The 72,089-nt window shown below is 33.2% G+C and overlaps 1 protein-coding gene across 6 annotated transcripts; it reads left to right on the top strand.

Annotated features, from left to right (window-relative positions):
• The first annotated feature begins 22,280 nt into the window (after positions 1-22,280).
• Positions 22,281-25,577, top strand: LOC141676868 (glycerophosphodiester phosphodiesterase GDPDL3-like). Of its 6 annotated transcripts, none has more exons than XM_074482586.1 (9): positions 22,281-22,836; positions 23,083-23,159; positions 23,250-23,408; positions 23,499-23,777; positions 23,918-24,051; positions 24,189-24,248; positions 24,426-24,478; positions 24,588-24,653; positions 25,295-25,577. In XM_074482586.1, the coding sequence occupies exons 3-9, from the start codon at positions 23,357-23,359 to the stop codon at positions 25,353-25,355; spliced, it is 705 nt and encodes a 234-aa protein (XP_074338687.1). In that variant the 5' UTR covers positions 22,281-22,836; positions 23,083-23,159; positions 23,250-23,356; the 3' UTR covers positions 25,356-25,577. The 6 variants fall into 6 exon arrangements, with proteins under 6 accessions (XP_074338687.1, XP_074338686.1, XP_074338683.1 ...); XM_074482585.1 differs by having other exon boundaries at positions 23,487-23,777; XM_074482582.1 differs by having other exon boundaries at positions 22,283-22,836; positions 23,484-23,777; positions 25,295-25,576.
• Positions 25,578-72,089: the final 46,512 nt, after the last annotated feature.

Genomic DNA, 72,089 nt, shown 5'->3' with positions numbered 1-72,089 from the left:
CAGGCCAGAAAATCCAAGATGACCATATCTCAAATGCCACAACCACGAGTCATTTTTAATGACCGACTTTAAGCACTTCTGCATATTCGTTTGCATATCAAGCGTAAACAATCGATTCTTTGACATCTCCACATTTGCAATCAATTCCTCAACTTGATTTCTGATGATGAGGGAATTGTCCTGCATCTGTATATTATATCCTTTCTCCACAAGTTGGCCAAGACTGATAATATTATATTTCAATGCAGGAATATAATAAACATCATTTATATATTTCTTTTCACCTTTCTTTGACATGATCGTGACAGTACCTTTTCCTTTCACCGGAATCTTTGACGAGTCACCAAAAGTAACTTCTCCGCTGATGGTGTCGTCAATCTCCGTGAATAATTCCTTGTGACCAGTCATGTGATTACTGGCCCCTGAGTCAAGATATCAAACATTCTTCTTGCTTTCCTCGTCTCCTTTGTTAGTGAGGAACATAGCAGTGCCAACATCTTTGTCTTCTTTTGCTGCTGCAAAATGGCTTCTTTCTTCCACCTTTGGTGCTCTACACTCATAACTGAAATGACCATATTTATTACAGTTATAGCACTGATATTGAGACTTATCACCTCGTTGTTGATATCCGCCTCGTCCTTGGCCTCTAAAATTTTGACTACGACCAGATGGATGATATCCTTCAGATGTCTGACCTCTATTGAAAGACTGCCTTCCTCGTCCTCGTCCACCACGGTAGCCACCTCTAAAGCCACCTCTGCCACGTGCATAACTGCTACTGCCAGAACTGTCACCAATGGACACCTTACTTTGCAACGCCTTTTCCAAATGGCTTACATCATCATACTGGTTCATTCGCTGCTCGTGGGCTTGAAGAGAACCTACGAGCTCATCAATAGAAATCGTGGACAAGTCTTTTGATTCTTCGATAGAAGTAACAACATAATCAAATTTTCTTGTTAATGAACGGAGCAACTTTTCTATGACCCGAACATCGTCGAGACTTTCACCATTTCTTTTCATCTCATTTGTCACCGTTTTTAAACGCGTAACAAATTCACCAATATTTTCAGAACTCTTCATCTTCAAATTTTCGAACTCCCCACGTAGTACTTGGAGACGAACCTTTTTGACTTTCTCGATACCCTGGAATGATTTCTGCAGAATCTCCCACGCGTCTTTCGCCGTTTTTGTATTTGAAATTTTTTCAAAGGTTGATTCGTCAACTCCTTGAATAATTGTATATAACGCCTTTTTATCTTTTTTCCGGGTGTCTTTCAAAATCATCTTCTCAGCATTTGACAGGGCTGCTTCAGCGGCTGCATCTGTGGGCTCGTCATACCCGCTTTCGACAATATCCCAATTATCGTAGGAACCGAGTAATACCTTCATTTGAATACTCCAGTTCCCGTAATTTGTGGACGTCAATTTTGGAATGTTGGGTTGCACCATATTTGCCATTTTTCACGAACGTAACCTTGGCTTGGATACCACTTGTTGGAAACGAAAAAATGGACCTCACAAATATTTATATTTATGATAATAAACCAAACACACAATTGTATATATTAATAACAATAATAAGCTACAACTTTTTCACTCTTGACATAAACACAAGGCTGCTGGCTATTTTTCTCAACAAAGAGCTTCAGCTTTGTTCTGTTTTCTCAACAACTATTCTGTGTTTTTTTTCTTTTCAGGTGTGTTTTTTTTACAAACAAATACTTAACCTATATTTATACTACTTGATGATACCGCGTGAAACTTAGCCAGCTGCATGCATGCTTTCTTTGACATTTACTGTCTAGTTAATACATGAGGACTTTAAGCTAACATTGTATTACTTCAAACCTAGATGAAGTCTTGTAATCTGCCAGCCTACCATGTTCTACGCCATCATATTTATTTAGCTACTGCGTGTACACTTCTAAGGGTGACACCTTTTCCATTTGTGCTTACACATATTTGACCATCAATCTTGCATACTGTAACATTTATTTTGCCCACCATTTATCATGGGTTTAGCTAGCTGCTGATATTGATGCTTGACTTCCTATCATGTTAGATATTTAAAATATTTATTCGAACCAGCTGTTGTGATATCTTCTAGAGAGAGTTTGACTTCTAACAATTCCAACATAACCTTCTTTGCTTTTGAACACGTCCATCACATCGGTCTTCGATATGTACTTGGGCATTCACCAAACGTCGCTCTGATACCAAATATAGATTAAAACACTGAGATTTCACACTAATACACACAGTATTATATGACACACGCGAGAGAGAGTTATACTAAAATGTGGAAACTCCTTAATTGAATAAAACTGATTACAGACTCTTTTAATACAAGGAAATGCAGCTAACTGAAACCAAGATAATGGATCCTAAAAACACTCCGTAACTCTTAAACTCAACAACTGCTGAGACTTATTCAAACTGGTACAACGTGCAAAATACTAACGGTATACTTATTCCTAATATCCTAACATGTTTAGATCATGCCAACAAAAATAAAGCCCAATTCTCACTCAAATTGCTAGTCTATTATCTGTTTTGGGTGGTCCACAACTTGAATCCAAATCAATTAATATTTCATGTCACTGTCACTTCCTGGATACTATATGTGTGACTGGTTACATTTTTTTCCAAGACAACAAAAGCAGTACGCATATTTTAGAGGTTCTAAAAATGTACTATACTATATAAGTTAATTTTTACTTGTTGATATAAATTAAAAATTGACAAACATATATATAAAATAATACTCTTCAGTTATTCCACTCTCTATTATCAGAGTTCTCATGAGTAGTCATAAATATTATGGATAGTACGAGAATTTGATTTTGTGTGCATTGTCTGTCCTTTTCTTAAAAACACGTAAACTTGAGACAACTAGGTTAAGTATTCCAATATCCCTCATATGAGACTTTAGGTTAATTCAACTGTTACAAATAATCATACTTAACATGCAGGCGCTCGTGAAGAAAGAAAACGCAACTGCCTCAAGTTCATTGGTATACGCCCAAATCAAAACACAGGTGGTGGATGTAATACCCCGACTTTTCAGAAAAATAGTTATATTTAAATATTCAGCTAAAACTCCAAATTAATTCCATAATAAGAATAAGTTTCTAGTTTTTCATAAAATTCTAAAATTCGAGACAGAAATAAAATCATCCACGCTGAAAATAAAGCAAATCCTGGGAGACGCAGCTCCAATACAAACATAATCACTAAAATATTATTCCAGAGCAAGCTCAAATCAAGTCTACCTTTAAGATGTCCCAAAAGCTAAACACCTGAAAATTTGTGAGTAATGAGACAAGAGCCCAGCAAGAAAATAATTTTACACTAGTGGACAAGTATCATAATTTTATAAAACAAAAATCATTTTCCGAAATCCATATGACATAAGATATAAAATTCCACAGCTCGCTAGGACCACAAATACCTGGTGACACATTATCAAAAGTTCATAATTTCTGTCAATTATGCGCCCCTTACTAAGGTATCATAGAGTGTGCGCTCCCGAAGGCATCATAAGTAGCACTCCCTAGTAAGGTATCAAAGGCTAGTTCCGCAACTATACGCAATTACTAAATGGTTCAAAAGTCAGAGCTCACTGGGAATTCTTATTTCTAAAAAAGGGTATTTGATCCATAAATTTTAAAACAAAAGCAGTGCAAAAATATTTAAAAAATTTTAAAATAAAATAAAGTGTGAAGAGTTAACTTACCTTACTGGGCTAATGATGGTCCAAAATATTTCCAAGTAATTCGTATATTTAAGTGAACCAACCAAAGATAATTACTAACCTAATTTATACAAGTAGAGCAAACACCTTAAATCCAATCTGAAAATATCATAATTATGTAGCCTAACATGCTTACAAAAGAACAAAGTAATTGGTTGACAACAAAATAAAACAAAATAATAGGCTGGCAACATAAAATTATAAACAAAACAAACTTTAAGATTTTAAAACATAATTTAGATAGTGTAAAATAATAAATAAGTAATAATAGTTTTTCATTCATCAAATCAAATAAAATATTTACTAACTCTACCATATTATATAAATTAAGTCAAATACATTAATAACACGTAATTAATGTATACATAATGATGAAAATAAATATACACACATTACCAGGCACATTAAACTTACAAGATGTATAAAACTTTGAAAAATAAATAATAAAAATATGTGTAAATTTTACATTAACTAATATAAAATTAATAAACACATTATTAAAGTCTAGACATAATATATTTAGTATAATAACATGTTAAAACAATACCAATTCATTTTATTTTACCACTCCCTAATAAATTATATATGACTACCCAAATCAATTAATATATAATAATAGCAATAATGATAACAATACATAATAATAATATTAATAAAATATGCAGGTGAGTGAACATATTATATACCATAATATTACAATAAAACATATCCATGCACACGAGTATATAATTATATCTAACGACAACATAAATTATTAACCTGATACTTTGCAGACACCTACATAATTTAATAAAATCATAAGAAACCTACCATAAATCATCTTATCTAAAATAAATTGCTAATTTAAAAATATGGTACTTAAATATTTAACAAATTACATACCAAGTACATATGAACTAATTAACAAATATCAATATCTAATAGCATGTATAAATCACGTATTATTAAATCAACAAGTATGCAAGCATTTGAAGGAACTTGACATCAATGTAAATTAAATGTATTAAAATGAGTATAAAAAACTGAGAAAACACATTTTAAAAGAAAGGTAGAAGAAAACAGAGAGAATGAGGAGTACCTAATAAAGAAGATGATGTGCAAGAAATAAACTAGCTGAGACACGTATTTTTATTTACAAATTTGACGTAGTGCGCTCCTATTATGACGGTTACCCACTATTTTCTTAAATGACCCATATCTTATCTCTGAATAACATGTTGTTATTTTTTTGACCAAGTAAAAATAGACATGTAAGCATATAAAATAATATATAATTGTTTTAAAGATATTTTGAAATATAAAGAAATGTATTATTCAAATATATATATATTTTTAAGATATTGCATATGTATGTATATGGATCCACTCAATTTAATAAATACTTATTTTTACAACTACAATTAACTTAATTCATATATATATTTACAAAGAAAAATACTGGTTATTACATTCTACCCACCTTAAAAAAAATTTGGTCCCCAAATTTAAACATACATAAAAATATATAAATTCCAAAAGTCACATAACATATCCATTTATGAACCAAACAGAATAGAAATAATTATGTACCTTAATTTGTGTTTGGCTCTGTAGGAAGCTTAAATACGCGTCCATAGTTTGGTCCAAGCGCGGCTAGAGTGCCAATATTTCTATTGCCCTTGCCCTTTGAAGTATCGCGTTTTGGACACTTTGTAATCTTGTGCCCAGACTCCCCATAACTAAAGCAGGCTCCAGTGTTCCAACGATAATCCTTATCCAAGTGATTCCTTCCACATCTAGAACAAGAAAGCTTAGCTCCTGAATCACGTCGATTAAAATTTCCTCGATTATTGAACTTCCTCGATGATCCATTCTCGTTAAATCCACTTGTATGCTCAGCTCTCTTCTTAGACTCAAAATCTTTCATTCCTTCCTCTACCATCAATCCTCTCTCCAGTACTAAAGTTTTGTTCAACACCATCTTGTAACTACTTAGTTCAAATGCTGACACATGCCTCCTTATCTCACTTCGTAGCCCCTCTTCAAACCTACTTGCCCTACTAACCTCGTCTGCAACCAAAGATGGTGTATACTTGGCTAAACGGGCAAATTCAGCTTCATATTCTGAGACAGTTTGCTTTTCTCCTTGCTCCAACCTTATAAAATCACGCTCCAACTTAACCCGAATCGTTCTAGGAAAATACTTGTCCTGAAATGACTCTTTAAAAGTTTCCCAAGTGTATGCTTGGGCCGCTCCATCCTCGTTATCTTCAACACGCCTTTTCTCCATAATCCACCAATCATAGGCACTCCCTTGGAGTTGGTAGCTTGCCAAACTGACTTTCTGTTCGTCTGTACTCCCTAACAAATCAAAATCTTCTCCATCTCTTGCAGCCACTTATCCACTTCCGAAGGATTTGTGGATCCTTCAAAAATGGGTGGACTTAACTTCTTAAATTCGGATATCAAGCTCCTAGGTCCACCTTGCTGGTTCCCCACCAACGTTGCCAATGTTTCAGCCAATTGAGTCATCACGTTGTTAGTATTCTGACGAGGCATGGTTCCTACATAATTCATTTAAAACTCAATCCCGATATTAATAACAATATACAAAATATTTATGACAAAGTAAAATCAATACTCGAAACTTTATTTACAAATCTCTTAAAATAATACAAGTAATCAAAACAAATGCATATATGAAATGAACTACAATCTAATGATAAGCTCAATCTTTCTTAAATAAGCGCTCAATTTGTCGATTCGTGATTTCTATTTGGAGTCGTATGTCCGATATGAAGTTATTAATCTCCTTAAAACATGTTTCAGTACACCATTTTTCTAAAGTTTTTGGATCATAAGAGTTAGTGAATTGGACAATCTCATCTAATTTCTTTTTATAGGTCTGTTGTGAAATTCTTGACTTATTCCTTTTATCCTTCAATTCCTCCGCTAAAATATCTATTTCTATTTTCAAATTTCCACTTTCAATAGTCAACTCATCAATCTGCTCCTCCAGCCAAACAATAGTATCACTATCCATATCTGTCAACTCCCCAAGAATTCCTCCTCTCGGTACTACCAGTCCAGTAACAGAGTCACAATCATCATAATCAGGAATTGGTGCTGAATCCCCCATATCCATAGTAGTAGGGGCCGTTACCTCCTGCTCTTGTTCATTAATAATTTATGTTGTCGTTAGATATAATTATATACTCGTGTGCATGGATATATTTTATTGTAATATTATGGTATATAATATGTTCACTAACCTGCATATTTTATTAAAATCATAAGAAACCTACCATAAATCATCTTATCTAAAATAAATTGCTAATTTAAAAACATGGTACTTAAATATTTAACAAATTACATACCAAGTACATATGAACTAATTAACAAATATCAATATCTAATAGCATGTATAAATCACGTATTATTAAATCAACAAGTATGCAAGCATTTGAAGGAACTTGACATCAATGTAAATTAAATGTATTAAAGTGAGTATAAAAAACTGAGAAAACATATTTTAAAAGAAAGGTAGAAGAAAACAGAGAGAATGAGGAGTACCTAATAAAGAAGATGATGTGCAAGAAATAAACTAGCTGAGACACGTATTTTTATTTACAAATTTGACGTAGTGCCCTCCTATTATGACGGTTACCCACTATTTTCTTAAATGACCCATATCTTATCTCTGAATAACATGTTGTTGTTTTTTTGACCAAGTAAAAATAGACATGTAAGCATATAAAATAATATATAATTGTTTTAAAGATATTTTGAAATATAAAGAAATGTATTATTCAAATATATATATTTTTTAAGATATTGCATATGTATGTATATGGATCCACTCAATTTAATAAATATTTATTTTTACAACTACAATTAACTTAATTCATATATATATTTACAAAGAAAAATACTGGTTATTACAGTGGAGCTGTATAATTCAGCCTAAATTGCTATATAATTTCTATTCAGAGTTAAATAAAAAATCATTTTATAACCATAAGATTATAATCACTTAGGAATAAAATCTAGAAAATGTAAGAGCAACACAAAAACAAGAACCTGGTTGCATATCTCACATATAATATTGCCCTTCACTCTACACCAAAAGTAATATAATTTTATAACACACCACATAACATAACAGAAGTAAAATAAATCAAACTCTATGATGGTAACATTACCTAATGGAAATTGGTATAAATAAAAGTTCACATAATGTAAAATCTGATACAAAAACTTATTATAATACAAAAGTTCAAATCTGATTCATACACAACCAAAACAAAATACTCATTCAGAAAAAGATAAGAAAATGTAAAGCCTTTAGGTGAATTAATAATCATCACGAGTTGAAAAACATAGACAAACACGTAATACTTAGGTCTAGGAAAAGACGATTAACATATATAATAATTATTCAAATAGTATAACAAATTTTACAATCTAATAAAATTAAACCCCAATTATCACAATCAAAACAAAACCCCCCAAATTTTATTATTTATCAATAAATCCAAAATTAGGGTTTCAATTTGAAACCCCAATTTAAAAATTAGGGTTTAAAGTTTACCCACATTCAAGTTTAGACCTCCGAGTTAGCTTTAACCTCCAACTTGAGCTTTATATTTTGATTTGAGCTTTAAACTCCAACTTAAACAAAATAATCTGACAAGCTTTTCAAAGAGAGAGAAAGAGAACGATCAAGCAAAGAGAGAGAGATATGAGCACGGTTGAGATTGGTTGTTCTTCAGTCGAGTAAAGAGAAAGACGAGAGAGTTTTTGATATATTTAATTTTATATTTTATGTTTGAAGATATGTTGTATATACATGTATTTTAATTTTTGATTGTAAAGTCCAAAAGAGGGGAGGGAAGATTCTAGGCTTGAAATTTTTCTAAGGCAAAAAATGGGGAAAATTTTAGAGAGGGAATAAATTATTTGGCTAAGGAGGGGAACGAGAGGAGGCACGCTAGATCATATTTTTAAAATAGATTTGTATCATCGGTTGGGTTGAAAAAACTGATGTCTATTTTATACAAAGATATCAGTTGGATAAAATCGATGTAAACAATACTTTTTTACATCGGTGCCAATATCAACCGATGTCTAAGAGGCGATATCTATTCAACTTTTTCTAGTAGTGATAATCAATCTATTAATCATAGAGTAACAAGTTATATATGTCAAATGCATTAAGAAGATTAGATACTTGTAAAATTTAACAATAAGAAGGAAACATGACAAAATTGACTTCATAAAATGAATGGTTTTATGAAGAATGTGGTCAGTTATGTTGTTTAACGGTCGATTTTCTGGGTAATTTTCAGGCTATATTTTCTAAAAAGATTGGGGTTTTTATGAATATGTCCCATTTAAAAAACTCAATTATAAATATATCCCATTTATAATACTATTGGTAAATATGTCCCATTTTCAATTTTGTTGACTATTTTAAGTTAATCAAAATAAATTTTAGTATTTCACAATTTTAAATGACATGTTTAACCTTTACTCAAATATCATATTTAATATGTTACTATTTTACTATCTTAAATAATTAGTTACTTAAATATCAATATTTTTATATTACTTTTTTTTGGTTAAGCAGTAGTAAGATTAATAATAAAGTTATGTCTAAGTCAAATAACATCATTATATTCCCAGTTTCAAATCAACAAAAACTAACTAACAACATATTTTATGATCAGATTTGCTACGTCTTAATAAAAACCTAACATATGACTGGATTTTTTTATGAAAAGGAGAGAGGAGAGAAGAAATTGAGATAAAGAATTTTAAGTCACCAAAGTATCACACTCAAACTCTCAAAACAATATTAATTCAAAAGTGTGGTATCATGATAATTGAATTTCACTGCCACGTATATTATATTATTGAGGACCATTTAATCCATTCAAGTACAATAAATATAATTAGTCACATGTACATGAGTTATATATGAGTTGAAATTTAATCCTGGGACATTTTTATAATTGTTGAAAAAGATATGATATATTTGTGAAGTAACTATTAATTTGGGACATATTATACAAATTCCCAAAAAAATTCCAGGTTCTCTACTGTGCAATTCCGAACCATTATAATTAAATACATAACCATTCTAATTCAATACAATCAATATAGAGCCATTATAATTCAATCACAGTAGCAACATCATTCAATAAAAGTCATAAACTACCTTAAATCCTTCACAAACATTACTAAATACATAAAATGTCATAAAACATAATATTAACCATTTAAACAAAATGTTAACTCCGATAATCATAGCATCAAACTGCAAAGTATCATAAACAGGAGTATGAAACCAATCATTACAAACAGAGCATCATCCCGCAAACAACAAATTTATAAATTACAACCAAGTTCATGAAAATAAAATATTAACTAATATGATAAGGAAATTGCATATGCTTCACGCTCTTCATCCTACCCACCATCCTCACTAACATCATCGACACCCTCATCATCCGTGACCTCATCCTCAAATGCATAATCCTTTTCATCTTCTAAAGCACGCCGATTGTTTTCCTATTCACAAGTATAAACTAATTAAGTAGAAGCAGCAAATTGCAAATGGAAATAAATCATTAAATAACACGAATTAGTTTATTCCTCTTCAACACGAGCTTCAGTTTTTTGGACGATATCTTCAATCAAAGTTCCAATAATATTTACAATCTCAGCACCAATTAAACTATTTCATTGCAACCTTTGACTTGGATCGACAGATGGATCAAAGGCCTTGAGGGTAGTATGTGCAAATGTGGCTATCTCCTCATCAGATAGTTGACGAGCGAACCGACTTAGATTAGCACGAATCTTTGTAAGCATATTTCCTACGAAGAAAAGATATACATTATCGGGGATGGCTTCACATTGTCTAGGAGTGGATGACGATGAGTCGGCTCATTCCGGGTGGAATCTCGGTAGCGGGTAGCTAGTGTAGGCAAGGGATCGGTGGCTCGAGAATTGTGAAATCCAACAACACAATTTTTCTTCATCTTCAAAAATCCGGGACCCTCAATGCTTCCATCCACCAATCCCATGACTCATCTCTATCACCGTTTGTGTCACCTCCATGGGCATACGCTCAAGAACAATGACATATTATTTCTACACATTTTTCAAGTTTAATTGGAATAATTAAATTTATAAAAGCTTAAAATAAAAATGAGAATGCACATGTAGACTAAAAATAATTAAGATTACCGCAATACGCATGGAGGCCAGATATAGTGATGACAGGATTTTCCGGATCAGATCTAACTTTCATATGACACTTATCCCACACCTCAAGTCTAGGCGGTGTCTTCTTATTTTACTGCATCATTACCTTTCAAAATAATGAAACAATTCTATTAGCACATGCTAAGTTGTCATTATTAAATAAACTAAACGTGTGTGTGAGAGAAAGACTAAAATATCATTACCTCTCGTACTTTGTTAAATGACCGAGCACCGACACTATGCAAACTTTCAACTTGTTGGCGGCTAGCGGATCCAACCGATGACCTATGTAAGTGCCCTTCATTTGCCTCCCCATAATTTTAAAGATTTTTCCAAAAAGCAAGGGACCAATAAGAAGGCTTTAAAGATGCTTTGAAAACCCCAGTTCTTGTGCTTTTCTCTTAACTCTTGCTTTAAGCTTATTCATTGTCCTTTTGATTGTCACCTTTGTGTGATCTTCTATAATGTTTCTTTCTTTTGAACGACTTTGCCCCTTAAGATGTCTATAATATTTCTAAAAAACCCAAACAAAGATTAAGGATAAATGCATCATGAAATCAAGAAACAAATGTAAACAAAAATTTGCAGTTTTTAACTTACTTGAAACTCTAAAACCCTTTCATTTAACCAACCTGGATTATTGTCTTCAATGCTGGTAAAAGTATAATGCCCAATAGGCTACTTCTCGCGAATTATGCTTAACAAAGTTTTTTAATAGTATCATCTTCAATATTATATATTAACATAACAATGATGATAATAAAATAAGGATAATTAAAAACAACACTATATAGGAAGAATACAATTTAAAAACTCATTTAACTTACTGTTCATCGGAGATAATGATGCTGTATGGCTTCAAAGGCTGTTTTTCTCCATAAATTCCACATGAATATGATCGAGGTCTCCTTCCTCGCCACTATCGTTCCTCAGCAGGCATCATGTATCTAGTCGAATCATTCGGGTCCGAATCTGAATCCGTGGGCTCGTTACACAACCTCAAAGTCCCCTTGACACTATTACATTTATAATTTTTAGTACATTGTTCATTTTAATTGAGTATATCCATATATACGGTTATATCATGTGTATTGTATAAATTTTAATTTTAATTTATTTATTTCACAGTTTAGATGATATTTGCTAATTTACTTATTAAAACGCCTTTGTACTCCTCAAAGTAATCAATTGTTTTGTGTATAAATATATTTTAATATGAAGTTAATATCCACACGGTTGGATCATTCAAAATAAATTTGTTTTTTATAATATGTACTTCGGATGCTAAGTTCAACTTATTTTATCTACAGAATGGCGGCATACTCATTGAAGTGATGATGTTTAACACTATAACATTATTAATTTTACTTAAATAGCCTAATTTTTGGTGCATTTGTTCAATTTAATTGAGTATATCCATATATACAGTTAGATCATGTGTATTATATAATTTTAAATTAATATTTATTTATTTCATATTTTAGATGATATTTGCTAATATACTTAAAAAACTGTATTTGTACTCGTCAAAATAATTAATTTTTTTGTGTATAAATTTATTTTGACATGAAGTAAACATCCATACGGCTGAATCATTAAAATTAAATATGTTTTTTATGCTATTTACATCGAATGTTAAGCTAAACTTATGTTGTCTACAGAATGGCGGCATACTCATTGAAGTGATCATGTTTAACACTATTACATTTAAAATTTTCTATAAGCTATTGATAATGAAATTCACTTTCATAATTTTTCTTATGTCCATAATATCATATAAAAAATATATTTTAATATTATACACAACTAAATGCAATTCTTTTACAAATTAAATATTAATTTAAATTACTTTATAATATTATATTATATCTTAATTATAATATTATATATATATTATGTTATAACATAACTTACGAATTAGAAAAAGTAACAAATACGTGTATCTTTAAATTTATAATTTATGTATAAATTTAAAAAATTCAATATTGATGGTAAGGTCAAAACCGACTAAAGTCAAATATGCACTTTCGTTTTGGTTTTACTTGAGAAGCTACCTGTAATATAGATACACGATCGTCCCATAATTGACCAACCAATGAAGGAGACGGTCGGTTGTATGAAGAATGTGGTCGGTTATATCCATGATCAGTCGGTTTTCTGGGATATAATATGTTAAAAATTGGTCAAATATTGACCCTAAGATGGTCATAAAAAACCATTATAAATCATCATTATGATGTAAATTTCTTAAAAATCATTATTACTAATAAATCATCATAATCTTCGCAAGTATTACTAACATAATTATTTGAATTTGAAATCATCATTAAATTTTTAAATAATGTTATTCAATATCGTCAAAACCATCATTATCATCATGTTCATTTTCTTCTTCTTCTTCTTCTTCTTCTTCTTCTTCTTCTTCTTCTTCTTCTTCTTCTTCTTCTTCTTCTTCTTCTTCTTCTTCTTCTTCTTCTTCTTCTTCTTCTTCTTCTTCTTCTTCTTCTTCTTCTTCTTCTTCTTCTTCTTCTTCTTCTCACCTAATGATTTGTGCATTTGTTTGTGTGATTATTTGGTATACTTGACTTTTTGCTTTTTTGATCATTTGATTATAAGTTTAGAAATTGTTTTGTGTGTTTTAGAAACTGGTAGACAGTCTTTTCAAGGGGGACCACATAAGAAGCCACATGTGTACGATAATATTGGAGTCAAGGTGATTGAGAAAGGTGTTCGAGGTGCGGAAAAAATCATCCCGATAAAATCTGCCGTTGGAATAAAGGTGCTTATTTTCATTGCGGAGAAGTAGGACACGAGATTTCGAATTGCCCGCACAACCCACCACCAAGGAATGAAGCAGATAACAAGATGGGTAAATGACGTGTGTTTTAACTCACAGGAAATGACAACTATCGTAATTAAGGTATGATTTCTTTTCTCTAGTGACTTATTTCATTTAATTTATTTATGTGAATTTGGGGATCAATTTTTTTAAGGAGGGAAGAATGCAAAATCTGAAAATTTTAATCAATTTATTTATTATATATTAGTTTTTAATTTAATTAAATAAATATTTTTATTTTAGAATATTTCGAAAATTTTTATACAAGTTATTGAAGTTGGGAAAATATTTGTTGTTTGTGGAAAGAAATGTAAGAATAAATTAGAAAATCGACATTTTTTTAGTTTAGGTAATTGTGTTTGTCAAAAAATTTTATCCTCAAAATTGAATTTATAAATCGGGTCAATTGTATAGATCTTTCATTTAGATTTTTCTGATTACGTATGTAACTAGCTTATAAACTGTGCAATGCACTGATTTTTATTTTTTAATTTCCAAAGTTATCTCCCATGACCTCCTTTATTTTTTTAAAACATGACCTCCTTTCTTACTTTTAAATCTATTAGCTTTAAAATTATATTGAGATTTTTAATTCTAGTAGATAGATATTAAGTGAAAATAATATATAGTTCATATATTATTAAAGTATTGGAGAAATTTACCCCTTCTTTAGTCAAATGATGTGATGAATTTCGGGTGCAGGGTGTGATAACAATCTTGAGAACTTTCCTTTAAGTATATCTCAAACAGTTGACACATGGTTTTGTCATTGTTCCCAGCCAATCTCCTCAGCCTTTTAAATCGAGTGATATGCTCGTGGGAATTATCACCCTTACCATTATAATATGATATTTTTGAGATATTACTACCAACCGTAGAGATAAAATTACGATTATACCTGAAAAGATGAGATTGCATAGAATATTGAGTGGTCCTTCTATCAAGAATTATGCGCTCCATATTGTTCAATTTTCCCACAGCTAGCATGGCCACTTCGTCCATTTTCTCCTCATAACGATATTCCTCACCTCGATCATTGTATCTTCTATCTTCCTCATACTCTTGAATAACTCTTCCCATATATCCAACACTGCTATCCTTTGACCATCATCATCCTTTCAACCATCATCATAAGGCCGGATCGGTCTCGAGGAGGTGATCTTCCTCAACCTCATATATGGATCAAATCTATGGATTTCTTTGTCTCCGTAAATGTGGCTTATCTGGGAGAGTCCTTCTTGGAGGAGAACCATGAGACGAAGAGTCCCTTCGCACTATCATTCACTCCAAACATTCTTGTTCTAGGTCATTTTCTCGTTATTACTCATTTAATGCCTTCATCCCCACATAAATCTAATCTTCATCTTATTGAAGATCTTGAGGGTGATGATGTTGGTCACTATGCCCAAGCGTTCTATCAAGGATATTGTTTTTGTCTGAAGTTGATAATTTCCATTATTTTGATCGGGATTTCGATCATGGTGGATTGTTTACTCATCTCGTGCGGCGGTGAGGCTTAGTTCTTCTAACAATCACTGCTTGGGCCAATTTCAGTGCTTAGGTAAACATGATGGGATTGGGTAGAGCTCTCATCTCTGCTGATAGTGGAATGAAGACGTGTTGCATCTCTCCTTTCTTAGTGGTCAATTGGAGGATGATTTGTGTGGTTATAGTTCTTCGAACAGGGTTGAAGGCTATTAAAAGTTAAATTTTAATGATGATCCTATATGCTTCCCGCTGACAGAGCCAAAATATTAAGCCTAATTTCGTTACTTTTTCAGCCTCAAAATTGAATTTATAAATCGGGTCAATCGTATAAATCTTAATTTAGATTTGTTGGTTTTGTATTTAACTAGAGTAAATACTGTACAATGCACGAATTTTTAATTTTCACTTTTCAAATTTATCTCTCATGACCTCCCTTATGACTTTTAAATACATTAACTTTAAAATTATATTGAGATTTTTAATTTTAATGCATAAATATTAAGTGGAAACTCTGGGTTTACTTTAAGACACAATATTAGATACATGTGTGTATATAGTAAAATTAGTTGTGCAAAAAAAATTAATCCATCATAAAGGCTAAGTATAGGCATAATGCAAGCACACATATAATAATTGAGCCCACAAATTTCTTCACAATGCGTTTACCATTTATGATGCTTTTATACTCATATCATCCATTTAGATATTTTTATTCACAAAACAAAGTTAGTTAAACACATATACAAATATACACACTCTCATACAAAATGATATAAGAAACTCTACACCTAACCTTATGTAAACCATTACAGCCAACCTATATCACTCTAATATTCTCCATACTCCATATCTAAAATCATTTTACCTATAAGGTAGAAGGTCTTCAAGTCTAAATTTAATTGATCACGTCTCATATCTTGTTAGGAATATGTTTTAGGCTTGATGATATTTTACCAAAATACCTTAGTAGATTTAATTAAGTGTAGTTGTAGCTTTCAACAGATAATCTTACCCTATCATCCGTTGAAAGAGTAGTTTATATTTAAATAAGTTTTTTGTAGCACATTCATATATACTTTAATGTCTTAGATAATTAGAAGTTGTAGGATATTATAAGTCATGTTGGCTACTAGAATGATATGCAAAATAGGTTGGCTAATTATAAATATTAGATGCCTTGTAATTTTACATAAATGAAATTTAGTCAACTGCTAAGAAAAAACTTTCAACGAATGTAATTTCCACATCAACTGCTGAAGCTGAGTACATTGCTGTAAGAAGCTGTTATGCTCAAATACTTTGGATGAAGAATCAGTTATTGGATTATAGGTTAGAATATTCTTAAATTCCTATATATTGTGATAATCAAAGTGATATTGCAATGACAGGAAATCCAGTACAATATTCTATGACTAAACACATCAACGTTAGGTACCATTTCATAAGGGAATATGTAAATGAATGTATAGTGGAATTGCACTTTGTGCCTACAGATCAACCAAATCACTCCATGGAGCCACTTTTACCAGATTGGTGAATGAACTAGGAATGATCTCAGGATAATTCTTAAACTCTAATGAAAAATTGTGATCTGTACTTGATAATTAGTGTATGGTATCTATATCTTATGTGTCAGTATTTGTTAAAAACTGATAGTTGTGTTAAACCCTGACAGTAGCTGCATGATAAACTCTGATTTTTTAGGTAAATACTCATATTGGTCAAAGTTGAGTTGATTGATAAACTCTGACAGTAGCTAGTTAAATACTGATGTTGGTCAAATCCTGATTGACTATTATATTCTGATAATATTTTGAATTTATTCAAAATACTTTTTAGTCTGTATTTTAATTAGAGTTGTGATATAGAAGTATAAGTGGGAAAATTTGAATTGATTACAGTTCTTAATTGCTGGCGTGAGTATATAGAAAAAATGATTGAGTTATCTACCAAACATAATATTTGGTAACTGTGCACGTATTAACTATCATAATTACATGCTTTCATGATTACTTTGCAGTTAATCATATCATGCCATGTGTCCCACAAAGGTGAAACATTTCTTAGTAGAGTAGAGTGTTAAACAAAATCAATTTTTAATTTTTAATTTTCACTTTATCACTTTTTGATTACCTTCTTACCCTCTCACTCCCTTTTACTCTCGAACTTAAACTCTGAAACCCTAATCAGTTTTTAAGCAAAATACTTACAGAAAAATCATGTCTTCACCTGCTACTTCCACACCTTTTAACTATGGTGGTGCCAAGTTTGTCACAAACAACCATTCTGCTATTCTCGACAATAATAGGATAAATCTTGATTTCCATATCTTTCAAGATTTCTTAAGGGTGAGTGAAGTTGGGTATGCTCTCACAGCTCTAACAACTGTTTCTGAGGAATAAGTTCTAGCTTTATGAAAAACTGATTTGTATGATGATGGAGGTGAAGCAGACACTCCAAGTATTATTTTTGAATTTGATTACAATAGGAGGGTTATTACCCCTGAGATAGTGCGTGATGCTCTTCATCTCCCAGCTCCTACTTCTTATGCAATATTTGTGGGAGATTATGAAATGAGAAGATTCTTCAGAGAAATTGGCTATGATAAAAATATGAAGAATCTTGGCCAACTAAAGAGAAATGGGCTAAGGAAGGAATGTAATTTCTTCTTCAATTGCATTACAAGGGAATTCAATAACAAATGCATAAATTTTGATGCACTTCCAATCATGACACAACAAATTGGGTACTCTCTAATTCATGGTGTAAATTATGATTTTGGTAGAGTTGTTTTACAGTTTATAGGGGATATATTAAAAGCTGATAGGAATGTAGTATACTATCCTAGATTTTGTCAGTTTATTTTTAATGTCTATTTCCCTGATACCCCAATCCCTGCTAACTAAATTGTGTCCGTCTTTAAGCTCACCAAGAAAGCTTTCTCTGATCTTATTTCTAAAGATTCAGAAAAGGTAGCTTTAGGGGGGTTTCCAGTGATTGACAGGAACTTGCTAATTGCAAGACTTCCTATGACTTATGATTTTCAAAACCAGTAGAGTGCTAAGCTGCAGGAAATAACAATTGGAAACCCCTCTGTTCCTAACCCCAGCACTGCTCCATCTCAGGTGCCTCCCAAAAGACAATTGTTTTAAAAAGGAAAAAACCAGCAAAAACTGATGTTGGGGTTAATGTTTCTATTGAGAACCCACATGACATTATTGTTCAATCTTGTAATATACGTGAATTTTGGATATTTTAAATAATAATAATAATAAGTGAAGAATTTTATTTAGGTAAAATTAGAATTATAAAAGAATTTATTTTGAGTTAGTAATTAGATTAGAAAAAGGAGTTGTACAAGATCTATATATAAATGGCAGGCCTCTTAAACAAGTGCCTACTATCGAGTGAATAATATTGAAAGCAAAGTGACTGTAATTGAGAGACGCACACAGGAGTAGGGTAAAGAAAGAAAAGAAGATATCGAAGGGGTTATTTTCTGTTGTTAGTTCTCAAAAAGTTGAAAAGGTATGTTTTAATTGCTTTGTTCTGTTATATAGAACAATATGTATCAAGTGATATAAATTCTGATTGGTCACTTTAGTTAGTAATCAATATTAAATTAATATATATTATGTACATCATGTGCAGGGGTCTTATACTCAGATTTTAGTTTGTATATGGAGCCATAAATCTATACCTTGCATGTTATCTTTGCCATATTATATTCATAATTTTGGTACTTGGCCTGCTCGAGTTCATGAATAAGCACTACAAGAAATTTGCAATCACACAACACCTATGAAACAACGGTCGACCAAAAAACCGTTGCCCCAAATTAGGAGACGACGGGGAATTTTTTTTCCGCGAATAACTGTTGTTAGACAACATGTAGAACAACGGTTATAGCAGTTTTTCGAAAGACTTGTCTCTGTGGCATCCTCTTATCGAGGTAGACAACAGTTCTTAAATTGCACTGTTGTCATAGATCTTTAACATAACAGTCCAAAACCGTTGTTAATAAGCTAACCTATTGTAAACTCAGACAATGGTTTTGGACTAATTTGAAAAAACAGTTGTTACAAAATATACATATAAACAACGGTTTACGGAGTCTGTTGTATAAAGGAGTCAACAGAGAAGCATCATACAACGGTTTTACAATTTTGACAGAATAACTGTCGTCTGTTTACAAGAATCATGGCACCACCTGATTGGTGGAAAATATTTCACTTGGATCGCTGAGTTGGCAAAATGAGAGTCGTTGATTGATTTTACTTGGATTGCTTAGTTGGAAGAATGAGAACCGTCGATTGTGAGAATTTATCACACAACGGTATTTTGCAGAAACCGTTGTCTAAAATCTAAAATTCAGATTGATTGATAATTAGCGAAATAATCTTTTCAAATGATTTTTTAGACGATCAAACCTTACGGATGTTAACATATATTGATTTTAGCCATGTAAAAAAATAATAATAAATTTCAAAATTTAACTTGCTTGACTTTATAAGGAAAATGAGGTAAAAGTACAACTTCCTAAAACAAGATTCGTTGCCGATTAACGAAATAAATTTTTCAAATGATTTTTTGGGCGATCCAACCGTACGAATCTTAACATATATTGATTTTAGCCACGTAAAAAAATAAAATAAAAATAAAATTTATCTTGCTTGAGTTTTTAAGAAAAATGAGGTAAAAGTACAACTCCCTAAAACAAGATTCGTTGCTGATTAACGAAATAATTTTTGAAATAATTTTTTGGACGATCCAACCGTACGGATGTTAAAATATATTAATTTTAGCCATATAAAAAAATTATAAAATTTTTTAAAATTTATCTTGCTTGGCTTTATAAGAAAAATAAGGTAAAAGTACAACTCCGTGAAATAAGATTCATTGCTGATCAAGGACATATTTTTTCAAAATATTGTTTGGACGATCCAACCATACGGATGTTAAAATACATTTATTTTAGCCATGTAAAAAAATAATAAAAAATTTCAAAATTTATCTTCCTTGAGTTTTAAAGGAAAATGAGGTAAAAGTACAACTCCCTAAAACAAGATTCGTTGCCGATTAACGAAATAATTTTTTGAAATGATTTTTTCGACGATCAAACCGTACGGATATTAACATGTATTGATTTTAGCCATGTAAAAAAATAATAAAAAAATTTAAAATTTATCTTGTTTATGTTTTTAAGGAAAATGAGGTAAAAGTACTACTCCCTAAAACAAGATTCGATGCCGATTAACAAAATAAATTTTTTGAATGATTTTTTGGACGATCCAACCGTACGGATGTTAAAATATATTAATTTTAGCCATGTAAAAAAATAATAAAAAATTTCAAAATTTATCTTCCTTGAGCTCTAAAGGAAAATGAGGTAAAAGTACAACTCCCTAAAACAAGATTCGTTGCCGATTAACGAAATGATTTTTTGAAATGATTTTTTCGACGATCAAACCGTACGGATGTTAACATATATTGATTTTAGCCATGTAAAAAAATAATAAAAAAATTTAAAATTTATCTTGTTTGTGTTTTTAAGGAAAATGAGGTAAGAGTACTACTCCCTAAAATAAGATTCGATGCCGATTAACGAAATAAATTTTTTGAATGATTTTTTGGACGATCCAACCGTACGGATGTTAAAATATATTGATTTTATCCATATAAAAAAATAATAAAAAATTTCAAAATTTATCTTGCTTGACTTTATAAGAAAAATGAGGTAAAGGTACAACTCCATGAAACAAGATTCAATGCTGATTAACAACATATTTTTTTAAATGATTTTTTGGACGATCCAACCGTACGGATGTTAAAATATATTGATTTTAACCATGTAAAAAAATAATAAAAAATTTTAAAATTAATCTTGTTTGAGTTTTTAAGGAAAATGAGGTAAAAGTACAACTCCCAAAAACAAAATTCGTTGCCGATTAACGAAATAAATTTTTCAAATGATTTTTTCGACGATCCAACTGTACGGATGTTGAGATATATCAATTTTAGTCATAAGAAAAAATTATTAAAAAATTTTAAATCCATCTTGCATGTGAGGATTAGAAAATCCGGTAAAAGTACCCCTCCCGACAAGAAGACTCGTTCCCAATTTACAAGATTAATTTTTAAAATAATTTTTTAGACGATCCAACCGTACGGATGTTAAGATATATCAATTTTATTCATTAGAAAAAATTATTAAAAAATTTGAAATCCATCTTGCATGTCAGGATTAGAAAATTCCGGTAAAAGTACCCCTCCCGACAACGAGACTGGTTCCCGATTTACTAGATTAATTTTTAAAATGATTTTTTTGACGATCCAACCATACGGATGTTAAGATATATCAATTTTATTCATTAAAAAAAATTATTAAAAAATTTGAAATCCATCTTGCACGTCAGGATTATTAATTCATTTTTTCAATGATCCGACCATACAGATACGAAGATATATTGATTTTAATCATACGAAAAAATTATTAAAAAATTCAAAATAATCTTTTATGTGAGGAAATACTGTATTGAGATATATTGATTGTAATCATAAAAAGAATTATTCATAAAATTTTAAATTTATCTTGTATGATTTTTTGTTGAAAATCGAATAGAAGTGCAACTCAAAAAAATAAGACTATTTCTTGATTAATTAATTAATTTCTTAAAAAATGCTTTTAGGGTCATCTTGCAAAATGTTAATATATATTAATTTTTGTTATGTAGAAAAATAATTTAAAATTTTCAAATTTGTTTCAAATAATTTTGTATATAAAATTATGTGAAATTATTTAAAATAAAAATTATTCTATTAATATAAAGTAAAATACAAATAAGTATTTAATTATAATATATAAATAAAAAAATATTTTATGATTTTTTTCATTTTCACACAATTTTTGGTTTCCCCCTTTAATTTTGATTTCCCACTTCCTTCTAATTTTCATTTCCCCCTACTTCTCCCCTTCCCCTTTCTTAGATCTGACCCCTCTTCTTCTCCTCTTCTCCTCTTCTTCTCGTGCTTGTCTCTACTCTTCCATCTCCCTTAACCATCTCCCTCACCCAATCTTGTTTCTCTTTAACAAAATTGCATATGAATTGCATATAAGTTGTTTATCATTTGCTAAGGTTAGGTTCTATGATTGTTGTGCTTAATTTACTCCATGGGAACAGCTTCTATTCCCAACTTGCAGATTAATAATTGAATTAAAATCAAAGAGAAAGGCATTCGGGGGAATGAATATGAGTAGTTGTTGTTCCACCACTTATCTGACCACCCCCTTCCTCGTTTTGTTACTTCCTCTCTTTCCAACAAAATCACCATCTCAGTAGCTGAAGTTGAAAATGATGATGTTTTTCACGATTTTATGAAGGATAGAGAGAATGAAGATTTTGTTACTAAGATTATCGATAGTCTCTGGCTCAGGGATGTCAAACACATTGTCAATGTCAAAACTCAACTGCGCTCTCACTCGTCACAACTGTACCAGGAGGTCTGAAACTTGTTACCCTCTTTTTTCTTTTTTATTATTATTGTTGAGTTATAATTTCCAGCTTATCTTGTAATTGCTGATTGATTCTAGTTTTATAGTCCGTAGATGACGAAAGTGAGGGCGGGTTCTTAAAACTGAAAACAACCAGTGAATGGGTTCTTTATGTTAATTGTTGGATTTTTGATATACCCTTTTGAATTCTTGATGAATCTTGCTGACCCCTATTTGTGATTTGTGTGGTTTCAGAAAGGTAGTTGTGGTATTGGAGGAATTGGTATTGGCCATACAGTAAAAAATGAATTTTGTTCTTCTTGTTCTTACAAGTATGTTTCGTCCCCCTTTAATTTTTTAATGCCAATATATATGGGATCATGTTTATGTACTAATCAGGTGAATTGGATTTGTGTTTTTAGGGAATTTTGTTTTTGTTTTAGTGAATGTTTAGGGAATCACATTGCAACTCTTATAGCCTCCAGGGTTCTCTTTTACATTGCAACTCCCACTGCTTCTTTGCTTGTACATGCTTATTACTCATGCTGCTAACACTAGCACTGTGTGGAAAACTTTCAGTGGTACTATTTCTACCCTTCTTTTGGTAGTACAAGTTGCCCTGTGCCTGTCAATTTAGATTTATAATTCTTTGACAGGAGATGCCCCTGTAGCCATCGCACGTGGTGGCTTTTCTGGGATATTTCCTGATTCCAGTATGATCGCGTACAAGTGGGCATTGTTGAAAGGTTTGCCCAATATGATTATGTGGTGTGACGTGCAACTCACAAGCGATGGAGTGGGGATCTGTTTTCGGGAACTTACTCTTGACAGTGATTCTGACATCTCAAATGTTTTCAACAACAGCAAGAAATCATACATTGTGAATGGTGTCAGTACAACAGGATGGTTTTCAGTGGATTTCACCCTGAGTGCTCTCAGCAATATATCATGTAAGTCAATTTTTTAATTAGTCTTGTTGGAGATTTCATAAGACTTAATCATGGGAAAAAAAGAGTTGCCAATAGTCTTTATTAAAATGATGACAATGATTTTTCTGGATGGTAACAATCTTCCTTGTAAACTTGGACAGTAAGCCAGGGAGTTCCCTTTCGGCCACATGAGTTTGATTCCAGCTCTTTTCAAGTAGTTACTGTTGGAGATTTGGCTGGGCAATTGAATTTGGCTGGGCAGTTGAAGCCACCGGGATTATGGTTAAATATTCAGGTAACCACTAAACTCCCCATCATATTTGATATCAGATTATAAGAGAATACTATCAGATTATATGAGAATACTAAGAATATATTTGTTTTAGGGAATCACATTGCAACTCTTATAGCCTCCAGGGTTCTCTTTTACAGGATGATGGTGGGAAAAAGATCGAGCTTAAGCCTGGGTTTTATATGGAGCATGATGAGAATGTTAGTTATTGCTTTGAATACATGCTGCTACTATAAGTTTATCTGGAATTTACTAATTGCCTCAAAGAAAAATGAATTACATGTTCCTCATTACATGTTAAAAATAGTTCTAGCTTATTTAAAAAGTTATATACTCCCACTGCTTCCCTGCTCAAACTAATTCTTTATGCTGTACAGGTCGGGGCCGTTGTCGTTGGATTCGATCGTTATTTTAACTATTACAAAGTCCAGTAAGTTTTCCCCCAGTTTACATTTCTAGTAAAAAGTAATTTTTGCATCTTATTTTATGCCTACAGAGTTCCATTGAAGGGAAGTTATGACAGAAAATTATGTTTTTAGCACAAATACTGCATTTGCCTTACCTGGATCATATGACAAGGGTGACGCTCATCTATTAAAATTTAGGTAGTCTTAGGCTCCATTTGTTTTCGGAAAATACTTGTCCGCAAAATGCTTTTTCTGTGTTTGTTTGACTTTCAGAAAGAAAACTTCAATATTTTCCTGTGTTTGTTTGGTCTTTTGGAAATTAAATATTTTTCAAGAGAGCAAAATTCGTTCAAGAAAAGTGATAAATTTGTGGAAAATGACTTCCCCTTTTCATGACGGGAAAACATGTTCCAAAATGAACATTATCTCAACGTTTTTGATAATTTTTTCGGTAACAGCGAAATAACGGAACATTTTTCCCGAGATTTTTCATATTTCTCAACCTCTCTTTTAGTTGAAAATAATTAATTATACACAAGAACACACAAACTCTTAGGGTTAGCCATATATTAAAAATATCAAAAATTAATATTCTTTTATTAAGTGAATGTTTCTATATTTATTATAAATTTGTATATTAGATACCCTCCTGGCCATGATATTGCTTGTAGTGGTTGATGTTTATTATCTCTGTAATGCTACTGGCTGTATCTACAAATTGGGTGAAGGCATAATATTGTTAATTATAGGTTTTACTCTTTAATTTTATTTTTTTCTGCCTTCTTTTTAACTGTTCTTGATGTTCTATATATTCTTCTCACATTTAATTCTTGATGCAGAAAACCTTCATGTATATATGATACTTGGAACAAGAACTTGGTGGGCAAGAACAAGAACTAAGACTTGGTGTGCTAATTGGAATGATCATTCCCTTGCTTGTTTGGAAAAATAGACTAAATACCTAAGCAAACTATTTATTGTGTACATTAATAAGCATGTTTAGAAATAAATTTTTTAAATTATAGTTGTAATTCTTGTAGAGAACCTTTGTATTGTTGATTTAATTTCAATTGTGAAATAACAATTGGATTACCATAATACCATTTTATTTTAAAATTGGTTTATTTTAAATAATGAGATTAATTTTCTAAAGATTTGTGCACATATTTTAAAATAAAAATAAAAAAACTGTTTAAAAAAGTTTCAACAATGGTTAATATAGAATACCAGTTGTGCCTTATTGATTTTAACAAGTATTGAAAAATGCTGAATAGACTACGAAAAATCTATCTTTCAGACAACGGTGCAAAATTGTTGTGTGTTTATAAATTTCTTGTAGTGATAGCTAAAACACAATACCCAAAAAACAAAAAACCGTTGCCTAAAGTATCTCATACATTTGTTTCTTAATAAAAACCATTGTGTAACTAGATGAAATAAATACATAAACTGTTGTAGGAGTCAATTCTCATAACACTATTTTTAACTATTGTGCCGGTAAATTGTTACAACTGCTAAAAAACTGTTGTTTGTAGAATATTATAAAGGGTCATATGCGTTGTGTGAATAAAAAGAGACAGAGGCTTTATATTCAGTTGTGTGATATATTTGTTACAATGGTGTGTAACCATTGTATGAGTTCCAAACACACCGCCCCCGGATAGACAACGAAAAATTCATCTTTTAGACAACGGTGGAAAATCATTGTCTGATTCAATATTTCTTGTAGTGAAGTTTAATAACTTTATTTGTATTTAATTACATATGGCTTGATTTGCATCTATTAATTATATCATCAATTAAATAATAGTAGTTCTGATACTGTAAAATATTTTTAAGTGTATTATTTATCACTATATCTTTTTAAGTCCTACTATGCACTAATATACATTTGTATTATTTTTGTAATTAATTATTTGTACAATCATGTTAACTAGGTGTCTAGATATTAATTTATATCATTTATTTATCCAGCTAGCATGGTACATTACGTGCATGTGTGAATTTTGGCGTCGCTTAAAGATATAGTGATGATATATTTCTTGCTTATGGTGTCAAAATCGGTAATGTAACTTCTACTTGGGAGCTGTAAAATTATAAATTATTATATAAATTTTATGTTGGCTAATTACCGATTAATTTGGAGCTACATATGTTAAGTATTAATAGATTTAAAGTATTAATAATATAGACTTCCAAATGAAACCTACAATATAATATGTTATGTTAGTATAATAATGTAACTTGAATAGATTATTAATTTATAAATTTATATAAATGAACATGGTCAACTAGTGTTTTGTGCAAGGTCGAAATAAATGACCAGGTAATAATATATTCTAAATTTATATTTAGATTGGGGCCGTAAATTTAGCGGAGCGTTTACGAATTTCTTTAATATTAGAGTTTTCGATATTCGAGGTACGGATTCTGTCCCTTTTTTATTCAATGTTATTCCTCTTGTCCATATTATTTATTTGATTCGTTCCGTTTTATGTTCTGTTCATTCCGTTAATATTTTCTTTGACCGTTTTAACTTCCGGAAATTGTTTTAAAAATTGATCTTGAATTTTTTTGATATTTGTTTATGCGGGTTTTAAAAATTATTTATGACACCCTCTGCTTTGGAAATATGAATTATTTGTCTCAGGTGATTTTAAAATTTTGCGAGAATATTTTTATTTGACCATTAGTGATATAGGGTATATCGAGTTAACCAGCTGTAGGGGTACTACATCCATGTCATTGCGGCACCAGTGACACGACACTTCCGTGACAATGTGATTGGTCACGGCGTATCCTTCTGTTAGCTCTTGAGAGTCCTTCTTTTAGCTCTTGGGAGGAGCTTTTGTGTATTTGATATTTGTTCAGGATACGTGGGTGCACCCAGAGTTTGATTTATGATTTGATTTATGGTGACGTTGTATATGCTGTACACGTTAATCATTCCGTTACACGCATTAGGTACCCTATGATGTGTGTATTTGTATCTGTTCTGATCTCGGTATGAAATATCCTAACCCATCGTTGTTTCAGTCATGCTTATTTTTAAAATATTGTTTTATTATAAACTGTGAAATTTTTGTTTTATAAATTATATTCCAAATCTGTACAAGGCGTTTGACTCATGCCGTATTCTTTTTCTGGAAGGTGCTTAGGGGAGTGTGGGACTGGGTGATGAAGAGTTCCCCTTTATTTCGTTCTTAGGATTTCGGACTTCTATCATTATTAAACTTAATTACTCATTAGAGATTTCAGCATTTATATTATTCGTTTAGACAGTTTGGAGATTTAATATAATTTTTGGAGATTTTTAGACTGTTTAATTATTGTTTATAAATATATTAGTGCTCTGTGTGCAGGTTTATGGATTATAAGTAATATCTCCTTTTATTATTAAAAAGGGGGTGTTAAAAATCTGCTAGGCCTTCTGGTCAAAGAACAAATGATGTAAATCCTGATGTAGCACAAAAAAAGGGTTTTGTACAAGCTTCTCATTCTTCTTAACCTTCATATTTTGTTAAAAAAAGCTTTTACAAGCTGAGTCAGAATCAGAGGATGTGGATAATGCTACCTTATCATCAAAATTCAAGAAGTTAAATCCTGATTCCACTCAGAGTCCAGTTAGATTATCAACGGATGAGGGCGGTGATGCTATTCAAACTGATTCAGGCCCGAGACTGAAGATCAAGAAGAAGAAATTGGTCAAGACCTACATTGCTCAAAACCTGATGCAGATCAAGAAAGAAAATGCTGAGGAGACACATGGTGCAACTAATGGTACTGATCAGTGGACTAGTCAAACTACTGATTCCCCTCTAACAATTATTGATTCTCCAGTAGAGAAGAAAAGAGTGAGGGAGGTCACTCATGAGCAAGTAGAAAGATTTGTCAAGAGGCTACAGAAAAAGGGTTATTTCCTGAATCAAGCACACAAGAGTATCTCAAAGTAATACAACATCTACTATAAATCCTGATCCTGTCACACAAGAACCCGTACTTCAAAGTAGTATAGAAGACTTTATTCCAATGAAGCCTCTTGCTGAAAAGTCCATTCAAGAATGGCACACTGAAGCGACTGCTAAGATAACTGCTGAAGCTGCCAAATTTAGAAAAATTTACAAGTCTTTCCAGAGTCATTCTTCAAAGTATAGAGCTGGTTTTCAACTTGGAGCAACACAGGAGTTTGAGAGTGAATTTGAGGAGAGGATTCCACAAGAACCTGAATGTCAAAGTCATCTAGCAACTCCTGAATCTCCAGCCCCACAAGAACCACTACCTCAAAGTGGTAGTGAAGGCTTAACTCCTAATTCAATTATCTTAGTTGTTGATCCTGAATGAATGGTACATCCAACACCAACATCAGCTAGACTTCTTACAATTTAACCTTTGGATGTCTACACAGAAGCTGATCCTTCAGAAGCCAAGGTATAAATACTGATCTATCTTTATCAACATTTAATTTAAATACTGATATATTTTTATCAGCATTTAATTTAACTACTGATTTCGTATTATCAGCATTTATTACTAGTATAAGTCCTGATGACATGAATATGATTAGACCTTTACAAAGGAATACCTCTGGTCATATGATCACAGACAACTCTATTCAGCCACCTCTTATTTCTATAGGATAAAATAATCTGAGCTTTTTATGTGAGAATGAGAGAAAAGAACTAGAGAAAAACAGAATTAAAGAGAGCTGGGTTCCTTACCTAGCAAAAGAAGAGGTAGATGAGTGTCAATATTTAGGTAATCCTTTGAGGAAACTCTGACTCTTAAAAGTTATGAGATGAGTGGTGTAAGAAGTAGTGAGACTATTTTAAAAGAATATATAGATTTAAGTATTTTTGTTGAAAATTTTGCAGGTGCACAGTATATTAAAGATACAGCTGCTGAACAACATTCTGTAGACCCTCGGATAAACTTTGATGTACCAAGTGATGATATTCTCACTACGGGTCTAAGTACTGACACTTTCCTGTAGTCCACTTGCATCTCTATGTCATCCACTGCAACAACACATATTCTTGTTAAAGGATAGTCCACTCAATCTATAAGTCCACCTTCTATTATTCTCCCTAAACCTGTTATTGATGTAGATGTAGAATAGTGCTTTTAAGCTGAATCTATCATTGTAGAATTACCATAACATTCAACTAGTACTGAGGTCTTAGAGATAATTGCTGAAGCTCCACCTCATATTCCCACTATTCTTGAAGATTTAGAGTTAAATGCTGCAGACATGGCAGTTTCTAAAGCAGCTGATTATCACATAGCTCCAATTCTTGATGAATTGCTAAATACTGATGTTGGAGATGAAGTAGCTCAGTTAGTACAAGAGTCAGTTGCTGATGAAGCATTTGTGTATGAAAGTCAGTCCAGTGATGGAGAATATATTAATGCAGACTTAAATCCTGACGAGGATGACCTTTTCTTTCCTGAGTACATGCCTAAACATGAAAAGAATAGAAGATTAGCTCAGATTGAAGCTAATAAAAGTAGGGAGTTTTCTAATACATAATGGAATTCTAAGTGGAAGGATGCTCTATATCCTATCTCAGTTGTTACTGCTTCTAAACATCTGGAAAGAGCAGAACAGAGCATTGCAAATCCTGATATTCTGACACATCTCAAAGCTTCTACAATGTTAATCAAATCAGTCCAACATACTCAGTCTCAGGCTAATTCACAAATTGATAAACTCAAGGAATCTTTTTTTGAAACCAAGCTGACCACGACCAAAGAGATCCAAAAGCAATTAACACCCATCATTGCTAGACAAGACAAAATGGAAGCCAACCAAACTCAGTTGGAAGCTACTCAAGCTAAGATGTCTAGTCAATTGGATGAGGTACAACAGTCTTTGGAGCTCATTATTTCCCTCCTACTTTGTGATGATGCCAAAAAGGGGAGAAAGTGTTGAAATATAATACAAGTAGCTCCAGCTGAAAGATGTTGATGACAAGGATGGTCTTGGTGGAGATGGTCAAGAAGGAAGCCATAAGGACTTATTCTTGAAGAAGAAACAAGGTGGAGATCTGATTGGTTAGTCATTCTAGACAAGGTGGAAAAAGGAAAAGATCTAGAAGGAAAGTCTCAAAGACAGTGCAAAGTAAAGAACTGACTGTGACTATATCTCAAACTCTGAAAGTCACAAATATTGATGAAGACCAAGGCATTATGGAGATAGAAGATGGTGCTAAAGCAAGTTAGTATCTACAAACATTGAAGGTGAAAGGAAAGAAAACAACTATGTTATACAAGAATCCAAAGATTTAAGCATTTGATTCTGAGGTGAGTAGAAAAATATTTAAAAGAGAAAATCTTAGAGTTAATATAGAACAACTTAGGCTTTTGGAGGAAGAATACAAATCTTTGAAGTCAGCAAATACTGATGATGTCTTACCTTATGAAGATATTCCCTAGTAGCAGACCTACAAAGGCGTGGTTATCAAGGAGGTCAGTCAAACTGATATTGAAGGGTCTTTAAGGTCTCAAGCAATTCTAAATGCTAACAGAAGTTATAAGAGGAAGTAGAATATTGGTAAGAAGTCAAAATCAAAGCCTAAGGCTAAATCCAATAAGAAATTAGCATCTAAAGTTTCAAAATCTCAAATACTGATAGATCCAAACTATTCAGTATTTTTAGCTCATGATGATGCTGATGATCAGAAGATTCAAGAAGAAGAAGCCAACCAGTTTGACAAGAAAAGAAAGATGATTCATGGAGCTGATTAGGCTGAAACATTAAAAGAAGTAACAACCTTTGAAAATGCTCAAGTTGTAGAAGAAACAAATGCTGAAGCTCAACCAGTCATAACCTCTGATACTAATCAAGTTGTTGATAGTTTAAGTAAAAGACAAGCTGAAATCATAAATCATGATTCAGAGAAATTAAACTCTGATATGCTAGAGTTGACCTTGGAAGAAAGAAGAATCCATTATGGAGAAGAAAGACACATGCACTAGTAAGAAATTCTTCTGAGACTATAAACAAGATCTACAATGGAAATTCTCAGTCTAGAAGAGCTGGTAGAAGAAGTGGCTTGGGACTTCCAAATGCTGATAATTTTGTTGCTAATGCTTTGATTCTAAGGAAGCCTGAAAATCTGACAGAAATTGGTGATAATACAAAGCTTAAAGATTAACATAAAATTAAATCAGTACAAATTATAAATGATCTAGTTGGTGAAAAGCTAATCTATTTTCTGGAGTCTGGAAGAAGATTGAGACTCACTCAAGAGCTTTTGAAAAATAAACCATGGCAGGAGTTGAAATTTGTCACTACATTTCTCAAGGTAACCAACTCTACTACTTCTAGATGGTCTGAATTTTTAAAGAATTTAGTACACATGAAGCAGAAAGGAATGACATACAATTCCAATTATGTTCCAAAATACATTCATGAATCTGGACATACTGTTGATATGCCTACTGGAGGAGCCAAAGTGATATAATCTTTAGGAAGGGAAGTTCTTACTTTCAATCTTGATGGAAAGAAAATTAGATATCTGGAACTAGACGATTTGGGACTTGGAGGATCAAGTCTACATGACCTCAGAGCTGCTGTTTATCAGAATGATGAATCTAGAGAAGAGCTTAAGGATATCAGACAGAGAATGAAAATATATGTTAATGTTCTTGAAGGTCAACTAATCAAGAAATTCCTTGATGAAGCTATTGACTATACTGAAGTTCAAGAATGAAGATAAAGTTTGGAAACACTAACTGTAAGAAAAATTATTTGTTTGAATTTCTGCATTTAGATAGTTTTGACATCATCAATTTAGAAATTTTCCATGTTTTATAATGCACAAGTTGGGGGAGATTGTTAAAAAAAATTGATTATATCAACTTATAAACTATCAGAGTTTATTATCATCATTTGATATCAAAGTTTAGCAGAAGATGACGTCATCAGCATATGTCATCAACATTTGTTGATCAATAATTAATATCAGTATTTGATCGCTTCAGTTAAAAGTTGGGAGATATCAAAGAAGGAAAGGTTTTGCATAATTCAAGTCGGTGAAGGACTTTACTTCTAGTAGCAATCAAATTAAGGATATGTTTTATGATTCCTTCTTGTAATATAATAGGATTCCCTATTTGATTGTTTAGTTGTACAGTATATAAGCACATATTAGGTTAACACTTTATGTGCCGCATATTGATATATCTTTTATGTAACCTAGCACCTCTCAAGAATATCTGTTCATCCTTTGAGAGATTAGTTGGTAATCAGTTTTTATTATTCAAAACAAAACTGTTTATCCTGTCAAGTGTTTAATTTTATTCATCTACATAAACTATATTCACCCCCTCTACAGTTGTATTAAGGACCTTAAACGGTTCATCTCGTGAGAGAGGTAAACTTTGTGGGCCAATATTCCTTCATTGTATGTATCCCTTTGAGAGATATCTGAAGGCGTTTAAAAGATATGTACGGAACCCGGCTCATCCTGAAGGCTGTATTGTTGAGGCATATGTTGCCGAAGAGGCGGTGGAGTGTTTGGTGAATTGTGAAAAAGCTACCGTAAGAGTGTCACAAAATGCAAAGTATGAGCAGAATGCAAGACCTCTATCTGGTCTGACATTGATAAAGTCGAGCGAAGAGGAACTGCATCTAGCATATTTGTGTTTTCTCCAAAATACAAATAACATTAGGCCATATTTTGAGTAAGTGACTGACATTTCAGTGTGTGTTATTTCATTATTTTCTGCACATTGATTAATATACTAAAAAATTGATTTTCTCGCAGTGAACATATGGCATCATTGATGACAAGATACCAACAACATGAAAATGACGAAGTCTAGCTTAAAAACCAGCAAAATGCAGAATTTCATAAATGGTTTGGAAAAAATGTATGATTGTTATTTGATTAAAAACATCATAAATAGGCCTAGTTTATATTTTCATGGTAAATGTATTTGTTATTTGTTTGTTCAAGTAAACAATTTTTTTTATAGAAAATAGTTTTTTTTTTAAATTTGATTATGATGGTTAAAAAATGAAATAGAGTAACTTGAAAATATACAGGAACACATTTAGTCTTATTATTAATTTTAATATGAAAATATAATTAATTTTAATCAATTTGTTTTAAATAGATTGAATCAGAATTGTTGGGTGACCATAATAATGTACCTGAGGAAATAAGGTGGATTGCGGAAGGGCCCAACAAGAATGTCCCTATATTTAGCGGATATAGAATCAATGGTGTTACGTGTAGCACCAAGGAGCGTGATGATACTCAACAAGTTCAGTGTAGTGGCATATGTGTCATTGTAGATACAATGCTTGTTAATGGTAAAGAGAAGAATATTGAACATACTTCACATTCCTACTATAGAGTTATAACAAGAATATGGGAGTTAGACTATAATAGATTTAGAGAACCAATATTTTGTTATATTTGGGTAGATATATGAACCAAGGGGTTATGGTAGATGACTTAGGATATATAATTGTTAATTTGAACAAATTAGCTTTCGTAAATGATCCTTCTGTGCTAGGAAAACATGTTAAGCAAGTTTGTTACATTGATGATCCTCTTGAAAAACATTGGTATGTCGTGTTGAAATTACCGGAAAAGAACTGTTATGAACAATGTGATGATGAAAATGATAAATCAGTAGAAAAAGGGTTCATCACCCTTTACCATTATAATGTGATATTTTGGGGATATTACGACTAACCGCATAGATATAATTACAAATATAACTGAAAGATTAAAATTGCATAGAATATTGAGCGGTCCTTCTATCAAGCGTTAAGCGCTCCATATTGTTCAGTTTTTCCCATAACTAGCATGGCCACTTCGTCCATTTGCTGCTCATAACGATATTCTTCACCTCGATCATCATATCTTCTACTTTCCTCATGCCCTTGAATAACTCTTTCCATATGTCCAACCACTACAAGAAACAAGGCTAAATTCGACCGAAAAAAATCAGTCGAATTTAGCTTAATTCGACCGCGCGCGGTTGAATTTACCTAATTTCGACCGATTTTGAATCGGTTGTAATAGAGGGAGTCGAATTTAGAAGTTCGGTCGTATTTAACTAAATTCGACCGTCGGATTACGACCGAAAAATTACATTTCGACCATCATCATCATCCTTTCGACCATCATCATAAGGTCGGGACCGGTCTCTGGGAGGTGATCCGCTTCTACCTCACCTATGGCTATGATCTCATGAATTTTTTTCTCCCTAAAGGTGGCTTACTCGAGGGAGTCCTTCTTGGAGGAGACCTTTGATATGAAGAGTCCCTTTGCACTATCATTCACTTCAAACGTTCTCTCTCTAGGGCATTTTCTAATTTTTGATCGTCTAATGCCCTCATCCACACATAAATCTAATCGTTATCTTCTTGATGATCTTGAGGGCGATGATGTTGGCCATTGCAACCAAAAGTTCTATCATGCACCTGGTTGAATTCTTTTTCCAAATTCCCCCCGAAGAATAATCCTTTTATATGAAGTTGAGAATTTCCATTATTTTGGTTGACTCATCACGTGCGGCGGCATGGCACATGACTCATTGAGCCTATAGGGTATGAACAAGTTTCAATAATTTTTCGAAACTATTTCAGGAAAAACTTGAGCAATTCACCAAGTGAGAATCAGAAATTTATTTGAAATGAAATTAGTCACTTTTGTTAAATTTCACAATTACCTTCGCATCATCCATTTTATGGCTATTTTATTCGGGTCGTATTGAAGCATGCTGAAAATTCTTCTGAAAATAAGTGTGGAAGACGCAACCTATACGGTAATGCATTCACCCTTTTAAAATTATGGCAAAGAATAGGTGGTTAAATAGCCCTCTACCAAATTTATATCTAACAGTTAGTAAAGCGCAAGCTTCTTTTGAAAAAAAAATTATCGTCCTTTTATTGATATCCCTAGTACGAATACCAAGAAAATTAAATTTGAGTGATATGGGTTCCGGTCGTAAAAGTTTATCATCAAACTCTTGCTTAAAACAAGAATTCATTCTTACCAAGCCGGAGGAAGTGGCCATATTCAAAAGTGACAATATTCTCATGTGTAAGATCATACCCAAATGGAAAATAGTAGGGGTACAAAATTGGTTTCCAAAATATTTATAAAATGACAGTGTCATGTCATTTTGTAACAATTTTTTAAATTAATTAATAATGCCCCTCACCCATGTCATGTCATTTTGTAATAATTTTTTCTAATTTTTATTCCTGTGACATTACTCATCTAAGAATACTTGCAAACCCTTGATGAGAAGAAAATGAAATTAACTTGAAAATAATAATTAATAGGATGATGTGTGAAAATTGGGTCAAAAATATTAATAAGGATTATAGGGAAGAAAATATTTTATTAAGGTTGTATTGTAACATATTGTCATATATTTTTAAATTTTAATTTACAATTAACTTTATAAAATAATATTCGACATTCTAATTGTGAAAAAAATATGAAATTGTGTCAAAATTGTTATAGATATAAATTGATAATATTGAATACCCAAAACAGACTTTTAAAAAAATGCCGTTAGATTAGGGTTTTGGACTAGGGTTTTTATCACTACATATACTTAGGACCATCCTTTGTGTAGACATCATTCCGCCACCAAACTACTTTCTATTCCTTCAGACAATGAGATCTAAGAAATTCAAGCCAATGGCAACTCATGAAAGCACAAACCCTGACACCATCCCTTTCATTCCAGAAGAAATCATGTACAACGTGTTTTTAAGGCTGATTTTAAGCATATAACCTACGGGTTTTGCTACAATGAATTAGACGATGATTTTAAAGTATTTTCCGTAGCTACCACTGATTGGAAACATGAAATGTCAGTTTATAGCTCGAAATCTGACTCTTGGAGATTGATTGGAGATTTTGTTTCTTATAGGCTGCCGTCTGGAGGGCACTTGGGAAATGGAGCTATGCACTGGCTTGTCACTCCCAATATGCAGCTTAAAGACGTCCGACAAAGGTTTCCTTATATTATTTCTCTTGATATAATAAAGGATACATGTCGAGAAACTATGCTGCCAAATTGTGGAGAAGCTATAACGGCATGGAGTGTGGGTACTTTCTGTGAAAACCTTTGTGTACTCCGCAAGATGTACGTTGATGCCCGTGTAGAGTTATGGGTAATGAGAGATTGTGGTGATCATGACTCATGGATAAAATTGTTCACCATCCCACATATGGATAGGCTAAATCGCAGCTTTATGTTACACCTACACCTATCTGCACTTCTGTAAATGGTGATAATATTATGCTTCTTGTGGATTCAACCATAGTACTCTACAACACAAAGGATAACACATTCAGGGATCTGCTTAACAACAGAAGTTGTCTGAGTTCAAAAGTATATACCTATGTTGAGAGTTTAGTTTCACCCTGCTTGTAAACATATCAATTGAAAAGAAATTAAAATATTTATATTTACATGTTTGTTCATATTACTTCTTCAGCATTTTGTAGACTACTCTAATTATTTTTTCGGATATTTACAATTATTTTAGCATCATCCATTTTTATGGCTACTTGTAAAATCGGTAAATTTTAATTAATTAATTTATTATATATTAGTTGTTAATTTACATAAATAAATCTTTTGTAAAAACAAAAATAAAAAATATTTACTTATATATTTGTGTTGCATGCTATTCATTATTCAGTGTTTCTGAGTATTGAACTAAGATCATTACCGCTAGATTATCAATTTTGTAAGATTTAATTTTAAGCAGTATATTTAATTCATTTTCATGTGATTAATTGCTGATTAAATTAATAGTTTGCAATCTAAAAGAATAGAAATGAAAATAAAGAGAAGGTTAGTAACTAAATTGGTTTTGTAGTGTACACTACTTCATGTACACCGACTTCGGTTATGGTACTCGATTTATTTGTTTGCTATAATTAAGTGTTTGTTTATTTTCATTAAACATGTATTATGTGTATTAGTGTGTATTGCCGATTGTTTTGAATAAAACTGTTTATCAAATTTTTAAGAAATTTAAATTTGGATATTTGTTTGACTTGGCTTGATTTAATAAATTATAGGATTTGTTCGTGTATTAGTATTTAGTGTTCAGTAGGTTTTAAAGTAAATATTTTTTTACTTACTCTTAATTTTCGGAAAAGATATTTCAATTGTGTTTTTTAATTATAAGATGTAAGTACTTCTAATTTCGAAATTATAAGATATAAGTATTTGTAAAATTTAGATTCCAGTCTCTACGTTTTGAACTCGTTCGTAATTTACGCTATATTTCTGAAACTAGTTTTAGATACCCTTATTAGGCACTTGGTTTCGACCACTGGCAAAGTGTGATATAAAAAATAAGAATAAGAATAAGAATAAGATGTCGGCTACTAGCAAAGTGTGGTCGTAGATCAAGACTGTGGTATTTATAAAAATTATCATTTCGTTCTGTTTCGTTCTGATTTACTATATTTTGCTTTGTTATAAATTCTGCTCCGTTCTGTTTAAATTCTGAATTTTAAAATATAAAACTTTGGGTTGAATTTATTTTAGAAATAAAATATTTTGCAAAATTAATATTGTTCTGTGAAAATATTTTTTATTAAAAATACCTGTTAATTTTGAATTAAATAGTTAGTTAATTTGTATTTGCTGAGTTTTGTAGCTCACTCCTTTTAATATTTCTGGTTTGGAATATTTGGAGCATATTAAGAATAAGGAATGAGAACTATATGAAGATTTGTGCTCATTAGATTCGTGCTATTTGAATAAAGACTTTCATACCTTTAGAATAAATTTGAATTATTAGTTAGACATTAATTATTAAATTTGTGGAGCTGTGTCTCCGTTTTTATGATTTTGGATTATTGAGTGTGACCGCTGCTTTGACCTTCGTGATATATTTTAAATTATCAAAAAAGGATTTAATTTATTTAAGTTTTTATATTTAGATTTAATAGTAAGAAAAATCGAGTTGTTATAGTTGGTACCAAGAGCAGGCTGTCCTTCAGAGCCCTAGGATGTGATCCTCTAGACTATCGTATAGTTCTTACGAAATTTCATGGATTTAGGCATTTATTTGGGTGATTATTTGATATACTTGACTTTTGTGCTTTTTGAATATTTGACTATAAGTTTAGAAATTGTTTTATGTGTTTTAGAAAAGATGGACGGGGAGAACGGTAACAACCAGAACAACAACGAAAATCAGAACAAAAATGACAATCATGAAAATAATGATAAGGAGGAAACGTCTTTGACCAGATGGCTGGAACTCTAGCCGTGCTTGTGAATCAGCAACAAACGCCAAATATCGTTTCTCAGTTCAAGCATTTGAGCCCGCCAACTTTTGATGGAGCTACAGACCCAGCTATCATCGAGATGTGGATACAAGAGATGGAAAAAGTTCGGACTTCTAGGGAGCAATGAAATATAAGGTGAACTTAGCCGTGTACCAATTGCAAGGAAGCGCTTATGACTGGTGTCTCATGGAATAATGGAAGAACGAGACAGCAGTGAGATCGAGAGCGGCTTGGCGGAATTTGAAAAGGCGTTTGGAAGCTGAAATAAGAGACGGTTCGCGCAAACTGGTAGACAATCTTTTCAAGGGGGACCACATAAGAAGCCACACATGTACGATAATATTGGAGGTCAAGGTGATCGAGAAAGGTGTTCGAGGTGCGGGAAGAATCATCCCGACAAAGTCTTCTGTTGGAATAAAGGTGCTTGTTTTTATTACGGAGAAGTAGGACACGAGATTTCAAATTGCCCGCACAACCTACTACCAAGGAATGAAGCAGATAACAAGATGGGTAAAGGACGTGTGTTTCAGCTCACAAGAAATGAAAACTATCGTAATTAAGGTATGATTTCTTTTCTTTAGTGACTTATTTAATATAATTTATTTATGTGAATTTGGGGATCAATTTTTTTAAGGAGCAATGAATGTCAAATCTGAAGATTTTAATCAATTTAATTATTATATATTAATTTTTAATTTAATTAGATAAATATTTTTATTTTAGAATATTTCAGAAACTTTTTATACAAGTTATTGAAGTTGGGAAAATATTTGTTGTTTGTGGAAAAAAGTGTGAGAATAATTAGAAAATCGACATTTTTTTAGTTTAGGTAATTGTGTTTGTCAAAAAATATTATCCTCAAAATTGAATTTATAAATCGGGTCAATTGTACAGATCTTTTATTTAGATTTTTCTGATTTCGTATGTAACTAGCTTATAAACTGTGCAATACACTGATTTTTATTTTTAGATTTCCAAAATTATCTTCCATGACCTGTTTTCTTTTTTTAGAACATGACCTCCTTTCTTACTTTTAAATCTATTAACTCTAAAATTATATAAAGATTTTTAATTGTAATAGATAAATATTAAGTGAAAATAATATATAGTTCATATTTCAATTATTTTGGATTTCTCTTGAGTTCTATAAATTAGATTTTAACGATTTTATAAACGACGCAAAACTCACAAAATTATCCTTATTTCATTGATGGGTTACAAGTATTATCCGACTGAATTTATCTACAGAGTGAAGAAACAATATAATTACGAATTTTGCAATAATTTTTTTAATCAATTTATGATACCTACTTATTTGTGGTTTAGATCATAGAAAATAGAATATTCCTTTATTTTATATCATCGGTTATCATGTATTCAATTTAAGATCTATCAGTTCTTATTATATTGGCTAAACCTAATTTGGTTAAGCCTCCTTAGGCTGAGCCTACTGAGTCGTGACTTATTGGGATGAACCTTTAAGCTGACACTCATTGGGCTGAATCTTTTTGAGCTTAGCCTTAATGGACCGAGAGCTGATATTTATTGCCAGAGCCTTTTTAGCTATACTTATTGGGTTGAGCAATATGCTTCAACATCTAAAGAAAACTATACAAATGCACTTATATCTTTCTCACATCCAAATTGATTACATCAATATCCGATCCATAAGCTTTCTACAAGTACATATACTTTTAACTCTACCATTCACAAAGAATAAAAGTGGCACATGACTCCTTGAACCTATAGGGTATGATCAAGTTCCAATAAGTTTTTAAACTATTTCGGGAAAAAAATTGAGCAATTCACCAAGTGAGAATCAGAACTTTATTTGAAATAAAATTAGTCATTTTGTTAAATTTCACAATTGCCTTCGCATCATCCATTTTATGGCTAATTTACACACGTTTATTAAGCACGCTGAAAATCCTTCTGAAAAACAGGGGGGGGGGGGGAAAGAAGCAACCCATAGGGTAATCTTTGAAAAAATATTATTAAACAAATATTACTTGTTTTTCCTTCTGCAAGGAAAGCTTTCGTCTGAGCAACATTATATTATATTCACCCGTTTAACTTTCCCTATGATATTTTGCTCTTCATATCTTTAAGTTATTTCTACAACCTATCATTGTATTCAAGGCTTTTTTAGGTTGAGTGTCTATCCTCTAACTTTATGTTTAGGTTAACCTATGAAAGGACCTCTAGCCTTTAATCCATGATCGACGCATAAATAGGTCTTTCACCTTCCCAGTTTAAATTTTATATTTTCTATGCTGGTGGTTAATTCTCTTAGTACCTCTAAAATATAGTCCTATATCATTAACCATTGATCTTTTCCACCCTCAACATTTATAAACTATTCTGAGAATATATCCTTGTTGAACATTTCTCTTGTTAGCACTTCCACAATTTAACTTTCAATGGAGGTTTCATGGGTTAACCTTTCTTCCAACTATTAAAAAATTCGATACGGGATTGAATCATGTTTGATTTTGCTTGCATCATATGCTTACAAGCATCAAGTAATCTAATTCAATAGATATCTTTTTGAACTATACATACGCATTATGAGATAGTCTGTATGCCCTAAAATTTCTTAAAGCTTCATTTACCAATTTCTTATGTTTTAACTATGAGACTGCCATGGGTCTTCGTGAGTCGAATATATATATATATATATATATGTATATACACCATCAGTCCCTGGTATTTTCCTAGTCCACAAAATATGAGTCAAGAGCATTATCTATGTGGCCAAAAATTCATTAGCCTCTACTTCACGTTAACAAGTGATGCGGTCAGTTGTCTTGGCCTCCTGTTGTTATGAAAGTGTTGGAGAAATTTACTCCTTCTTTAGTCAAATGATGTAATGAATTTCGGGTACATGGTGTGATAGCAATCCTGAGAACTTTCCTTTAAGTATATCTCAAATAGTTGACACATGGTTTTGTCATTATTCCCATCCAATCTCTTCAGCCTTTCAAATCGAGTGACATGCTTGTTGGGATCATCACCCTTACCATTATAATATGATATTTTGGGATATTACGACCAACCGCAGAGATAAAATTACGATTATACCTGAAAAGATGAGATTGCTTAGAATATTGAGTGTTCCTTCTATCAAGCATTAACCGCTCCATATTGTTCAATTTTCCCACAACTAGCATGGCCACTTCATCCATTTTCTCCTTATAATGATATTCCTCACCTCGATCATTGTATCTTCTATCTTCCTCATGCTCTTGAATAACTCTTCCCATATATCCAACACTGCCATCCTTTGACCATCATCATCCTTTCGACCATCATCATAAGGTCGGGATCGGTCTCGAGGAGGTGATCTTCCTCTACCTCACATATGGATCTAATCTCTGGATTTCTTCATCTCCATAAATGTGGCTTATCTGGGAGAGTCATTCTTGGAGGATAACCATGAGATGAAGAGTCCCTTCGTACTATCCTTCACTCCAAACATTCTCGTTCTAGGTCATTTTCTCATTATTACTCGTTTAATGCCCTCATCTGCGCATAAATCTGATCTTCATCTTATTAAAGATATTGAGGGCAATGATGTGGGTCATTATGCCCAAGCGTTCTATCAAGGATAATATTTTTGTCTGAAGTTGATAATTTCCATTTTTTCGACCGGGATTTCGATCATGATGGATTGTTTACCCATCCTGTGCGGCGGTGAGGCTTAGTTCTTCTAATTTCACTGCTTGGGCCAATTTCAGTGCTTAGATAAACATGATGGGCTTGGGTAGAGCTTTCATATATGTTGATAGTGGAATGAAGACGTGTTGCATCTGTCCTTTCATAGTGGTTAATTGGTGGATGATTTGTGTGGTTATAGTTCTTTGAACAGGGTTGGAGGTTATTAAAAGTTAAATTTTGATGATGATCCTATATGCTTCCCGCTGATAGAGCCAAAATATAAGGCTAATTTCGTTAGTTTTTCAGCATCAAAATTGAATTTATAAATCGGGTCAATCGTATAGATCTTAATTTAGATTTGTTGGTTTTGTATTTAACTATATTATATACTGTACAATGCACAAATTTTTTATTTTCACTTTTCAAATTTATCTCGCATGACCCCCTTTATGATTTTTAAATATATTAACTTGAAAATTATATTGAGATTTTTAATTCTAATGCATTAATATTAGGTAGATACTCTGGGTTTAGTCCAAGACAAAATAATAGATACATGTGTGTATATAGTAAAATTAGTTGTACAAAAAATATAACCCATCGTAAAGGCTAAGTATAGGCATAATGCAAGCATATAGATATTAATTAAGCCCATAAATTTCTTCACAGGTTTACTACTTATGATGTTTTTATACTCATATCATCCATTTAGATATTTGTATTCATAAAAAAAGTTAGTTAAACACACATACAAATATACACACTCTCATACAAAATGATATAAGAAACTCTACACCTAACCTTATGTAAACCATTACAGCCAGCCTATAACACTCTAATATTCTCCATACTCCATATCTAAAATCATGTTACCTATAAGGTAGAAGGTCTTCAAGTCTAAATTTAATTGATCACGTCTCATATCTTGTTAGGAATATGTTGTAGGCTTGACGATATTTTACCAAAACACCTTAGTAGATTTAATTAAGTGCAGTTGTAGCTTTCAACGGATAATCTTACTCTGTCATTCGTTGAAAGAGTAGCTTATATTTAAATAAGTTTTTTGTAGCACATTCCTGTATACTATAATGTCTTAGAGAATTAGAAGTTGTAGGATATTATAAGTCATGTTGGCTACTAGAATGATATGCAAAATAGGTTGGCTAATTGTAAATATTAGATGCCTTGTAATTTTGCATAAATGAAATTGAGTCAACTGCTATGGAAAAACTTTTAACAAATGTTTCTACAAGGCTTCAACGGATGACCCAAGTTTCAATCAATGGATGATCCAATAGAGTCTCGACGGATAATCAACAGAGTCTCAACGGATAACAAAATCAAATAAGAGTTGATAGCGACTTAATAGTCACATGGGTTTATTGTATACAAAAGGAATGTGGCAGCCTATTAGCGGGATTTTGAGAACAAAGAAGCGTTTCCATTTCCATGCTTACTTGAAGAAATACAAAGATGCTAGATAGAGATATGAAGAGACATGTGATTAGACTTTGACATTTATATTTTATTAGTTTATCTTTTTCATATATAACTTGGTGATATATAAACCAAGAGTAGCAAGTAGATAACTATCGATTGAAACTGTGAAATAGATACGGCAAAGTCTTTTAAAAAATTTCTCATTTCTTACTTTGTAAATTTACTTGTAAGCAGCTGTGTGAATTCTTGTATCACATTGTTCTCAATCAATATATATCTCTGGTGGAAATATCAATCCACCAGAAAGTTTTTTTAATTCTTGGTGTTTAATAACTTTATATTTTGAATACATTCATATTTCATTTCGCACATTTGCATATTCAAACACTGATATACTTTGATAAAAAAGTTTCTTCAATTTTGAAAAGAAACCAAGAATTACATTCGACCCCCATTCTGTAATTCTATTGTTAGATTTTTTGGGAATAACAATTGGTATCAGAGCCAGCTCTTGACACACTAAGAGTTTAAAGATCAAAACAAACTAACAATATGAGCAGAAAGGATGTTGGAGTGAAGATCCCTTTTATGGATAAAGACAACTATCACCATTGGAAGGTAAAGATGCACCTTCATCTACTCTCACAAGATGAAAGCTATGTAAGATGCATAGAGAATGGTCATCAAGTTCCTATAAAGATATCAATTGATGTTGAGAATGCTACTAGAAATGAACATACTATCCTAAATCCAAGGTCAGAATGGACTGATGAAGATATTGAAACAGTTTACAAGGATAAGAAGGCCGTAAACATTTTGTTCAATGGTCTTAATGGTGATATGTTTGATAATGTTAGCAACTGCAAGACAACAAGGATTTTTGGCATACTATTTAAATCATATGTGATGGAATTGAACAAGAGAGGGAAAATAAGATATAACTCTTAATACAGCAATATGAGCACTTTTGTAATATCCGGGATATATCGTGTAATTATTTTTGATATTATTATGTGTGCCCAGTATCTATTCTGTGAGTTAATTGTTAAGTGTTATCTGTACTTGAATATTCAAAAATAATATTAATTGAGTATTTTAATTTTTATATGTCCAAAATAAAATATAGATAATTGTCATATCTTCCTAATTATTTTTATGTTGATTTATAAATTTATAAGAATCATATGAAATTTCTAAAATCTTTTTCCGGGTAATTAAAATCTATTTTATAAAAACGGGAACCAACCGACGTCAACCGTTGTTACGTTTTTGGAACCCAAAACTCTTCCGAGAACTCCTTCCTAACCTAATTATAATATTCTGAGCATTTTTCATGTTTCGACTTTTTCGATCCGGCTTACGGTTTGTCCTGCGCGGGTCCCGGCGCAACATTTTCGATACAATACTCGTTTCGGTAAATCAATAAAACCCGTATTTTCGATAAACGGGAGCTTTTTATTAAACTATCCCAATTATCACTTCGTAATACGTGTAACCAGGCGCTGAGACCAAGATCGCAGTACAAATTGTACTGATTTGGATAATTATCCCGAAAACCGATACCGTTTGGATCAGTTTTTACAGATAAACGTACTGTTTTATATCCGGAATGATCCAACGGGATACAAATTTTCCGTAATTATAAATAGCCTTTTACCGTATTTTATTTCGTATCAAAATCATTTGCAGATAGTTAATTATATAATTTTCAGAGAAAAACCCTAATTACAGAAACTGTTCTAAGAATCAAACAGCAAAACGAAGGCGTTACCGATCTCTGTTTTTAAAGCTTGAGTAACAAAATGAAGGATTTGAGGTGTTCTATCAGATTCTGAGCTTTATTTCACTGGAGAAATCAAGGGTATTTTTCTAAAAATTTATTTATTTTCGAATTTATTTTATTAAAGATATGAATTTTTGTTTGGATGATTGTTTGTATGATTTGATGATTGCATGTTGTAGAGCTTGTTTTCCTGATGATTTTCATATGTCATACATCTGATTTGGAGTTCAATAACATGTTCAAATTTGAGTTTAATTTTCGAATTTCAAAATTAGGGTTTATAACCCGTATGAATGTTTTCAATTGAAATTTGGGGTTTTTTGATTCAGGGGTTATTAGCTGTTGATTTATAGTGGGTTGTGTTCCTTATAAAATTTGCAATCGATTGATATATAGCTCGTTAAAAGAGGATGCTTCAATCGAAGAGAGTTGTGTTTTAAAGATTTGCGATGTTCGCCGGAAACCGGCGATGTTCTTGGCCAATTTCCGGCCAGAACAGGGATGATTAGAATGTTTTGAATGCATGAACAAGTTCCTGGTGTTGTGTAGTGTTAATCTGGAGGTGTTGGTGGGGTGAGGACGCCGGGATCGTCTTCTCCGTCCACTCCCGACTTTTTCCGGCGACTGGACTGCAAAATTGCAGTTTGTTCCCTGCAGTTTTGAAAACGATACAGTTTGGTCCCTGTAGTTTTCAGACTTTGCAAAAAATTGGATTCCTGTTTATAAAATGTTTAAAAATCATATTTCCTATTTATTTTTATTATAAAAATTCGTTTTTAATTTCTGAAAATTCTGAAAATTATTATTTTAATTTCGAAAATTATTTTTAATTCACAAATAAATCTGAATTAATTAGTTAATTAATTTCAGTTAATTTATAATTGATTAATTGGTCAATTAATTCGAAAATTAATTGATTAATTGATTTAATTAATTATTAATTGATTTTAATTAGTTATTTAATTAGATTTAATTATTTAAAAATGATTTAAAAATTCTGAAAAATAGTTTCGAGCTTTAAAATATTATTCTAAATTATTTCCAAGGCTCGATAATTATTCTAAAATTATTTCGGAGCCAGAATGGGCCAACCGAACCCTGTTTATTAATCCGAAATTGATCCAACGACCCGTTTTAATTCCGAAAAATGTTTTAAAAAATCATTTTAAATACCCGAAAGCATATTTATGACCCGAGACTTCTTTATAGATGATATGTCATTGATTACGTGATGTATTATGTGTTATACGTGACCTGTTGTTTGACTATCGGTCTATATATTCGGTGTTTACTTGGTTATTGCATAGATTTCAATCCATTAATCGGATTTGGGTAAAACGAAGGGTAGATAGAAGTATGTGTTGAATAGAATCCTGTGAGTTGATGATTGATAGATGCTTATGATATATGAGCAGAAGAGGCAAGGCGTAGGAAAGGGAAACAGGTAGTTGAGGAGTAAGACGATTGAGATTGAAAGCAAGTGCAGGATAGTAAGCTAATATCAGGCAAGTGTTCTGAACTTTCTCGAGATATTGTAATTCTTGATAGTCTTGTTGACATTGCAAGTGCTTTGAAGCACGGAAACCTAAATCCTGATTTCAGTTATTGTTCTTGAGCTATGAACCATATTCTTTCTAAGCCATTGATTATTGTATACCCAAAAACGAACCACAAATCTACGATACTACTCCACAAATACATACAAACTAAATACCAGACACTGAACTGAATTATTATATACTCAATCCATGATATCTTATGCTTTGAAAGACCAAATCCTTCAAAGCCTGAAACGTTGTTTCCTTTGTTATCCAATTCTTTCATTACCCAGCATTCAAGCTTTGAAAGTACCTTATTGATCCTTACAAGGATTGAAACCCTTTCATTGTTAAACATTTATTGTTGTTAATGATTTCGGTTATTGTTTATTATTGTATATTCTGTTATTATGTTAGAATTGGATTGTTTTTATAAAATTGTGGACCAGATTCATGGTCAGACCATATAATGGTCAAGTTAGGCCAATGTGTGCCTTGGATCCAGTAGTTAGAGCAATGTTGTGTGCCTTGCTCGGGGTTAGTGCGTGACTGATCAGCAGCCTAACCTTGGTTTTAAATTAAAAGTATAATATCCAATTCTAAATCATAATCCATTGTTCACTTGATATCATAACCATATTCACCTGATGATCATTATTCTCAGTTTTGTCATTGTGACTTGCTGAGCTAGTTAGCTCATTTGTGCGATGTTGTTTATATTCTTTCCAGTTAGAAAGGAACCAGTTGGTAAAGAGGATCCCCAGTCCAGCGCGAGAGCTAGGGGTTCAGGTTGAGAAAGCTGAGCTAGTAGGCTTCTTTTGGAATAATTTAAGTTTGTAAAAGTTTGTAATAATGTTTAATACTCAGTTTGAATTTGAAATAGTTGGGATTTGAACGGTTTGTAATATATTAGTGTGTTTGGCTTGTGTGCATACTTTAACCTGTTGCAGTCCGTGGTGGTTGGTAAGTAGGGTCATTGCATATATTATTATTATCTTTATTATTGTTATAAGCAGGTTATTATTAAGGTGTGTGTGTGGACCCCAAACTTCTGACCCGGGTTTGGAGGGCGCCACATGTTTGGTATCAGAGCTACAGGTTATAAGTCACTGACACAAGCCTAGGTTAACGGGAATGGGTAGAGGGTTAGGATTAGAAGTAAGGTATAGGATGATAGAACGTCGAGAGGTTGAGTGTTATGGTATAACCGGTATTAGTATAGTTTGCGTCGTGGTACGAAATTCTTCTATTACGATATAATTTCAGATAGCAGAGATGGCCGACTCTTTTATTCCCGTATCAGCTCATCACTCAGAGCCTTCAGTTGGAGCACCAGCATCGGATCCACGTCCAGTTATTCCACCAGCATTGGCTATTCTACCTCCACCGGTGTTGCAGCCCGTACCATTGCAGGCTATTCCACCTCCAGGCATGAGGCCACCTGTCAAAGGACCCCCACCAGCTGATTCAGATTCCACTGGGCATTCAGTAGCGAGTGCCCCATTCCAGTCTACATTGCCCCCAGTTCCTTATTACCGGTATGAGGCTCTTCTATTGGAGCATGATTCCTTGTTGGCTCAGATTAGAGAGTTACAGCATATCATCAGGACTACAGATGTTAATCGTGGTGTGAGGGAGCTTCGAGAGAGATTCATGTGACACGGAGGGTTCTTGAGGCTAGGTTACATGGAGCTACACTACCTGGCAGAGGCCCTGATGCACTGCTGGGCTGGGCTACTGAGGTGATGGAGGACTTTGAGAGGCTGGCAGGACCAGAGTTTCCTTGGAGCTGAGTTAGAGATTTTGAGATGGAGATACCGAGTAGTGTTGTATGGTTACATAGTATGTACAGTAGTGTGTAGTGTGTATCAGAAGACTTTTGAGTTGTATTTATAGACTAGCGATGCTGACTAGTGAGTAGGTTGTTGTACCGTCTTTACGCTTGTACTACCCTAAAACTTTTGATCTATATATATCAGTACCTTTTTCCTTTCCAACACTGTCATTTACTTTATTGCACCTGTTTTACTTTACCTTATTTATTGCACCAGTATACCCTGTGATACCATGTGCCCTGTTTTCCATAACTGTTTATATTCTGTAAAGAAGCATGTAATTTATTTAGTCACAACTGTTTTTAAAAAGAAATATTTCTGTTTTGCAAAACTATTCTTTTATGTAAAAGATTGATTCAAAAGCTAAGTAAGTTGATTGATTCTTTACAGAGAATGCCTCCTAGAAGAAATACCCGCACCAACACCCAGAATGAAGAAACCAACAACAATAATAACCAAGATGATACAACCCAGAATGTGAACCCAGGACCCATGGACCCAGCAATAGCCCAGATTCTTCAAATCTTGGCCCAACAAACAGTTCACCTGGCACAACAACAACAAAGACAGACCAATCCCCAGGTAACTTTCAAAACTTTTCAGGCAATAAACCCACCAGAATTCAAGGGTTCCTTAGAGCCAATTGAAGCAAATGTTTGGTTAAAGGAAATAGAAAAGGCATTTGCCTTAGTGAAAGTGAAAGAGGAACAGAAGGTTGAGTTTGCAAGTTACTATCTGAAGAATGAGGCCACCTATTGGTGGGAAATGGTGAAGACATTGGAAGGCACAGATGTTATTAGTTGGGAAAGGTTCAAGGAATTGTTTTTAGAAAAGTATTTTCCTCAGTTTGTTCAGGATCAAATGGAGCTGAAGTTTTTAGAGTTAAAGCAATGGAATATGTCGGTAACAGATTATGAGGGGAAGTTTGAGGAATTGTCAAGGTATGTGCCGTCGTATGTTGATACTGATAGAAAGAAAGCTAAGAGATTCCAGCAAGGCTTGAAGCCATAGATCAGGGGGATGGTAGCTATTTTTGAATTGGATACCTATGTCGGGGTTGTACAGAAGGCTATGATCGCAGAGACAGAGAGTGAGATGTTCCAGAAAGATAAGGAAAGCAAGAAAAGGAAAGTTGAGGGAAGTGAGGGTCAGTCACAAACAGGGAAGTTTCCAAATTTTAAGAAGGGCAAGTTTCAGCCAGGGAGAAATTTTAATTTCAGGAGATAAAATGCAGGAGACGGAGGCCAGGGCAATCGTCCAGCTAATGTGAATCAGCCGAATCAGTTGAGATTAACTTTTCCAGATTGTCAAGTATGTGGAAAGAAGCATGAAGGAGTTTGTAACAAGTTGAATGTAGTATGTTTTAAATGCAACCAGAAAGGGCACTACTCGAGGGAGTGCCGAAATCAGCCAGCAAGAGAGCCAGCAAATAAAGATCAACCTATCCGGAATTCAACAGTGAAAGTTCCAGTCATTGGATTTACATGCTTTAAATGTGGGAAGCTAGGACATATGGCCAGGGATCGCAAGACACCAGCCCCAGTTAGTAATGCATTGAGAATTATGGGATCTACCCCAGCAGTAAATGAGACTCCAAGGGCTAGAGTTTTCGACATGTCAGTGAAGGATGCTATCCAGGATACGGATGTCGTGGCAGGTACGCTTAATGTGAATTCTTTATGTGCCAAAGTGTTAATAGACTCGGGAGCAACTCGATCGTTTATTTCACGAGATTTTGTTAGTAAATTAAACTGTCCAGTTGAGTGCTTAAATGAAATAATGACTGTGGAATTAGCAAATCAAAACGTGTAACTGTGAACCAAGTTTGTGGAAATTATGAGATTGAGATTTCTGGTAGTAAGTTTTGTGTAGATTTGATACCATTTAAGTTAGGAGAATTTGATGTGATATTAGGGATGGATTGGTTATCTAAGCATGATGCTCAGATAGATTGTCGAAATAAGAAAGTAATGGTGAAAACGCCAGACGAAAGAATAGTAACGTTCAAAGGTCAGAAACAAGTAAAGAAGTTCTTAACGATGATTCAAGCCAAGAAGTTACTACGGCAAGGATGCGAGCATTTCGTAGCATACGTGATTGACAAAAGTTAGGAGCCAGCAAAACTTGAAGATATCCCAGTAGTGAATGAATTTCCAGACGTATTTCCCGACGAATTGCCAGGACTTCCTCCAGATAGAGAAATTGAATTTGCGATCGACTTAGCACCTGTAACAGAACCAGTATCCAAAGCCCCGTACAGAATAGCGCCTGTTGAGATGAAAGAGCTAGCAAAGCAATTGCAGGAATTGTTAGAGAAAGGAGTAATCAGACCCAGCGTATCCCCGTAGGGTGCACCGGTATTATTTGTCAAGAAGAAAGATGGAAGCATGAGACTGTGCATCGACTATAGGGAGCTCAACAAGTTGACAATCAAGAATAAGTATCCGTTACCCAGAATTGATGATTTGTTTGACCAATTAAAGGGAGCCAAGTATTTCTCCAAGATCGATTTAAGATCGGGATATCATCAACCGAAGATCAAACCAGAAGATATACCAAAGACGGCTTTCAGAACAAGGTATGGACATTACGAGTTTTAATGATGTCTTTTGGATTGACCAACGCCCCAGCAGCGTTTATGGACCTGATGAACAAAATTTTCAAGGAATATTTGGACAAGTTCGTTATAGTATTTATAGACGATATTTTGATCTATTCAAAGACGGAGGAGGATCATGCGGAACATTTAAGGACAACTTTGGAGATTTTAAGGAAAAAAAGTTATATGCTAAATTGTTGAAGTGTGAGTTTTGGTTACAAGAAGTTCAGTTCTTAGGACACATAGTCAGTAACGAAGGGATCAAAGTGGACCCGGCAAAGATCGAAGCAATTACGAATTGGGAGAGACCGAGAACACCCACTGAGGTAAGAAGTTTCTTGGGATTGGCAGGATATTATCGACGATTCGTTCAGAATTTCTCAAGGATTGCCACACCATTAACAAAGCTTACACGAAAGAATGAAAAGTTTATATGGAATGACAAGTGCGAAGAAAGTTTTCAGGAATTGAAGCGGAGATTAATCACAACACCTGTTTTGTCACTTCCAGACGATCAAGGGAATTTCGTAATTTATAGCGATGCTTCCTAAAAAGGATTAGGATGTGTTCTTATGCAGCATGACAAGGTGATTGCGTATGCATCAAGGCAATTGAAACCACACGAACAAAAGTATCCTACTCATGACTTGGAGCTAGCAGCTATAGTTTTTGCTTTGAAGATTTGGAGACATTATTTGTATGGAGAAAAGTGTGAGATTTTCACGGATCACAAAAGTTTGAAATATATATTTACCCAGAAGGAACTTAATATGAGGCAAAGGAGATGGTTAGAATTGATCAAGGATTATGATTGCTCTATTAATTATCATCCCGGTAAGGCGAACATGGTGGCAGAAGCATTAAGTCGGAAGGAAAAGTTAAATGAGTTATCAGTACCTGAAGATATATATAAGGAATTTCAGAAATTGGAATTGGAAATTAGAGTTTGCGAACCTGAGGAAGCGAAAGTGTACAGTATGACTTTCCAGCCAGAGTTGTTGGAGAAAATAAAGAAATGTCAGAAAGATGTAATGGATCAAGATATAAATCGTTTGGTAGGTGAAGAATTATGCACGCAGAAGGATGATCAAGGCATTTTGAGATTTTCATCTAGAATCTGGATTCCACCAGTGACGGAGTTAAAGGATGAAATTTTACAAGAAGCACATGGTTCAAGATATTCCATCCATCCAGGAAGTACCAAAATGTACAGAGATTTAAAGAAAAATTATCGGTGGCCAGATATGAAGAGGGAAATTGCGGAATGGGTTAGCAAATGTTATACCTGTCAGAGAGTTAAAGCAGAGCATCAAAGACCAAGCAGATTGCTACAGCCATTGGAGATTCCGGAGTGGAAGTGGGAACATATTACCATGGATTTCATAGTTGGATTACCAAGGACAAGGGCTAATCATGATGCCATTTGGGTTATAGTGGATAGACTTACCAAGTCAGCTCATTTTCTGCCTATAAATGAAAGATTTTCGCTCGACAAGTTGGTCCATATGTACCTAAAAGAAATTGTAGTTCGTCATGGAGTTCCAGTGTCTATCGTATCTGATCGAGATCCAAGGTTTAATTCAAGATTCTGGAAGAGTTTTTAAGAATGTTTGGGAACAAGACTGAATATGAGTACAACTTATCACCCCCAAACGGATGGCCAAAGTGAAAGAACGATCCAGACAATCGAGGATATGTTACGTGTTTGTGCTATTGATTTCAAAGGAAGTTGGGACGAACATTTACCTCTGGTAGAGTTTGCTTACAACAACAGTTATCATGCCAGCATTGGAATGCCACCCTATGAAGCCCTTTATGGACGCAAATATAGATCTCCCATATATTGGGACGAAGTAGGAGAACGCAAGATACTTGGACCTGAACTGGTACAGCAGACAAAGGAAGTTGTTAAACTTATCCAGAAAAGATTAATAGCCGCTCAAAATCGTCAGAGGAAATATGCAGACCAATCAAGGAAAGACATGGAATTTGAAGAAGGAAGCTTGGTATTACTGAAAATATCACCATGGAAAGGACTAACGAGGTTTGGAAAGAAAGGGAAGCTAAGCCCAAGATATGTCGGACCTTTTGAGATCCTAAAGCGCGTTGGCAAAGTAGCTTACGAATTGGTGTTACCTCCGCACATGGAGCACATTCACAATGTTTTTCATGTATCGATGCTCGAGAAATATAATCCAGACTCCAGGCATATAATAGAATATGAGCCAATAGAGCTTCAGGCAGATTTATCATATGTAGAGAGTCCGATAGAGATTCTAGAGGCAAGAGAGAAGTATTGAGAAATAAAGTGGTAAAGTTAGTAAGAGTATTGTGGAGAAACCCAAAGGTTGAAGAGTCAACCTGAGAGTTAGAAAATGATATGAGAGAAAAATACTCTCATTTGTTTTCTTAGGAGATTCTGAGGACAGAATCCTTTTAAGAGGGGAAGGATGTAATATCCGGGATATATCATGTAATTATTTTTGATATTATTATGTGTGCCCAGTATCTATTCTGTGAGTTAATTGTTAAGTGTTATCTGTACTTGAATATTCAAAAATAATATTAATTGAGTATTTTAATTTTTATATGTCCAAAATAAAATATAGATAATTGTCATATCTTCCTAATTATTTTTATGTTGATTTATGGATTTATAAGAATCATATGAAATTTCTAAAATCTTTTTCCGGGTAATTAAAATCTATTTTATAAAAACGGGAACCAACCGACGTCAACCGTTGTTACGTTTTTGGAACCCGAAACTCTTCCGAGAACTCCTTCCTAACCTAATTGTAATATTCCGAGCATTTTTCATGTTTCGACTTTTTCGATCCGGCTTACGGTTTGTCCTGCGCGGGTCCCGGCGCAACATTTTCGATACAATACTCGTTTCGGTAAATCAATAAAACCCGTATTTTCGATAAACGGGAGCTTTTTATTAAACTATCCCAATTATCACTTCGTAATACGTGTAACCAGGCGCTGAGACCAAGACCGCAATACAAATTGTACTGATTTGGATAATTATCCCGAAAACCGATACCGTTTGGATCAGTTTTTACAGATAAACGTACTGTTTTATATCCGGAATGATCCAACGGGATACAAATTTTCCGTAATTATAAAATAGCCTTTTACCGTATTTTATTTCGTATCAAAATCATTTGCAGATAGTTAATTATATAATTTTCAGAGAAAAACCCTAATTACATAAACTGTTCTAAGAATCAAACAGCAAAACGAAGGCGTTACCGATCTTTGTTTTTAAAGCTTGAGTAACCAAAACGAAGGATTTGAGGTGTTCTATCAGATTCTGAGCTTTATTTCACTGCAGAAATCAAGGGTATTTTTCTAAAAATTTATTTATTTTCGAATTTATTTTATTAAAAATATGAATTTTTGTTCGGATGATTGTTTGTATGATTTGATGATTGCATGTTGTAGAGCTTGTTTTCCTGATGATTTTCATATGTCATACGTCTGATTTGGAGTTCAATAACATGTTCAAATTTGAGTTTAATTTTCGAATTTCAAAATTAGGGTTTATAACCCGTATGAATGTTTTCAATTGAAATTTGGGGGTTTTTGATTCAGGGGTTATTAGCTGTTGATTTATAGTGGGTTGTGTTCCTTATAAAATTTACAATCGATTGATATATATCTCGTTAACAGAGGATGCTTGAATCGAAGGGAGTTGTGTTTTAAAGATTTGTGATGTTCGCCGGAAACCGGCGATGTTCTTGGCCAATTTCCGGCCAGAACAGGGATGATTAGAATGTTTTGAATGCATGAACAAGTTCCTGGTGTTGTGTAGTGTTAATCTGGAGGTGTTGGTGGGGTGAGGACGCCGGGATCGTCTTCTCCGGCCACTCCCGACTTTTTCCGGCGACTAGACTGCAAAATTGCAGTTTGGTCCCTGCAGTTTTGAAAACGATGCAGTTTGGTCCCTGTAGTTTCCAGACTTTGCAAAAATTGGATTCCTGTTTATAAAATGTTTAAAAATCATATTTCCTATTTATTTTTATTATAAAAATTCGTTTTTAATTTCTGAAAATTCTGAAAATTATTATTTTAATTTTGAAAATTATTTTTAATTCACAAATAAATCTAAATTAATTAGTTAATTAATTTCAGTTAATTTATAATTGATTAATTGGTCAATTAATTCGAAAATTAATTGATTAATTGATTTAATTAATTATTAATTGATTTTAATTAGCTATTTAATTAGATTTAATTATTTAAAAATGATTTAAAAATTCTGAAAAATAGTTTCGAGCTTTAAAATATTATTCTAAATTATTTCCAAGGCTCGATAATTATTCTAAAATTATTTCGGAGCCAGAATGGGCCAACCGAACCCTGTTTATTAACCCGAAATTGATCCAACGACCCGTTTTAATTCCGAAAAATGTTTTAAAAATCATTTTAAATACCCGAAAGCATATTTATGACCCGAGACTTCTTTATAGATAATATGTCATTGATTACGTGATGTATTATGTGTTATACGTGACCTGTTGTTTGACTATTGGTCTATATATTCGGTGTTTACTTGGTTATTACATAGATTTCAATCCGTTAATCGGATTTGGGTAAAACGAAGGGTAGATAGAAGTATGTGTTGAATAGAATCCTATGAGTTGATGATTGATAGATGCTTATGATATGTGAGCAGAAGAGGCAAGGCGTAAAAAAGGAAAACAGGTAGTTGAGGAGTAAGACGATTGAGATTGAAAGCAAGTGTAGGATAGTAAGCTAATATCAGGCAAGTGTTCTGAACTTTCTCGAGATATTGTAATTCTTGATAGTCTTGTTGACATTGCAAGTGCTTTGAAGCACGGAAACCTAAATCCTGATTTCAGTTATTGTTCTTGAGCTATGAACCATATTCTTTCTAAGCCATTGATTATTGTATACCCAAACACGAACCACAAATCTACGATACTACTCCACAAATACATACAAACTAAATACCTGAATTATTATATACTCAATCCATGATATCTTATGCTTTGAAAGACTAAATCCTTCAAAGCCTGAAATGTTGTTTCCTTTGTTATCCAATTCTTTCATTACCCAGCATTCAAGCTTTGAAAGTACCTTGTTGATCCTTACAAGGATTGAAACCCTTTCATTGTTAAATATTTATTATTGTTAATGATTTCGGTTATTATTTATTATTGCATATTCTGTTATTATGTTAGAATTGGATTGTTTTTATAAAATTGTGGACCAGATTCGTGGTCAGACCATATAATGGTCAAGTTAGGCCAATGTGTGCCTTGGATCCAGTAGTTAGAGCAATGCTGTGTGCCTTGCTCAGGGTTAGTGCGTGACTGATCAGCAGCCTAACCTTGGTTTTAAATTAAAAGTATAATATCCAATTCTAAATCATAATCCATTGTTCACTTGATATCATAACCATATTCACCTGATGATCATTATTCTCAGTTTTGTCATTATGACTTGCTGAGCTAGTTAGCTCATTTGTGCGATGTTGTTTATATTCTTTCCAGTTAAAAAGGAACCAGTTGGTAAAGAGGATCCCCAGTCCAGCACGAGAGCTAGGGGTTCAGGTTGAGAAAGCTGAGCTAGTAGGCTTCTTTTGGAATAATTTAAGTTTGTAAAAGTTTGTAATAATGTTTAATACTCAGTTTGAATTTGAAATAGTTGGGATTTTAACGGTTTGTAATATATTAGTGTGTTTGGCTTGTGTGCATACTTTAACCTGTTGCGGTCCGTGGTGGTTGGTAAGTAGGGTCATTGCATATATTATTATTATCTTTATTATTGTTATAAGCAGGTTATTATTAAGGTGTGTGTGTGGACCCCAAACTTCTGACCCGGGTTTGGAGGGCGCCACAACTTTCACTTTGAAGAAGGTGAATTTCTAAGTGACATTTTTAGTAGGTTTCAAAAACTACCAAATGCACTGAAGCTGCTTGGGAGAGTCTACCAAACAAAAGCTTCGAACCTGAAATTCCTTATATCTCTGCCAAAAGAATGGAAGCCTATGACAGTCTCTCTTAGAAACTCTTAAGAGTATAAAGAGTTTACTTTGGCAAGACTATATGGCATCTTAAAAACCTATGAGCTCGAGATGGAGCAGGATGAGCAGTTGGAAAAAGGAAGAAAGAAATGTGGATCTATTGCACTTGTAGGTGAACAGGACATATGGAAAGAGATGAAGGTTGAAGCTGTGGAATCTGCACCAAATACTACAAGAAAGTGGTCTACCAATGACCATTAATTTTAGCAACTGCGCCATTGGTAGCTAATGTTTTCTTTAAGTGACCGCTTTCGGCGACCGCCGAAGAATGCGTAGCTAATATTAACTTGTGACCGAATGCTGTCGCAAATCGGTCGGTAAGAAATTGAAGCCCCAAAAAAATTGCTAAGAAAATTTGGTGCTTTAAACATTTGCTACTAATTTTTATCTGCGGCCGCCTTTGGTGACTGACAGTGCCACGTAGCCTTAAATCAGCAATTGCAAACTGTAAGTAACTTGGTGACTGATTTATTCAGCGACCGAGTATTATTTGCGACCGCAGTCAGTCGCTGAAGCCTTTTTTAAATTATTTTCCTTAGATTTAAATTGCAGTAATTTTTTTGGTGCACATTTATTTACGACCAACTACTTTCTGCTACCGACTACCATAGCTAATGACTAAATTTAATAATATTTTTAAAATAATATTATTGTTTAATATTTTTTACTATAATACGATAAAAAAACATTACTTGAGCTGCATTTTTATATTAAAATAATTTTTTTTTTAAAATTATACGTTAATTTATTTAATTATAAATATGTCATAAATTTGGATGAGAATGCGCTTTTTTAATCTACTGATGAAGTACGCATGAATAAAATGGAAAAAAAATTCACACTTGATTTGATAAGATTCTATATCAAACATTAACATTAATAAAAAGCTAATTTTTAGAACATAGGTAATCATGTATATTTATATACAGATCGAGCACGTGTATGAATAAAAAGCATATAGCCATGATGAATTATGCACAATTGATTTTTATATATCATTCGTGCATTCTTGTTATAACCCGATATTAATGTGAATGATAATATTTATATTGGTCATTTTAAATATAAACAAAATTAATTATTTATTAATAAACTTCATATTTAATATTTAATATTAATTATTTATTATAAAACTTAATATTTAATATTTAACTTATTTTTTCGGTTAATTACAGGGATCACATTATGATGATCAAGATGACCAGTTAGGCGAAATTTAGTATGTTATGGTCGCCTTTATGTTTCTAGATTGTACTTTCGTAATTGGACAAATTTCGAACATATGATGGTCTTTTTGGTTTTCTTAGACGATGTAAACTAAAGATAGTTTGCCTTTTATTAATCGATTATTTAGATTTGAGCAATTGTTTATATTATTATCTATATGTTGGGAAAAAACATATATTTGTATTGCTATGATTGCTCATCTATGGAAAGTAGGCACAAAGAAGGTGAAATATTTTGGCAAATACGTAAAATAGGTAGAATATTAAAATAAGAAAAAATTGTTATTAGTGACCAAAGCCAGTAACTGATACTGGTTTCTTTTTAGCAGGTATTAGCGTCCGCAATTGGTTGCTAATACCAGTCGTAGGCATTTGCGACAAAAATTAGTAGTAAATTTTAGTTGCTAATATAGCGACACCATTTAGTTGGTGTAGACTGTCGCATTTATTAACGTCAAAATGAAGTCGCAAATTTGGTCGCAAAAACTAGCGATAGAAAGTGGTTGCTAAAGTAGTCGCGGACACGTGGACATTTGAGCTGGTAATGTTGACTGAACTTTGCAACGACGTCGGTCGCTGTTGAGCATCGCTAAAAAATCGGTCGCTAAAGATGTCGCTAATATGCATTTTAGCGACCGGTATTTATGCAACGGACTTAGTTACTGTAATTGGTCGCTGAAGGGTTTCAGCTACCCCATGCGGACGCTGATGTGCAGTCGCTGATGTGCGGCATGTTTCTTGTAGTGGAACTTCCTTGTTCTTGCTCTGAGTTTTCAAACTTCCTTTTCCTACCTTCATTCTCTCTTTTTGTAGCTCCACGCTCCCCTTCCACTATCATTACCTTCTACACCAAGGCAACATAGTTCTTGATCTCCAACAGTGCCACTTGACTCTGTATCCATGGTCTAAGTCCCTGTTAGAACCTTTTGGCCTTCTTCTCCTCCGTATTCACATACTTAGGTACAAACCTAGATAACTCCGAAAATTTTACTTCATATTCTGCCACCGACATATCCTCTTGTCTAAGATCCAAAAACTTCATTTTTAACTGATCTTGCATATAACTTGGCAAGTACTTCTCCAGAAACATCTAGGTAAATCTTTCCCATGATAAGTCCTTTCCTTCAAGTAAATCCTTTGAAGATTCCCACCAAAAACTAGCCTCGTCCTTAAGGTAATAACTCACATATTGAGCTTTCTTTTCATCCTTAATTTGTGTTAATTCAAACGCTTTCTCCATTTATCTTAACCACGACTGAGCTTTTATCGGGTCGGACAAACCTAAGAACTCTAGGGGATGAACAGACTGATAATGTTTGAAGTTTCCAAGTTTAGGGCCTATGGGTTGTTATAAAAGCTGAGCAAGTCGATTCATCATAATTGTATCTTGGTTTAGTTCTTGGTCTTGGATTTGACTTTCTTCTTCTTGGAGATATGGTGAGTTGGCCATTTCTTACAAACCTAATTGAGCAATTATTTAGCAATATGATAGCATGGCATCGACATATAACAATAACATTTTACTACGAAATAATTTTTACGAGTTTTAAGCTTTACCCAATTTTGCACATGCAATCCTATTACTACATAATTTCTCTCATCAGTGGTGTTTTTTTACATGGCACAGGGTATGATTTTGCGAAATGTTAAACACGATTATATAGAAGCATGGTATGTAAAACAGTTTATAATGATGTCCAGGGTTCACAACAAGATATATGATTTATTCAACAAGCCAAGGGTACATAGATAAAAGGTCTGATTACATCAAGTTTTGAAGTAAGGTACAATAATATAGCAGGGTTAAACAGAGGAAAAACTGGAAAACATCCCCCTATCTACCCCTAACTTCTAACAACCGCTGCGATACAAGGTTCTGAAATACAACACAACATAACAAATGAAAAAGGGATCCCGACATATGACCAAGTATCCTAAGCCTACTGGCGCTGAAAACAATAACAACAACTACGGGCCCCACCAAATGTCCCACCTGACCAACACTATATAACTGTCCAAAATTTCTCTCAACATAACCAACATCTAACGAATGATCTTATGTAGCCTCCGGGCCTCAGCATCAGCATCACTAGTGGACGGTCCCTCATCCAATCTCCTCCGGGAAACCTGCTCCACCAACTGAATCTGGACTCTCCACTCATCCTCCATAACTGAAGTCATGTGCCTAGACTCTCGATCTAGCCTATCCATCAAAGCTCCCAACTCAGGAATGTGGGAGTAAACAAAATCTCGATCCTGGGCTAACTTGCCACCAACACTAACATGCACAATCCTAGGCATCTTAGACTCTGGCTCAGGGGCCGGGGTCTCTGACTCTGGCCTCAAAGGTGATATCTGCATAGAAATCTCACTACTCTTAGATGGATCCTCCTCCTGATCTGAACTAACATACACAGGCTCCTCTGAAGAGGGTGGAATAGAGTCCACTGGGGTACCGATTAAACTAATCTCTAAATCAGAATCACTATCACTACTGGGGTCCTGAAAGAAAACACAAAACAGCAACCAAGAAATAGTGTTAGGGTTAAATAAGACTCCCAACTGACTCACACCCTAACTCTAGTTGCCACTTTAACCTATTCTCTTTTCTTAGACTATACCTAATAGTCTAACTCAACTCTATATGAGTCGAACACTCTCGCGATATAGATATATAACCCAAAATACCCTTTTTTCCTAACTTGTCTCAGGGACTAGATCCAGTAGCTCTGATACCAACTTATGACGCTCTCAATCTCGGGGTTAGGAAATGAGGACCCACACACCATTAAACTAACATTAAATAAACATAAACCACGATTAACTAATAACAAGATCTAAACATGATTAAGTTTGAGACAAGATTACAACTACCAACCAGATAATATATATTATAATCCAAAATAATATTTAATTTACACAGTCGATTCTGACTTGGAATTGACAGATAACCCACTGTATCTTTACAAACTCTCTAGCTAAAGCGCTTGTTCACACAACCTATACTACCTGCTCTGGCATCTGGAAGCCTACGACATGGTAGGGGCCACCAGGTATGCTCTTACGAGTAGTGCGCCTAAGTCTGGCCATCTTCTCGCTTAACTACCTTTGTTAGAACAAAGAAAAATACATGAGCATGAAAAGCTCAACAAGTAACTATATGATAGTTATATAATGCAATAATATCAAATAACCAAAATTGCTTTTAAGGCATTCTACTTCACTTTTCTAGGTGGCAGATTTCTGTCTTTGGGCTATGAAAGGGTTATAAAGAAAGATTTGGGCTTTCAGGAATCAAGGCTCAAGATAGGGTGAAAGCCGACATTCATCACAAATCATTAGCAGGATCTCAATGGATCTTTCAAGTGGAAAACAAGAATCTATTCAACTTTGGAAATCATTTATATGATTGATAACAATATCAGAGATAAGAATCAGGGTTCTCAAAGCTATACAATAACACAATCAACTCAACTCATCTCAATTCATTTTAAATCATTTCATTTTCAAGGAAGCAATTGCTAAAGAAATGTATTAAATTGCTCTTTATAAAGTGATAGGGAACCCTTGATTGCACTACTTTAAGTTTTATAAATTATAATACGGGTGATCAGCCCGTACTGACCTCCATCTGGTCGTTAAGGTACCTATGGCATAATTTCAGCCTTAAACTGGACTAGCCCCGCTAGTCTCTTATATGACTGGACTACTCCCACTAGCCTCTTACGTCTCTATCCAATTCATCAGGAATTTATTTGGAAAACCTTGTGTTGGAAAAGAAAGGTTTGACTAGGTTCATTTTATCATTACCAAGAATATGAAATCATTCGGACTCTTTCAAGTCGAAACTCATTCTTAAGTTCAATTTCAAGAATTTAAAGGAATTGAATGAATCAAAGGCAATCAAGGATCAATACTATGGCTGAGATCAAACGATAATCAAAGTACGTAAGTTAGGGATTCAGAACAGTTCTAGAATTCATTACAGAATAAGATATACAACGAAAGGATATAAGCTAATCAAAACAGTACGCAAAGGAGTTCATAAAGGTTCTTATAAGGTTAACGAGAATTCAAGGTATCCAAAGGGATCAATAGATAATCTGGATATGAATCAACAGGGTTACTGTAAGGGTTTAAACAATAATCATATCAAGTTGTTACAAGAACAATATCAGGGTGTTTCAAAGGATCAATAACATGTATGGCACAAGAATCAATATCAGGGTTCAAGAATCAATAACATGTTATCACAGTGTTATAAGGATCATTACTCTATCATGGCATCAAAAATATTCTCTCTATAAACCATATATATAAGTAATAAGAATTACTTACCTGAATTCGCTTTCTCGTTTTACGGGGTTTGAGCTACTACCACCTAGAATACCTTTCCCTTTTCTAGCCTGAATGCCTTCATGCTCCGAATCTATAATATAAAAATCAAAACCCTAATTAGATTCCCACTCGACGTTCCCGGAAAGTTTAACAATTAACCCAATTCGGTCTAACGCCTAACTCATATATACGAGTATAAACACCGAATACTCACATAGCACTTAATAGTGTATACTTAAACTCCATACTTTAGCAAATAATCACAATTCGTATGACTCGATAACAAAGCAACTCAATCCTTTCCTTTTTATCCAAAAATTCAAACCAAAGCAAATGAACCATATCAACTAGATCAACATGCAATATTATATCTCCACACGCATTTATTTAACTAAACGCTAAAATTAAATCAACCAAATAACTTTAATCAATCCCATTTTAAAACTATGAACCATTCGGCTTTTTCAACAAAACACAATCAAAGAATCAAATAATGACATGCAAGTACAAGAATCACTTATAAACTTTAGTTTAAGCCAAAACTCATCCTTTTAAATCATTTTTAACTTAAATAATTACATGCAAAGCTATAACTTGACATGCATTTGACATCTCATCCAAAACCAAATCAAATTCAACTCTACAATCCAGTTAAACACATAACTAAGACCTAAGCATGATTGATTTTCCACTTAGCACATAATTAAACTTAATTTCTTAAAAATTGAACTCATACTACTCGAATTTACTAAGAAACATCACATGCAAACCTCAATTCGATTCTTTAATCAACAATCAATCTAATTATCCAATATTATCAAATAACAATTATCCACAATCATCTTAATCAACAAAATGAACTTATATTCTTTAAAAATATCAAGAACCATTCGGTTTCAAGTAAAACACAACATGCAACTACATAAAATCTTGTTTATGCATATTAGAGTTTAGTTAATACATCAGAACTCACCACCGGTTCACCGGAGTTCATCACCGGTGGCGGTGGTCTCACGGTGGTGCCCCCATTCGGGGGTTTCCAACCTTGAACCTCCGATTTTTGACCCAAAAACACAGTAACTAACACATGCAACAACTATTATCACAAATTAAGAAGATCAAAGTCGAAAATTGCAAGGAGAACATAAACTATGGTTCTTGGCTCAATATCGCATACAAACACACACACATATACACGCATGCAAGCACCTACACACACATGCACAAGATTTAAAGATCATATATGGATTAGAAATGAAGTTTTATGGAAGAATCCATGGAAATTAATGGAAGAAGAGGGTTGTAATGAGAGGAAAAGAGAGAGAGACTTCGAGAGTGAGAGAGAGAGAAGAGAGAGATGAGGGAAAACAAAAGAGAGAGAGAAGAGAGTGCACGGGTGAAGAAAGAAAAAGAAAGGGGGAGGGTGGGATTATATAATAAGGGGCAGGGGTATTTTAGTAATTAGCAAAATTTCTTTCTTCTATTCTCTTTTCTTTTTATTATTAAGCTTAAAAATAAATTTAAATGATGAATAACTCTCTCAGAAAAGATGGGAATGAAATGAATAATAATTTTGTAGCATAGATCTCAAAATTATCTTTGTATCCATATTTTTAAAATAATTTTTGAGCGAACGGTTTATTTAATACGGATTTTACAAGATTATGCTGAAAATAGCATTTTAGCTGCATAAAATTATTTTCAAATACTCCAATCACAAAATAATTTCATCCATCATTTTTGTAAAGTCTCTAGGACTATTTCAAATATAAAAAAAAAACAAATTTCATGTCTTGACCATACTCGGATAATTTTATAAAAATATTTAAAGGTTCAATAAACCTTATTTTAAATCAAATAAATCCCTTAAAATTATTTAAAAATAACCAGAGCTCATAATCAAGCATATTTTCAAGCAATAGCACGTATTCACATATCATGACTCATATCGTAACACATTCGATCATAAGAATTCCCCTTTCTAATTAATATTCACTTTTCGCATAACGAATTGCGTCCTGTCTAACGGCCCGACATTGAGTGTTTTCAACTACGCTTTTCAATCATTCTCTTTATGCCATCTGACACGTCAAACTGGAATATAATACTCACTTAAACATTCCTATTTCACACAATAACACATAGTTCACATTTAAATACCTTAATCTCTTTTTAAGACGGGTTCCGTTCAACCTGACGGCCCGACAACACAGCTTATCCCCTAAGCTGACTCATCAAACTGGAACGGGTCATTTTACTTTCCCAGTTACTAATATACAATATAGACAATTAACCAATAAAATCATTTATCCCTTTATTTAATCACATAATTTATAATTACACCACAAAATTATACTTTATTCACTTAATCACGTCGCGAAATTCCCAGTCGCTAGAGGTATTTCACCCAAAAATATTTAAATTTTTCCTGTAAAAATATATGTATCCTCAAAAAATAAGAAAATAACATTTTTTTTAAATTACCAGTCTAGGAATAGGCATATATGGTAAATGGCCAAGAAATTTAGGATGAGAATTTTTGCTAGTCTTATAAACTGATTTTTTTGTCATTATTTCAAATTACATCCAACACTAAAAATTACTCCAAATTTGAGATTACATTACACTTTTTTTTGTATATTCCAACATTGTGTTTGTACCTAAACCAAATTTGTTTTTGTGTTTTCCCTACGTTATATGGTATAAAATAGATTTCTTCTAGTTTAAAGTTTCGTGCAAGTGAATTAGAGTTAAATTTGAAACTAGACAATTTTGTCCTTTTTAATATAAAAATGACATCAAAACAGTGTGAGGTGTCGAGTGAAAATTTTAATGCTAATAGTTGAAGAAAAAATGTTTTACAACTTACAATAGAGATCTGTTAATTGGAAACCATCATATGTCATTTTGAGGATCAGCAAGTTAATAAAATTTTATATTACTATAAATTAGTAGATTTTTTACATGGCTAATATGTGAATTTAATTTTCTTGATATTCTATTGGTACGAATATAATAAATCTTACAAATTTTATCTTGATTGTATCATTATGATTTTTTTCTTGTTGATGTAAAACATAAAGACGTAGTATAACACATAAGACAGAGATCAAACGGAGCCGGGATACTTGTTAGGGCTCATAAGAATAAAATTCTGAAAAATGTATTACATACTTCTCGTGATTTTTTTAGTAGGGAATCCGCAGCCGCTACCCTTCGGGTGCGCACTGGGTAAACTCCGTCGGCTCACGCAATAGCCTGCAAATCACGCGAACCAAGATAAACCGCATTTAAGCGACAAGATCGGGTCAGTAGACATAATCATAAATTCTTCGTCCGTGAGTTTCGAACATGCGACCAAGAGAATAATTATTCACTCTTTAACCAACCGAGTCAACCCTTACTGACAACTTCAAAACTTAAATGTGTTGCTCTTTATTTAGTTTCAGAATTTATATATTATTCATATTTCAAATTTTATGATAAAATTCTGAATTAAAACATATGTGTTCAGGTGAATATTTTGGTAATAGGCTAAAGTTAAGTGATCCGTGCAATGACTCTTAAACTAGGGAGCTACTTATCTGGCCAGAGTCTATTGAACCTCCAATGTTTTTTGTGTATTATGATTTAAAATCTTATGGACAGAGACTCTTGAACATAATCTAGTTATTTGAACATAAAGAAGCGATCAATAGATTTTAGGGCATACATGTATTTCTTTGAGCTGAGTTCTAGTTTGCTGATCAAATTATAGCAATACAATAATCATTAGAGCATCTTCAGCCCAAAAGACCCCTTACCTATTCTTGATCCGGTTGTACATATTTACCGGTTTAGTCTCAAAATTCAATCTCTAACCGTGTTTCCCTTCCTTATAATATTTCCTTATAATATTTTAGGTGAGAGAAAATTATTCCCTATTTTTGTCACCCCTATTTTTTCCACTTCGTCTCCCGCCCACTCCCTGTCGCGCATTTTTCATCTCTCCCGCCTGTTTCATTCTTTTCTCTCTTTAACTCTTAATTTTCTATTTTATTTCACTTTTTATCAGTTATTGTTCTTTCTCTTTTATATTTGGAAACGACCAATGGGAAGAAAAACTGCAAAATGATTAAAAAGAACATAACTTTATGTAAAAGATCATTAATTTATTTCTGTTATAACTGAAGTAAAAGATACAATGATTAAGAAATCACAAGCGAGAAATGAAACTATTAAACAACTGATATAACTCGAGAAGGAAAGGATAAGGGCAACTGAGGAGCAAGAGAAAATAAGGGAAGAGCGAGAAAGAATAAAGGAGGAACAAAATCGTAGAATGTTTGATCTTTCCATCCTGGGCATTGCTACTACTGCTACCACTGCTATGGCGGCACCCTTGTCGAAGTATTATAACTCTCTCAAAGCTGTTATTCTAGAAAAGAGGATCTAATGTTTCTTGATACTAACAATTTATATATATGTATAACTATAAGAACAAGCAATGGAGTTGCTCGAATAATGCTTTGACTTGTTTATTAATCAGAGAGTTACAACAATATATAGAGCCTGGAATGAAAATGAAGAAATTAAAGTGCTAAAAACTATCCCACGTCCAAGGTGGTTTCCTAAACAAACTCTAGCGTCTCCTGACTTATTCTTTCTCCTAAAATTATGCCACTAAGAAAAGACTAATTCAAATAATTAAATAAAACATCAAAATAATAAATAATTTGAGATTAATTGCAACAATCTCCCCCTTAATCTCAAAGTCATCCATTTAGATTTTTAACCCCTAGTAATTTCCTCATATTCTTGAACTTGATAGTATCCAGCCCTTTAGTTAGAATATCCGCCCTCTGACTGTTACTGCTGACATGCTTCAAGATGACTTCTCCTCTTTCCATGCTTCAAGATGACCAAATCGTAAGTGCCACCAATTAGATGATTCAACACAATTAACAGAAGGTGCAACAGTATCATTAATAAAATCACTCAAAACGGGTTCAGCATTTATTAAAAATAAACCATCAGACAAGTAACCCTTGCCCAAAAATGTATTAGTGCGAGTAATCGCTACCTTATTATATTTCAAAGAAAGTTCAAAGCCATTCTTAACTAAATAACTTTTATTTATTATATTTCTACGAATAGAGGGAACATGATGCACTCTAGTGAGAGATGGAATCCGTCTAGAAGCAAAATTCAGGTCCACATTTCCTATTCTAAGCACTTGTGCATCACTAGCATTCCCCATCGTCACTATCACTCCATGAGTCTGTTGATAAGATACAAATAAATTAATATCATCACAAATATGCATATTAGCTCTAATATCAATCAACCATTCATATGACAGATAAGTGGAAAGTAGTACATGGTTTTAAGTAACATACCCGTCATCGGTTCCAGAGGCAACAACCTCACCAACAACCATGTTAGCTACAGGCCCACTCGTGGTTCCAAGTCCAAGCACAGTGTTTGCTTGAGCTACCACTCCAGCTTTCTTAGCTTTCTTACTAGGACAATCCTTGCTCCAATGACCAACCTGTCCATAAGATCCACAAGGTTTGTTTGGCTTTAGTTTCTTAGCCTTGTTCTTGTTCTTAGACTTAGTATTTTCCTTCTTAGGAACGTACTTTCTTTTTTATCCAACAGTCACTACATTCACCTTCGAACTCCCATGTCCAACAGGCATCACATGTCACTGTTTGGACTTGTGGTGCTCTTGCACCGAGATATCTAGCATAAGGTTAGTCCAGCTGATCTCTCCTTTTTGTCTTTTCAGGGAAAAAGAAAACTCTTCCCAAGACTTCGGGAGTTTTTCAATCACAGCCATAACCCCAAACTTCTCAGGAAGGTCCATGTTGGACTCCTTCAAAGCATGCACTAACATCTCAAGCTCATGAACCTGCTTAGTCATGGATTTAGTATCCACTAGTTTGAACTCAAGAAACCTAGCCACATAATACTTTTCCAACCCTTGCGAGTCAGTATTGTGTGTCTGGTCAAGCTTTTTCCATAAAAGCTTAGCAGTGTAGAAGTCATATGAATAAACATCGAATCGGATTTTCATTAAGGCTGCCAAAATTGCACCCCTAGCTGCCCCATCCTTTTCCTCCCATATAGCATAGGCCTTATCTTTCCATCTACCACTGGTTTTTCATACTACAGCACCAGCCATAGACCCTTAACCGTAAGCCACAACTTTATCTTTCTCTACCAGCGAGAAAAACCAAGCCCCCGCCGAATTTCTCAGGCATGCCTCTTAAATCGATGTGTTGTGGGAAACGGTACGTGGTCCAATCAATGGTGGGTGCGGTATCACCAGAACCAGATCCCTCAGCAACAACAACAGGAGACTTAGTTTCATTAATCATCTTGCAAAATAATATATAACAGAAAAATTTATCTTCAAGATTGTTGGGAAAAATTCACTAAATATGTGAAGGCCAGTTATATATAATCACAAGAACAAGCAAAACTTAATAATGAAATAAATAATGAAGGTAAATAACGAGAAATAATCGGCGAGTGAAATTGACAAAGGTCGAAAAGAAAGCTTACTTTTATCGCTTTAATCAGAAATTGAAAGGAGATGAACAAGCTTAGTCGCCTAGTCTCCTAGTCTTCCGAGAAGACTAGACGATTCTTGAAGAGAAATTTGCCCCACTTAGGCTGTGATGGGTTCGCAAAGTTCCTTCAAGGATAAAACAACTACAGACCTATTTGTACACGGTCACGGCAAGTTCAACGGCGATCTACACCTCACTTCGCCTGAAAATACCTTATAACTCGAGAGAGATCAGTTTTTAGAGAGAGGGAGAGGTTGCTGCCAGGGTTAGTGTAACCCTTTTGTGTTTTCTATTAGAATCCCTAATAACACACTTTCAGTTACACTTGAAATATTAACCGCACAGGTCGCCTCGCGTATGCTAGACGCCGAGACATTCGTCCAAATCGGCTTTCAACCCGTGTCATGTCGTGGCAAGGCGGCGGCATGCGTGCGCGCGCGAGGCTCACAATAAGACCATGCACTCAACATGCCTTGATAGTTGTACACTACACTTGCACATGTTACTATATAAAGGTACCAAACCCACTTTACCAAAACTACGTGGGATATAAGTTTTCATCATGAAAACTAATCCACGCACATTTTCAAACAAGCACTTTTAACTCAAATTATATATGGATGTTATTAAGAAAATGCCTTAAATACAAATATGAAAGTTTGAGTTCTGGTTACAAGAAACAACTTATTGTTAGTTTTCGGAATTTCATCAAGAACATATTGTAAATATGTCTCGAATTTCCCATTTTCTAACATAGTCTGTGTATGATTATACCATTATAAGATACATACGAGCGTTTGATCTCGATGCAGTTTGCAAAATTATAAATTGTATTTTAAGATTGCTCGAATTTATAATATATACACACTATTCTATAATATAATGGACAACCGAACTCGGATCGAGTTTGGCTCTATTCGTGAACAAATTTTGTTGTCGGCTCTTTTATTAATGAACCGATCTAAAACATAACTTTTCGGCGGTTATTCAACTTGGAGCACCTCAGTTTGTTTCAAGAAAAAAAGTAGACTAGCTCGGGCAGAACCTGCCTCCGCTATGTTCGTCTACTCGTGCATATAACAGTCAACCCGGTTCACCATAATAAAATGTAAAGTAAAAGAAAAGTAAAAATCGGACTTGTGCAAAAAAAAGGCCTGCAAATCTCACTCATCATGCAGAAACAGCAAAATTTATTGTGATGGATACTTTTTTAAGAATACTAGTACTGTTGATATATACATGTCAATGAATTAAGCAATATTGTGGTTCGGTACCATATTGGAGACGCCAAGGCTTACAATAATTAAAGTTTGCTATCTCTTTATTGAATCAGACATTAATGGTAGAAGATTGATCGGTCTATTTTATCATATAGGCTAGCCATTGCTTCTATCAAGATAATAGTGTACCACAATATAACATACACCCTCCGATACTGGTTTCTTTTGTAAGATCTTTTTCATCGTACGTGTTTCAATTTCAAGTTAATGCGGACCCATTTTGGCCCTATAACTATCGATTTGACGATTAATAAAGATAGTGATAAAAATTTATTGACATTTTATCAAATTTATATTTTTTTTAAATTGTATAATAATTAACGGGGGATAAATAGGTGTATACATTAATATATTTATATTGGGTATAAGTTAAAATATATTATTAAATTAATAATTTATTAATAAACATAAAAAATTAAAAGTGACTAATATTATTGTGGGAGGGAGAGAGTTTCCGCAGACTCCCTCCTTCCAATTGAATTATATATAGATTTTTTCAATATTCGACACACATTTTAAGTAGAATAAAAAGCACACTTCCTTAATTCATTTCTAAAATTTTCATTTTATGTATTAAACTTCAAACATCGAATTTTTATTTAGAAGAAAAAAGAAATTAAAATAATTTATGCAAGTATGTTACTCCTCCTATTTTTTTTATTTGTCACTGCGACTTTTACACACGTTTCAATATGCTTTGACGGGTTAGTTAGAAATATCATTTTTAAATTTTTTTGTGAATTAAAATATAGGTTATCTACTTTTATTTATAAAAAAGAAATTTTCAAACGATAATTTTAACTAACCAGTCAAAACACATTAAAATATTTGTAAAAGTCAAAACGACAAATAAAAGAAATAAAGGGAATATAAAAGAGGGTTAAAATGCCAAGGGAGTATACATTCGGACTTTTACGAATAAAAAAGCCTGAGCTAGTACCAACATTGGCTTGGCATCCCCCAATATATACATCTAGAGGGACGAGGGAGTAAATTAACTAGGGTTGTAGAATATGGTGGAGGGACAGTTCG

This window comes from Apium graveolens, chromosome 8 (assembly GCF_009905375.1).
Source record: "Apium graveolens cultivar Ventura chromosome 8, ASM990537v1, whole genome shotgun sequence".
Lineage (NCBI taxonomy): Eukaryota > Viridiplantae > Streptophyta > Magnoliopsida > Apiales > Apiaceae > Apium > Apium graveolens.
This window is presented reverse-complemented; position numbering and strand designations above follow the sequence as displayed.

Coding starts and splice junctions, on each gene's coding strand:
- LOC141676868 (XM_074482582.1), top strand. CDS start 23,357: ATGCTTATTACTCATGCTGCTAACACTAGCACTGTGTGGAAAACTTTC. Junction 24,479..24,587: donor TTTAACTATTACAAAGTCCA/GTAAGTTTTCCC, acceptor TTATGTTTTTAG/CACAAATACTGCATTTGCCT. Junction 24,654..25,294: donor GCTCATCTATTAAAATTTAG/GTAGTCTTAGGC, acceptor TTCTTGATGCAG/AAAACCTTCATGTATATATG.